Below are 69234 nucleotides of genomic sequence, written 5' to 3' on the forward strand. Positions count from 1 at the left end.
CCACGTCTATCTCAGTTTACACCAGAAGCAAGATCGGTACTCTTCGTAAAAATTCTCAGTGTAACAACTCATCCTAAAGACCCTTCAAGCTAGTTGTGTGACATCTGTCGCTGCAGCAGAATAGGGATGGCTGGCTCCTTTATCTTCTTGTTAACTATGGAAACTTGCATTTTTAAGGACAGTTTCTAGAATGTCGCTAGTTCACGTTTCAAGTGAAATAACAGACCCAATAGAACTCTGTTTTACTAGCAGAAAGGGAGATCGGGCCCAAAAGGATTTTACTGACTAGCGAGGAGCATATGGAGTCTTTCTGACATAACCCCATACACATTTAAAAATCATTTCCATTATTTGACTTCCTGAGTTCAGACATCTTATTCTGGAAGGATGGGTCCATTCGCCCTGCAGTCAGTGAGCATATGTGAGATATTCAAGCTGAAGTAGACCAGACTCTTCAGTTGAGTAGGAGTTTTTCAGTGAAGATAAAATGAATTGGATCAGCTCAGTAATCTGTTCTCAGTTGTTACAGCGGGTGTGACAGTGTGTGAGTGTGGGTGAGTGTATGTGTATGCGTGTATGTGTCAGAACAGTTTTTAAACCTGGCGCTTAAATATAGTGAAGACTTGTTGCAACGTTCTGACTTCCCCCCTCAGCTGAAAACTTGAATTTTTGGGGGTAAGATCTATTACATTTTTCATTAGTCTGTATTTTTTCACCACACATAAATACTTGGAAAAGCTAAAACCTAGTGTCTTAGGGACTTCTTCAAGTAATGTGGGGGGATTATTAAAAAAAAAAAGTTTTTTAAAGCAGGGAATATGGCCATTTTCTGCCTCCAAGGGTGATGTGTTAGATATAATTTTATGTGCTGTCATTGTTTTGCAGTGCACATGGGGAGGGGAGGGGCGAGTGGGAGCTGAATGTTCTAGGAGTCCTTCAATAACAGTGAAGCTTTTTATAGCTGGGTTTGGCCTTATTTATTTCAGAGGATATTATGTTCTCAGAAACTTTCTTTTCTAGATTTCATCTCTTAAAGGTGGGTAATTTGAACGCTCTTTTACTTCTCTTTCCACTATTTTTCCACAAACACACTTGACTATGGAATACCAACAAGTCAGTTAAGAATGTCGATTGGGCTTGGTCCTCTGTATTTGCCTCGTTCTAGGTCCTACCATTGCCTGGCCGCTACCGAGTGTCAGCCGGTGCTCTGGAAGGAATTCAGAAATGAAGTCATCTGCAGATTTGAGAATGACGAAAAGTCAGTGTTTAGAATGCTGCTCAATAGTGTTACCTTAAGTCCGATTCACGTTACTCTGATTTATATTCATGATCGAGATGACTAATAAATAAATTCACTTTAGGTGTATTTCCACATTGGATGCCAAACAGACAGAAATCCAGGTGGGCATTTAGTCAACATACTGACACTCCCAATTAGCTAGCTCTGTCCATGGCTCTCTGAATTCGGTCCTGAAATATTTTCTTGTCTCTATCACAGAAAATGAGAAAATTTCGGAGGTATTTGCTCTTTTCCTTGTAACCTCGGGACAAAGCCAATGCGTATGTTCTGTGTAAGCAAAGTGGGTAACAGAGGGGAGTGCATGGTGCCGGTATATTTACGGTGTTTTAGATAGAAGGGAGAAAGAGTGAAATGGACCAGGGGGCTGGGGTCAGGCCATACCACGTGGGGTGACCTTGGGCAAGCATTATCCTTGCTCTGAGAGGAGATTTTTTCCCATGAAGGCAAAAGTGCCTGGGGCCTGTGAACGTCCTCATGACGCACGACCCGGTCTGTGCCCCCCAGTTCTTTCCTGTGTGAAATGAAGGTATTGAACTCGATCTGTGGCTCCGTTAGTCCCTCTGTCAAAGGATCTGCCACACCGCGGAGTAGCCAGGGCTGCCCCGAGGCTGAGGCCGCGGTCAGGACGGCCTACAGCTGTTTTCTTCTAATTTTAGTCTGCAAGAAATGGTTCTATAACAGATTAAAATGCAACCCTTCCTTTGCTCCAGAGGAAAGAGAGTGAAGCCCATGACTCATGAAGAATGTGTCTTCCTCCCAAAGGCTTCGTCTTGAAATAGGGTTCTGATCTACTGTTTTTTTTTAAAGTCCAGATACGTGAGTAACAGAGAAAGGTAAAATATTCTACCAAGCTAGTCCTGAGTCAATAACAAAGGATCTGAGAAGCAGGCTTAAGATACCAGACAGATGGTACAGACCTCTCCTTAAAATAAGTGTGAATTTAATAGTCCGGTTTATCTTGAGAATAGCTCAGACCAGCAGAGGACAAGGGGGACGCTCTCTTCTTCCGCCACCCCGGGGCCACCAGACTCAGCCTCTGCTGGAACGCTAAGTACTTACCCATGTCTTCAATCAGAGGAGAGCTGGAGTCACCACCCTGCCCAGAAATAGAAGCGTTCTAGAGGTTTCTTCATAGATCATGAAGTGCATTGTCTGGTCCACTTTGATGATGAGAGGCGTGGAATAAGCCATAATCTCCTGCAGGGTTCCCGCCTCTGCCTCAGTTCTGTTTTTATCAACCTCCATCCTTGCTCTGCGTAAAACCTAGAAAAGGAAATAATGTGGAAGACCATTTGTGGGGCAGTGGCGAGGAGGGGATTAATTGAGCCCCTTGACATTTTTTGCTATGGTCCTACCCGTGGGGCCCTCCCCCCTCCTGAGATTCAGTGGTCCAGGCTCATCGGTGCTGAGAGGAAGGGTCTGAGGTTGTGCCAGGGACTGCCTTAGAAGCCCAGAACAATACGGGGGGCCCCAGACCACATTGTGGGTGTGGACCCAGGGGCCTGTCTGCCTCGCCAGTTCATGCACACGCACATCCAGTCAACAAATACTTAGCATGGCCTTCGTGCTACTGAATCTTGAGGGAGCGGGTACCCCCCCAAATGTTTCCACGTTGCCTGGGACCCCTGAATACTTTGATCTTCCTTTTGGCAGGCACGGTGGGGGCAGGGGCCTGGTTACTCTTCTGTAGAAGCTTCCTTGGTCGCTCGTACCGCCCTGAGGCAGTGCCTGGGGTCCCTGCAGTCTCCCTGGACCCTGGTTGCCGGGACTCAGGCCACTGCTCATGTTCGGGAGGCCCTCTTGTCCAGAACCCTCATGTAATGCAAACGACGTACCGACAAAATTTTTATTAGAGGAGATCATGGGACCATCTGCGTCCCAACACCTGGAAATTCTCTCATTTCATAGAGTGAAAATTTACTTTCCAGAGTAAACGGGGGGAGAGGGGAGAATATTTAATGGTTTGCAATTTAAACTGTAAAACAGCACATTTCGTCATTTTTAAATGTGTTTACAGCAGGAATTCTTTCAGGCGCTGGTATGCAGGATGGTCGAGTCTATTTATCTCACTTTCCCGGAGCTGGTGAAGCCTGATGGCAGGCCAGGGTTACCCCCCCGGGTCCTCCTTCGGTGGGTGCCTTTTCAAATCTCTCCCAGCATTGGAAAATGCACTTGTATGGAGAAAAGAGGAGTCAGGCTCCACACCTCAGAAAGACTGCAGTCAGCTGTCGCTGCCATTGGAAATGTCAGAACATCTTGGTTGTAGTGGGGTTGGGGGGCGGGGGGGGCTATTGCTGGCTTAGTGCCCGGAGGCCAGGCGTGCCCACCAGTGTCCCGGATGCCCAGGACTGCTCTGGACAGCCCATGACTGCTTCCCCTCCAGACCAGTAGCGCTTCCACTGAGAACACTGATTCGCTGACGGACTCCATGTGGGAGGCGACTAACCTCGCTCTTAGTAGCTTCACAGGCAGAACTAAGGCCAAAGAGCCTGAGTTGGTTAGGGAGGAATTACAGAGAGGGGTGGGTGTATTAACAAAAACAATTTTAGCTATTGGTGGATTGAGCTGCTTTTCAAAGAATTGGTGAGTTCTCTGTCATTGGAAGCACTGAAAGAAAGAATGAGGGGGCTGTTTTGTAGGGATTTTCTAGAGACTTCCACAAGGGGTGGGAAATTGGGCCAGGTGACCTCTGGGGGAGTCTTTCATCTTGAAAGTGGTGTCATTTTATGCAATTTTAATGAATCTGTGACCCAGTTCCATTTTGGGGGTCAATCTTGAGCACTGGGAGGGAAGAGGGAGAAGTCCGCATGAGAGGAATTAAATGAGTTACGTGTTTTAATAAAGTAGCTCAAAATTATTAAAACATCCAACTGGAGTGCTGTTTCAAATTTTTTGGAATTTTAAATCTAATTTTCCACTACGACTTCTCTACGACAGGATGGTATTTTATCGATGTCAAATGGTTTGCAAAAATATCTGTTGGTTTTGGTCACGTGTCATGCTTTGGGATTGGGCCCTCCTGAAGGACCTTGACTTACCTTGGGTACTTTCACGTTTCTTGAAGTAACTGAGAGCTCAGGGAGGGCAGCCCCGAGTGAGAAGACTCTTCTGATTCCTAACTGCTTAAGCAGTTCACACATCTCATACTTCTGATCTAGCTGGAACTTTGGGAAGAAAGCTTCCACGTTTCTGCAGGACAAGTACATAGAATGGCGAAATGTAGACAAAAGCCATAGACTCTGAACGCTAAAAAGGTCACACCAGCCTTCTGCTGCTGCAGTGGCCACGTGAGTTCAGCACCCAAGGAGGTGGGACAGAAAGAAGCCCGCACAAGAGTGTCCAGAGTGTCGGGAGCCTGGCTGTGAGTTTGGCCCCTGCCGTTTATCATGTGACCTGGGTCAGGCTAACCTCTCTGAGCTTCACTTTCATTGCCATAGTAGGTGGGGGTGACCCTATTTTCTATACAAAGAATCCGAGGACAAGCGACCTTGTCACTTGTCCCCCCCCCCCCACCCCCCAGTCACAAAAGCAGAGAAGGAGCAAAGATGTAACCCTAAACCTCTCAGATGCTAGGCCCGCTTTTTTTCCAACAGATGAGTAGATGCACTGTGTCCGAATGTCAGGGGAGGATGGGGTGCAGGTGCCCAGAAGGTGCTGGAAAGGTGAGGTCACCAGGGCAGGGGCAGCAAACGGAAACTTGTCCAGCACTGCGACCGGTACACCTCCCGGGTTCTCGCACGTTCTGATCTGTTTATGAAACAAAGCACGGCCGAGAGAATCATCTGGTGTTACGCAGATGCCGGCCAGACAGGACAGGAGGAGCCGGACAGAGAGCCACGTCGCTGGGAGAGCAGAGCCTTGTGTCAAGGCACCTGGCAGCAGGATGTAAGCCACAGACAGGAATTAACCCCCTGTCGGCATGACTCTTCTCAAAGAGTGAGGGAATTGCCCCCCACCCAGTCTCTTTGTCAACATAATGACTCCTGAGCCCTTTGGCCTGTGAGGCGTTGGGAAAATTCGGAGTCACACACTGTATCGAAGTGCCTCTTGGATACACTGAGGAAGGTCTGTTTGACATGATCCTTGCGGATGAACGCCGAACTCCCCTGGGGGAGAGGCCCAGCTCTGGGGGTGGGGGGAGGCTGTCTTGGAGCTGCTGGGAGAGGTCAGGCCTGTGTGCGGTCCGGCTCCCCGGACCTGCAGGTGGAGTCCGTGCTCCAGCTGGGCCTTGGTCCGCCCCCTGGCCCCCAGCATCAGGGAGAGGACCACGTGTGCTGCCTGGAGATCTGGTGCAGCAGGCCGAGCCGGTTAGAGGTGGTCTCAGCGAGCGGCTGCCCTCTGGCCACGAGCCAGGGCTCAACCTCCGCCTCCTTGGCCTCCGCCCGAGCTCCCTGGCCATTCTCGTTCGGGGGCCTTTGGGGTGGTCTGTGGAACCTCTAACCGTGCCTGGGCCTCTGGCACCTGGGGGCTCGGGGCTGGGGCCGGCGCCAGCCACATCTCAGCCAGGAGGCAGGGAAGCTGGAGGCTTAGCACGGCCTCCATCCGGGCAGCGGGGAGGCCACAGGAGCGCCTCTGGCAGCAAGCCTTCCTCGGGAGAGAAGGGGCACAGATTGTGTTTAACGCCCGATACTTGTCTCCTCCTGTGTCACCTTGCAGTTGTGTCACCGACCCCGCTTTCTTCCTGCGCGGGGTGGTCGGGCTCTCAGCTCTGCCGGGAGACCCCGAGCAAGTAGGGGCCGCATTTGTTCACCCCGGGAGTGGCGTTATTTCTCAGAGCAAAACCTCCTCTGGATTCCATCCCCCGCCAGGCCCTGGGTTGCTGGGCCGAGGGCAGGGGCCTCCAGCGTTCCCCAGTGCTCCCACTGCCTCCCAGCAGGCGTGGGGATTATCGAGGGTGAGGGTGAGGTCTGGGCCGCAGCCCGACTGGGTGAGGGTCCCAGCAGAACGGGGCAGTGGGGAGGTCAAGCTTGGATTCACCCGCTTGGTTCACTGCCCTTGATCGTTGGGCTGGACGGCAGCCAGCCTCCTGCCCGAGCCAGGCTGCGGTGATCGGAATTCTCCCCCTGCACCTCTCCTCCGCATTCCACCCAGCCCTGGGCCCAGATCTGTGGCCCCTGCCTCCACTGTACCCGGAGCGCCCCAGAACAGAAACAGGTGAGTCTCGGATTCGCCCGCAGCAGGCCTGGGCTAAGCTCCCCTGGGACCCTCCCAGCTGATCCTTGCAGCGGCCTGTGAACCGGGTCCTGGCTCTCTCGGCCCCTGTCACGCATTCGGGCGGGGCTGGCCTTCCAGCAAGGGATGTGGGTCTCCAAACCCACACTCGGCACCCCTAGCTGCCTCCACCCCCCACCTCCCTGGGCCCCTGAGCACCTGCATGGTTCCCATCTGAATAAACATCTGTGGGCTGGGCGGTGCCACCTGGCTGTCCCCACACTTGGTTCCCGGGGGTCAGCTGGCAGCACACTCGCTCTCTTCTGGGACCCCCCGGTGCCCTAGGGAGGCGGGAGGCTGCAGTTCCCATCAGCAGAGACCCTCATTCTGAACCAGGCCACCCGGAGCCCATTGCGAACGAGTGAAGCTCCCAGGCCTCTCCTCCCTGATGCAGGGCCCGGGTCCCCGTCCGTGTGGACATAAAACAACAGCCGGCCCTGGGATACACGGGTGTCCCTGCCTGCTGCTTACCGGGCAGTCCCAGGTAACCCCAGAAGCCTGCGTCCATCTGCTGACCGGAGCAGAATGTCTGCAGGGGTCCCTCCCCTCTTCGGGCACCGGGGGGCCCTCAGGCATGCCAAGGGTGCATCAACTTAAATAGAACCTTCGAAGGAAGACCTCAACGGCTCACCGGCCACTCCTCAGCCCTGACTGTGCCTGGAGTAGCAGCCCCGCCCCCAGTCCTGGAAGGGGCAGGCTGGGCCCCTGGGAAGCAAGACAAGGACGCGAGTGTGGTTTGCGCAGTGAGTGTTGTGGGCGTGACGTCTCAAACCTTGAAAGCTTTCCTCTGGCCACCATCCTGCAAAGGCAGGCCCCTGCGTCTAGGACGCACCTCTAAGCCACTCCTGTCCTATGGGCGTCTGGGGTGAGGGCTTGGCACTGCCTGGACACCCACCCCCTCACCTTGGACGCACCCAGACCCAACGAGAACATCTCTCCCCCATACCTCGCTGGCGGGACCCTTTGAAGGTCTCCTTTAATCAGCTGGCTCTTACCAGCGAGTGGCCCCCTGGTGCCTGTGAAGGTCCTTCACTCAGAGAAAGGACAGGAAAGGTTAGGGTTTGCAGCAAATATTTGCTATTCCAAAGGATGCTCCCCGAGGGACTGTTACTGATTAACATCCCACTTGGAGGTGGTGTTTCTGCAAAAGGGAAGACAGAGAGACAGGCTTCCCATACTCCCCAGCCGCTTCTCCAACCTGGAATACGACTGGAATTCTGCTGTGAGACTGCTGCTTCTCAACCCCAGGTGTTGTTCTGGAAGGATCCAGCGCCTCGTGGGATGGACTTGCTCCAGGGGCTGAGTAGCTCGTGTGAAGAAAGGCGATGGTGGATCCCACAGAGGCCCCCTGGATCCCCAGTCCAGAGCTGGGCACCCCGTGGGGGCGGTGGGGGGGGAAGAGACAGTAAGACCTACTCCGCTGATCCGAGCCATAAGGTTTTCTGGAATGTGAATCGTACTTGGTAAAGTTCCCAAAAATAAAATGCAAATCTTCCTCTGATTTATAGTAGTTGTCTTCACAGGAAATTCAGCGGGAATGAAAACCCTGGGGGAAACGTGTTTTCATATGAAATCAAACACCCGCAGGACTGTGAGGGTCTGGGCTCAGATGAGTTTTGGCCAGGTTCCTCACCCGTCTGGACTTGCAGTGGAACATCGGTCGTGTGGGACCCGGGTCACTCCATCGAGAGGGACGGTCCTGTGCGGTCCAGGATATCTGACATCTCTGACCCTCATGGGCTAAATGCCAACCGCATTTCCTCAAATCTTTGTGGAAGCCAAAGTGCCCCAACATGTTTCCAGAGTGTTCCTTGGAGCAGCACCTGCTTAGCTGAGAAGGACATTTGCAATGTCCTGCAGCTGACAGGGGAGGGGCTCCTTCCTGCAGACTGGGGTGGGGTGGGGGGTTCAGCTTTGCCAGATGTCTGAGAGGGACCAGCGGGCCGAACGCTGTGGAGCGCGGTGTTCACGGACAGCTTCAGGACTCCACAGAAGTCACTGCATTGCATTTGACCCTCTGCAAGGCTCTCACAATGCCTGCCAGGATTTCAGAATAGATCTTTCCAAGGGAAGGCCGCAGAATGTATTGGGAAGAGTGTGAGAGCCTCCACCAGCCACCCCTGGGCCCCCTGCTGTATTCACTGGGGAATGCAACTCAGCCCCTACGTGCTCGCTTCCCCCCCTTCATAGAATGGTCAGAGTGGAGCCCCTGGCCTAGGACTCAGCAGCACCCAGAGGCAGCAAGGAGCTGGACAGCAAGTGCCAGCTCCTGGAAGTGTGGCTCAGAAGCTCTGTGCCTTTGGCAAGGACATGAGTCCTGCGCTGTCCCCAGCAGGTCACACTCAGTCCCTACTGCTGTCGCTGGGGCTCCTTCCCAGCTGTGCACCCTGAACTAGCTCCCCACCCTCACTCGGCCTTGGTTTTCCCATCTATAAAATGGGCTCCCAAGGCCGAACTCTTAGCACTGCTGTACCCGCAGCTCATGGGGTCGTGCAGGTGAAGAGCTTATGCCTGGCCCGATGCGCTAATGAATGGTTGTCGCTGTGTGACACTGGGTCAGAAGGGACATCAGAGGTCACGCGGCACCCAGATTCGGACTTTACAGAGGAGGAAATGTGAGAGACGACCGTGAGCTGGCTTGGGTAGGTGGGTGGTGCGATGTGGGAAAGACAAGGCTTCCCAACCTCTGACTCCTCCTCCACCCAGTGTCTGGGAGAACAGCTCCCACCGCCCGGGCCCGGGCCCCTCTCTCTGGGCCGGCAAGGCAGGCACATGCCGGGAGCACATGCTGCTTAGCCCTGCAAGCGGCGGGGACGTCTGTGACAAGCACTCAGCCTGGTGCCTGGTGGGGCGAATGGGGGCTGCTGTCAGCAGGACTCATGGCCCCGCCTGGGGCAGGTGGACGGACTGACAGCCTGTCCAGGCTTCCAAGGGCTACGTGCAAGGGTCTGGGTGGGAGCCGTGATGGGAAGGAACAGTTGCCTAGTTACCAAAAGCTCTTGAGGGAGCTCACCTAGTCGAGATGCAGCCATCCTTAAAGAGAAAGGCCTTCCCAAGGCCTTCAGGAGGCCCCGTGAAGACAGAGGCGGGGACTGGGACGTGTGTCTACAAGTCCTGGGACGCCAGGGCCCGCCAGCAGCCACCAGAGCTAGGAGACAAGCCCAGAATGGGTTCTGTTTCTGAGCCTCCTGTGGGAAAAACCCTGCTGACACCTTATGCTCCCACTTTGGGCCTCCAAAACCATGAAAGAATTTGTTTCTGTGTCTGAAGACACCTCGCATGTGGTGACTGATCGCAACGGTTGTAGGAAACGAATAAGGTACGTATTGCCAATCTCCGGCTGCATAGCGGGCACTAGCGTTCCCCCCAGCGCTGCGTGCCCGTGGTCTCCCCACCATCCGCGGGCTGTGCTGGGAAGCTCTCACGGCTGTGCCGACCCGACAGAGAGGGAACGGCACCTCTGTGGAGTTTTAACTTGCATTCTTTTAAAATTGGAAATGAAGTTGAACGTGTTTTCATATATTCCAGCCGCGCAGGTGAGGGCTACCTGCCCAGTGACGACCTTGCAAATATATTCTCTCCAGTTTTCATTTCTGTTGCAAAGTGTGAATTTTTGACCAGGCAATTAAAAAACATACTTCTTATGTAGTCAAATTTGCCCATCTTTTCTTTAATTTCATCTGGACTGTGAGTCATGGGCAGAAAACCTTTTCCTACGCCTGCATTGTAGAAGAATTGACCAGTGCTTTCTTCTCCTACTCCTCTAGCTTCCTTTTTTCTCACGGAAATCTCTGATTCTTAGTTTATTCTTATGTATGGTGTGAAGAATGGGTCTACTTGTATCTTTTTTCCCCAATGACTATGCAGTTTTCCCAATACTGTTTATTTAAAAGTCTTTCTTGAGTATTAAGTTCCCATGTGTCCTGGTGTCTACTTCCAGTCTCCCAAGCCTGTGTCACTGGGCTGCCCCCAGACTTACGTTCCAGAGCCACAGAATCAATCAGAGGATCTGTGTGGATTGCTTTCATATCTGTTCAGGCTGGTTCCCTATCCTCCCCACCCCCACCCATATCTTCTCCTTGTCAGTGTTTTCCTGGCTCTTTATCTTTCTATATGGACTTCGGGATCATCTTACCTATTTCCAAAGAAAAAAAAAATTTGCTAGTACTTTTATTGGAATACCATCGAATTGTTAAATGAACCCAGAGAAGACGGATATCCAGGCGATACTGAGGTGTCTTATATAAGGAGTATCTTTTCCATTTGTTCAAGTCTGATTTTGCATCTCTAAGGAGTCGTGTCATAATTTTCTCAATGTAGATTCTGCATATTTCTTGTTTATTTCTAAGTGCTGTATTTTGGGGGGGGGTTATTACTGGGTTTTCTCCTCCATTATTTAACTGGTTGTGATTTGTGTATATGAAGGCTAATGTTCTTGCATGTTGATGCTATCGCCTGACGGCTTGCTGAATTCTTTCGTTACATGAGTTTGTTTTATCACTGATTTGCTAGAGTTCTGCAAGTGTATTATATGCCGTCTGCAAGTAGTGTTGTATTTCATTTTTTCCCATTCCATCCCTCTGCTTTCTCTTGTCTAACTGCATGGCCTAATACCCTCAGGACAATGTGAAATGGTGGCGGATATAACGCAGCCCTGTCTTACTCTTGACCTTAATCGGAATGCATTTAGTGTTTTCTTGTTAAGTAAGATGATGGCTTTAGGATTCAGGTCTAATTATACCTTCCATATCTATCTATCTATCTATCTATCTATCTATCTATCTATCTATCATCTATCTATCTATCATCTATCTATCTATCATCTATCATCATCTATCTATCTATCATCTATCATCTATCTAATTCTTCTTTATCTCATTTAATGCTTTTTGCCCCAAACTAGGAGGGTAAGTCTCGTCCTCTGGCAACGTTTCTCTAGCGCCCTCTACTGACAAAGCTTAACATCATGTCCAGATCCAGTTTTTGCAGAGCAGTGGATAAAGGGAGCTCTGGAGCTTGAAGCAACAAACCGATCACTATTTTTGCTTTAGACAGTTAATTATATTTTAAAGACATTTAAACAACGTTTTTTCTTTGTTCGCATATATACCCTTTCCAGTCCTTTTCATTCTTTTGCATAGGTCCAAATTTCCACTTAGAACCATGTTGTTTCAGCCTGAAAAACTACTTAAAAATTTTCTTTAGGGCAGGTGACAAACTTTCTCAGCTTTTGTTTGTCTGGAGTAAAACCTTTATTTTGCCTTCGTTTCTGAAGGATTGTTTTGTTTCTTTCTTTTTTGAAGATGTCACAACATTCCCCTTAGTGCTTCAAAGATGTCTTTCTGTCGTGTTTGGGCTTGCATGATTTCCTCCTTTTCTAGAAATAATTTCACACTTACAAAAATGTACAAAAACGATAGTGTTTCCACATACCCTTCCCCCGGCTTCTGCGTATTACAAAACCACAGCACGATGGTCCACACCAGAAAATTACAGGGGTCAAGATCACATGCTGTCATTCGAGTTTGTCACCTGTCCCACTTCATCCCTTCAAGCACGCCTGCCAGCAGCAGCAGTGATGGTGATTTATTTGGACAGAAGAACCTGGAGAAGACAGGGGGAGCCTCCCACTACCCAGAGCGTTGCTGGTGCGCAGGGTCAGCTGGGGCTCGGCTCCTGGGGGGCGGCTTTAGGTCGGATTCACAACCTTGCCCAAGAAAAGGCTACTCCACGAGAAGTGGTCGAAGATCATGAGAACGAAGGGCCGGTCGAAGCGGAAGGTGAGAGGCTCAGACGCCCCCTCTAGCATGACTCTGGGGCAGGTGGCTGCTTCCAAGCCCTTCTCATCGAGCTGCAGCACAGCCTTATGGACCACCTGTGGGGTACGGGACCGAAGAAGGTGGAGGCTGAGCACCCGGGGCATGTTGGGAGCTTGCCACACCTCACCGCTCCCATTCCTCCCAGCCTTGGTTTTACAGGTGGCAAAGCTGAGGCTCAGAGAGGGTCACTTGTTGGCTCCTCATCTAAGTGGCAGCCCCAGGATGAGGGCCAGGGTCTGTCCCCCTCCAGAACCCAGCTCACACCTAGACTTCTTCCCTAGAAAGCGGGCCGATGGAGCCCACCACAGGGAGATCAGGGATCTCGCCGTACACACTGGACCTCAGTGTCCACATCAGGCACTCCTTACCGGGTCCTGGGCGAGGCGGACCTTGCTCCTTTTGCACCCTGCTGGCCAAACACTAGGGGCCCGTTTCTGCAAGTGCTCATGTCTACTCAGAACGGAAAGGGGCAGCTGAACTGTCTCTTGCTGTGATCAAAATTGGGAGGAGTTCTGCAATCAGCAAAATGCTTGTGCAGCTCGTGTGAGACGCCTTCAGTGAATCAGAACGGGCTAATGATCAACGTCCTCTGGGGCAGGGGAGCTCCTTGACTGGACAGCCAGGAGCCGGAGGCACCGCAAGAAGCCGGCCTGGGGTCAGCAGCCCTGTGCTTTGTCTTGGGAAATGAGGCTTTGAGTCGGAGAGACCCCAGGCCAAACGTCAGGCTGTCATGTACCAGCTCTGTGGCCCTGGTGAGCGATCTACCTTTCCCAAGCCAGAGGCTCGTCCTTGGAGAAATCGTGCTCCCCATACGAGGAAGCGGCTGTTTGACCCCATCGTCTGCACACCGGGCATTTTATCGCCCCCACGGTGTGCTGGGCACCACGATGGTCCAAGTCTGTGTGCTTGAGGAAGGGGCTGCTGCCACCTCAGCCGTCTCCTGCCCCCTCTCTTTCGGCCACCACACGACCTTGAGACCCCGTGAGGGCACGGCCATGTCTCAGTAATGCAGGTGCCCCCGGAGCCCAGCAGTTTGGGGCACAGAGTGGGTGTCCAATAAATGTTTTCTGAATGACGGAGGGACCCACAGAGCATAAAGCTAAAGAATGAAGGGAGATAGTGTTCTGGGCAGACCGTCTGATGGGGCTGCATTCAGATGTTTCCCATTTTCCTGGATCCTTTTTGGAGGGGGTCCCACCCTTGTCACTAGCTCCTGTGTCACCGTGGGGACATCATATTTTCCCGCTGAGCCTCCATTTACCCTGTTGTAAGAGTTGGGGTGTGGATAAGACCCGGGGCTCTCCACCTGGGGCTTAGAGGCCTATTCGTGAAGGGGCCCCATGTTCCTTATTATTATTTGTACTGTGATTTTTTTGCGGAAAAAAAGAGGGACTCTAGGGACACTTACCTTTGACAACTTCAGTGGCGCCTCTCGGGTGATGCCGGAGAAATCTGCCTCCTTGTCGAACAAGTCTGCAATGCCCATGTCCCCCAGGATGGCCCTGAGGTCGTAGGCTCCGGAGATGACCACCCTTGGGACGTACAGGTTTACCTGGCTGCTCAGGGGTAAGCAGATGGGGTTAGCCTTTCCTTGGGCTGGGCCGGCCCCCCGACTTTGGTTTCCCTTGTGATCCCTCCAGACCCTGCCTCCCAGCTGGACACGATCTTTGTGGAAAAGGGGAAGGGACAGAACAAGACGCAGGATTTGCCTCTCCCTCCATCACACAGGCAGCGTCCTCTCCGGGCCTATGAATTGCTGAATCTTTTCTTCTCAGCTCTTCCTTTGAGTGGATTCCACCTGTGGTATAGCTGTGCCCCTGGACTTTGAAGAGAAGGGTCCCTAAAGAAGTCCCTGTGGTCCCCCAAGCACCCCAGGCAGAAGCAGAGGAGTGGAGGGAGCACCCGTCTGGGAGCAGGCTCCTGGCCCCAGCCCTGCCACTAAGGCTGTGTGGCTTTAACCAAGCCCTGTCCCTCTCTGTGCTTGTCCTCATCGACACAGCAAGGCAGTGCAGGGCAACAAGGGCACTAGATGGGGGAGAGCTGCTGGCAGTCGGGGAGACTGGCCCTACCAAACACCTGCTGGATGTCCTTTAGCTTCTGTATCGCATCTAATGCACGCGTGCGCTTGCAGCCTTAGGAAGTTGGAAGCCAGCATCCACAGTGTCCCCACAGAGAGAATGAAACTCAAGAGGAGCTGAGGAACTTCCCAAAGTCAGACCACTGGGAAGCAGCAGAATTGTGGAGAGGCCACGAGGAGCTGCTTCAAAGCCCCCTTGCCTCATGGGAGGACTGGGGGGGGGGGAGTGAGGGGGGAGCGGGATGGAAGGAGGAGGGAGAAGGAGGAGGGAGCGGGAGGGAGGAGGGAGAGCTGAAGAAGGGAGGAGGGAGAGCTGAAGAAGGGAGGAGGGAGAGGGAGGAAGGGAGGAAGAAGAGGGAGGAAGGGAAGAGGGAGAGGGAGGAAGGGAGGAGGAGGGGAGGGAGGGTGCTCAGGGGCCCAGTGTGGGGCAAGGAGGCTTCCATAGGAGGTGGGCAGTAGCCGGACCTTGAGGGATGGCGCTCCAATGAGGGGAGGAGGTGATCCTGGGAGGGGAAATGTGGGAGAAGAGGTGACACAAGCCTGGAGGTGAGGAACCATAGGGTCTGCCTTCTGGGGCTAGGGGGCCATCATTTGGATGGAGTAGAGAATTCATGCCCAATCATATTTGACAGCTAAAGGTGCAAGAGACAGCCTTGGGTGTTTATTTTTTTAAAAATTTGGAGAAAATGGCATGTGTTATTGATGTTTTTTCAGCTAAAGTGTTTTAGCGAAAAGATTATTTTTGGTGTGAAAAGAAAGATTATTCTTCTCATTTCCCACAGGCTAGGAGGCAGGATTGGCTTGCGTCGCCTCTGCCCTTTGGGTCTGCAGCGCCCCACCCGCCACCAGATCCCACCCTGATGGCACTGCTCTGATTGCTGGGGCACAGACAGCACTCCAATCTCACGAGAGTGAGGATTCATGAACATCCCCCCCTCCTCCAAGGCACAGGCTGGGGCTGCGCACGTGCTTGACCATGATTTTTATTGCTGTCTAGCTCAGAGGTGCCTGGGGGCAATGAGTTCAATCATTCATCATTCATTCATTCATTCATTCATTCATTCATTCATCATTCATGCCTAGCTCACATGCTCATCCAGTCCCCCCTGCGCGTGCGTTCGGAGCCCATCTCCGGTGTGTGCCTGAGATCTGGCATTCACGGTTCATGGGCCGGTTCTCCTCCCAACCATCAGCCCATCGGCATGTACGGCCCTCACTCTTTCCCTTTTCTTTCTCTTCCCTTTTCCCTTTTCTTCACGTATTACCTACTTATGTCTTTCCTTTCTTACTTATTTACTGATGGGCTGATTGATTGAAGAAGAGCTACATCCCTGAGTGACTTAAGAACCATTCATTGTGCTGTTTCCGTCATGGAGATCGCCGCCATTTTGTTCTATTTTTCATGGGGCTTGCCAGGAGTCTGGACTGTGCTTGATGTCAGGGAAGCAAGATAATAAACAATGGATAAGCTGGGGGCTGGGGCGGGGGTGCTGTTAGTGAACTCCATTTAAGCCAACGATGCAAAAATGTGAGAACACAGAGGGCGGCTTAGGCTCCCAGGGAAGGGGGACCTCGCTTTGTGGAATGCACCAAAGTTTCTCAGTGTCAGCGGACAGACGGATAAAAAGGGCTGACCTCTCGGTCAGAGCGCCTCAGGCCTTTGGAGACCCAGCAGAAGCAGACAATGAGCCCTGCAGGGTGAGTCTGGGGGGAGAAGGACAAGGGCTTACCCTGTGGTCAGGGACTCAGACCACCTCTGAATGGTGTCCCTGCTTAGCGCGGCAATGACCGTGTCCATCTTCCCCTCCTCTGGGAGGACGAAGAAGACGGTCCCGTTGCCCAAGTACTCCAGCTGGACCAGCTGGCAGGGGAGCACCCGGTCGTGAAGGTACTTGATGGTGCCAGACTGGAACATCATGGGCACTCTCACCACAGTGGTCTTGTTCACGTAGAAGTTCTCCTGTCTGGTGCTCTCAGGGTCAAAGGGGTGTTCCCATGTGCCTGGAAGGGGGGGAGGGGGCAGAGACAGGCCTGTGAGAGCTGGACGAGAATGCAGTTTGGGTGGCAGCAGACCGCTATGCAGGTGTCATGGCGGCCGCTCCCTGGAAGGTCCCCACCAGAGCGGCTAGAATTTTCTGGTAAGTTGTGAAATGCCTAGCAGTTTAAAGGCTGTTCTCTCCTCCATTTCTTGAACTGGATTGGGGGTTATTAATTGTTTCTGAGCCTCTAAAAATGAAAGGAGGGAGACAAAGGAGAATGCCCTTGGATTTGGGGGTAGAAGTCAGTAAACTAGACTTTGCCTCAACCCCCTGCCCCGGGCCTGGAGTGGATCCTGGACAGGAAGGGTCTGGAAATGGTTGCAAATGGAACTTGGGTTGCAAATTCAAGGTCGGTGTGGAGGAGTTTGGAGAAATGGACCACCCATTCCATGCTCATGCCTTGACGTCTGGCCACAGAAGCCCAGCAGGCAGCCTAGCTGCTCAGTGGACTGTGTCCACTCCCCTGAGGGAGGTTCCTGACCTCCGGTGTGACCCTGAGGGCCACACCACATTTCCTGGAAGCAAAGTCAGGATGAGAAGATGCCTTCAAGGTCACTCTCTTCCACCCACAGCTGGACTTGAATCCCTCCCCCATGCTCCACGATGGCATCACACAGCCTCTTTGCCTGCCTGGTGATGGGGAACTCACTACCTTTACACACCAGACTTTCACTACTGGTCAGCTCTCACGGAAGGAAAATTCCTCCTTAGAGCCAAAGCCTGCCTGATTGTGAGGCCCATCTACTGAGCCTCTTTGGCCCTTCTGGGCTTATTCCAAGCAACTGTGGGTCCTCTCACAGGTGACAGAATTCTGGATGTTTAAAGACCGAGGTTGACCTCATCAGGGCCTCCGATGCTCTAGGTTAACTCCTCAGGTCTGGAGGTGACTGAGGACCCCGAGTCCAGGGAATCCTGGTCTTGGCTGATTTGACCTCAAGCCCAGGAGTCCTTGTGAGGTCTCTGTTTCCCAGCTGAGGCTGCCTGAGGGTGGCTGCCTCAGAGTTCCAGGCAGACCCTTCTGCCTCCCAATGCCTACAGGACATTGGGAGGTCCTGTTCAAGACCCCAATCCAGTTCAAGAAATGGAGAACAGGACAGGCTTTAAGGGAGGTCTATGGATCCCAAGGCCAGAACTCTTGTTCCGAGCCAGCCTCAACCCCACTGTAAGGGCTGCTAAGGGAGGCAATAGGGAGAGGTGGGAGGATGGAGGGGAAGGGCTACGGATGTGGAGCCTGGAGGCCCAGAAACTGTGTGCCTGCTCCATCCCCGATGACTGAGCGTGATGTCACAGTCTGGCGGTCTCACAGCAGGTGAGATCATTGGAGGGTTCTCAAACCATCCTCCACAGGAGGTCTGGGATCCCCTGGACTGAAGCAGCCGTGTTTTGCGGCTAACTTGTCCAACTCACGACAACAGCAACAAAAAAGGTGAGTATTTTTCAGTGTTAGGTTTTTCATCCTTAAAAGTTTGCTATTTGCTTTTTCCTGGATATTTCTTTTCTAGAAGAACATAACATACCCAGTTTGGCACAACACAAAATACAGAATGGGGTCTAACTTCTACTTTAAGAGATTTCTTCTTGAAAATTCTTAGGCCAGGAGAACTTGTGGTAGGGAAACTTATGAATTTATGGGGGCCAATTGGAGAGAGCAAGGATGATTCCTGTGGAAAATCTTTCCAAAAAAAGACTGTCAAGATAGTTCACTAAGTAAGGAAGGAACATGCCAGGGACACTTCATGTGTCCTAAGCTTAGTGATGATAGCTATGTCACTCTTCATTGCTCTCTATTATCCTGGCTTGCTGGAAACATGGCAGGGTATCTCTGGCTTAAAGAATGCTTGCCAATTAGTTTTTCTGTGTCCCAGAAAGCCTGGGTACCCCAAGGCAGCACACAGCCCTGTCACCCAGAAACATTTCTGGGCAAACATTCCCAGACTCCTTGACCCTGTAAAGAATGCTGCCTTTTGTATGGAAAAAATGTAGCCAAAGCAATCTTGAGAAAGAACAAATCTAGAGGCATCATTCTTCCTGATTTCAAACTGTATTGTAAAGCCGTAGTAATCAAAAGAGTGTGGCATAAAAACAGAGACCAATGGAGTAGCATTGAAAGCCGAGAAATAAACCCTGCACATACAGTCAACTAATATTTGATAAGGGAGCCAAGACTACTCAATGGGAAAAAGATAGTCTCTTCAGTAAGTGGTGTGAGAAAAACTGGATATTCATGCAAAAGAATGAAACTGGACCCCTATCTTACACCACTTGCAAAAATTAACTCAAAGTGGATTAAAGACTTAAATGTAACATCTGAAGCCATAAAGCTCCTAGAAGAAAACATAGGGAAAAAGAAGCTCCTTGACATTGGTTTTGGTGATGATTTTTGGATGTGACTCCAAAAGACACAATCAACCAAATGAGAAGCAGCCTACAGAACGGGAGAAGATGTTGCAGACTGTGTAGTGGGTCAATATCCAAAATATAAAAGGAGTTCATAAAACTCAATAGCAAAAAATAGTAATTCAATTAAAAATGGGCTGAGAATTTGAATGGATTTTTTTTTTCAAAGAAGACACACATAGCGAACAGGTACATGAAAAGGTGCTCAACATCACTAGTCCTCAGGGAAATCAAAACCCGTGGTCTATCACCTTACACCTATGCGGATGGCTGGTATCAGAAAGACGAGAGATAGCAAGTGTTGGCGAGGACGTGGAGAGAAGGGAACCCTCCTGCACTGTTGGTGGGAATGTAAATTGGTGCAGCCAAGTTTATGTGGAAGATGGTATGGTTGTTCCTCAAAAAATTAAAAACAGAAATTTCATATGATCCAACAGTCCCACTCCTGGGAATATATCAGAAGGAAATGCACTCACGGTCTCAAAGAGGTAACTCTACTCTTATGTCCATCACAGCATTATTAACAATAACTAAGGTGTGGAAGCAACTTGAGTGTCCATTGATGGATGGATGGATGGATGGATAAAGAAAATGTGTGTGTGTGTGTGTGTGTGTGTGTGTGTGTGTGTGTATGAGTGTGCTGTGTATTGGGAACCTGGAGGAAGGAAAATGTTGAGACATGAGGCTGGAAAGGACAGAGAAGCAGATGACACTAGGCCAGGGTTTCTCAGCCCTGGGACAACAGTCGTTCTGGAGCAGATATCATTGTGGAAGCTGTCTTGCTTAGCAGCCTCCCTGGCCTCTACTTACTAGATGCCAGGAACACACCCCACCACACCCTCAATTATGACAACCCAAAATATCTAGACATGGCTAAGTGTCCCTGAGGGCAAAAGGGGGTGAAGATCACCCTGGGTTGAGAACCAGTGCTATAAACTAAGGAGTATAGAATTTTCTTCTCAAGGACAATGTATTGCCAAATTGTCTCATCACAAAAATGACTGGGGGAAGGGGCCTTGTTAAAAATACAAATTCTAGAACTTTCTTGCAGAAGCTTTGCTTCAGTAGGTCTGGCATGGGCTCTGGAATCTGTAATTTTAACAAGTTGCCATGGTGATTTTTATGAACAAGAGCTTTGGAAAACCCTGCTCCAAATTGGTGAGGACAGGCTGAAGTTTGGCCAAGATGGGACTTGGTCAGGGCTGGCTGTGAGTGCTGGGGAAGTGTGTGACATAGGGGCCATCTAGGGGGAGCTCCTGGGGGGCAGGGGCTGTGTCTGTCTGGTTCTAGGCTGTGCTTCCAGCCCCTGGCCCAGTGCCCGACTCACAGCCAGCACTCAGCCAATATTTGTAGACCATGAGGCAGCCAGTCTGTTCATGATCACATGTTTGGGCCTTGAAAGAACCTACACGAGCTTGGGCAAGTTGCTCAATTCTTTTGGGTGTCATTTTGATCCCTTGTAAGATGGTATGTTCTACCTTCTTAATAGGATTATGGGGAAGATGGCGATTCACAGATGAAAATGTGCTTTGTAAAATCAAAGGCTTTGCCCAAGAATGCACCCTGGGTTTTATTACTGATGGCTCTTCTTATTCTTGGCAATGGAGTGGGTGGGGGAGTACCTTTGAAGAAGATGTAGTTGACCAGGATGAGCATGGCTGAACTATCCAGCTTTGATACCAAGTCCACAATTTTCCCTTGTGTCTTATTTTTGATATACTCATTGATTTGTCTGCTGGCTCCAGCCCCATCCTTGAAATCTGCAGCCAAGGCCTCCGCCTCATAGTAGTGCTTGGTGTCTGCCAAGAATGACTCCAGAAGTTCCAGGTTGCGGTCAAGGAACAAGGCATTACCCATAGCCATTTCCAACATGGTGTCTGACTCCTTCTCGAAGAGGTGGCGGAGGTGCCGAAAGCCCTGGTGGATCTCGGCTTCAGACAACTTGGTGAGGTTGAAGCCCAGACCTTGGAGAAGCTGGACCCGTGTGTAACCACGGGCACCCAGAGACAGCATAGCTAAGGCCATGGAGATGCTCACAGGGGAGATGAAGACATTCTTTCCAGGGAGTGAAGCCACTAGATGCCTATACAGGATAAAGGCAAAGTCCACATTGTTTGGAGCCAAGTCCCGGTGAGGGGTCCTTGGGCTCACGTCAGTATCTGGGTCCTTAGCCTGGACGGTCCAGAGGTCAGTGGTGGACAGCCAGAGGAAACAGGTGCACAGGGCAAGCAGCATTGTCCAGGATAGTCAGGCCCTGCAAAATCAGGAATTCTAATCAGATAATGTAGGGTCTCCAAGGCAGTGAGGCATGGTGAAATGGTAGGCAGAAGACCCCATGGAGTACCCCAGTCAAGCCTCAGTTCTTTCCTTCACATTGGCTGTGTGACCTGGAACAAGTCAGGACTCTGGGCCTCAAATTCCTCACCTGAAAGTATGATTATACCTGCTATGATTTATCAAGTATGAACCAGTTGCCCAATACCAACCTATGTGTTTTGCCTGTATTTTCTCATCTAAGGCTCACCAACAAACTAATAAAGTAGGTATTATTATTATGATCTGAGGTAGATGGAAATGGAGGCCCAGAAAGTTTAAATATCTAACCAATTGATATATTCAAAGAACTGAGAGAAAAAAACTGTCAACCAAGAATCCTGGATCTGGTAAAACCATCCGTCAGAAATGAGGGAGAAATCTAGATACTCCCAGATAAGCAAAAGCTGAAGGATTTTATTACCACTAGTCCTCCCCCGCAAGAGGTGCTGAAAGGAGTCCTGGCTGAAATGAAAGGACACTAGAGACTAAATACAATCTATATGAAGAAATAAAAATCTCTGGTAAAGGTAAATATATGAGCAATTAGAAAAACTCGTATTATTGTAATTTTGCTTGGTAACTCCACTTTTTATTTTTGATATGATTTAAAAGACTAATCCACAAAAAGCAACTATTAGTCTATGTTTTTGGATACACAGTAAATAAAGGTGTAGGGGCGCCAGGGTGGCTCAGTCGTTAAGCGTCTGCCTTCGGCTCAGGGCGTGATCCCGGCGTTCTGGGATCGAGCCCCACATCAGGCTCCTCTGCTGGGAGCCTGCTTCTTCCTCTCCCACTCCCCCTGCTTGTGTTCCCTCTCTCTCTGGCTGTCTCTCTCTCTCTGTCAAATAAATAAATAAAATCTAATAAAAATATAAATAAATAAATAAATAAATAAATAAAGATGTAATTTGTGACTTAAATAACTGAAAGAATGTGGGGATGGAGCTACATAGGTGAAGGGCTTTTGTATGCTATTGAAGTTAAGCTGACATAAATTCAAATGAGAGTGTTATAACTTTAAGATGTTAAATGTAATTTCCATGGTAACTGAAAGAAAATAGCTCTAGAGGATGAACAAAAGGAAGTGAGAAGGGAATTAAAATGTTTCACTACAAAAAAATCAACTAAACATAAAAGAAGATAGTAATGCAGGAAACAAGGGACAAAAAACTCTATAAGGCATATAGAAAACAAATAGGAAATGGCAGAAGTCCTTCTGTATTAGCAATTACTTTAAATGTAAATGGATAAAATTCCTCCAATCAAAAGACAGAGATTGGCAGAATGGATTTAAAAAATGATCCAACTATACACTGACTACAAGAGACACATTTCAGATCCAAAGACATAGTTTGCAAGACTGGCTCACGGAACTCAGGGAAACACTTACGTTTACTGGTTTATTATAAAGGGTGTAATAAAGAATATGAATGAACAGCTGGATAAAGAGATTTATATGGCAAGGTCCAGAAGGGTCCCAAGTGCAGGAGCTCCTGTCCCTGTGGAGCTGGTATGCCCCACCCTCTCAGCATGCAGATGTGGTCACAGACCCAGAAGCTCTCCAAACCCTGTTCTTTGGGATTTTTATGGAAGCTTCATCACATGGGCAGGGTGGATGATTAACCCCATCCCCTCTCCCCTTCCCAGAGAAAGGAGGGTGGGACTGAAAATTCCAAGCTTCTAATCATGGCTTGGCCTTTCTGGAACCAGCCCCATCCTGAAGCTCTCCAAGCACCTAACAAATGTCACCTCATTAGAACAAAAGACACTGTGATCACCCAGAAAATTCCAAGGGATTTAGGAACTCTGCGTCAGGAGCCAGGGGCAGAGACCAAATGTTAGAACAAGAGATGCTCCTGCTGCCCTTATCACTTAGGAAATTAGAAGGGTTTGAAGAGCTCTGTGTCAGCAACCCGGGGGCAGAGACTGATACATATTCTTCTATTTCACAGTGTTACATGTATGTGGATATCTATATAGCAGAGGCTAGGGAGAGGGGAAAATGGGGAGTTCGTGTTTAATGGGTAGGCTTTTGGTTGGGGTGTTGAAGAAGTTCTGGAGATGGAAGGTGGTGGTTGGACAGTGATGGGAATGCACTTAATGCCACTGCACACTTAAAAATGATTAAACTGATCAATCTTTTGTGTATTTTACCATAATAAAAAAGTCAGGGAAAAAAATGAAATACAGGTCATTAAAAGATGTTTGGTAAGAGCAACTGAAAAAATGCAGCCAAGGTCAAAAGCAGTAAGGGAACGTTCCACCTGCAAGGCTGTGGTCCCAAGCTCGGCTCTGTGGAGCCACCTGTATCCCAATAAAGAGGAGCAGGTCCCCATGCACGGCCCCACCTATGGGCCCAGCCATTCTGGGAGGGAGCCCAGAGCCCACAGGGAAACCAGTGCCCCCAGGAGAATGTGCTGCCCTCTGAGTGCGGGAATCACTGGTCTGCTCTGAAACAACCCGAGGCCCTGTCCCCGGCATGTTTCAAAACCAGAACCTCATGAAAGACAGGTGCAAACCCCCCCACCCCACCCCTCTTCTGACCTTCCCCATGAGTCTCCCTCCATGGGATGGGAACAAGTCCGTCCTGGTGGGAAGTACTCTGCTCTGAGCGCCCTGCTTCTCTGCTTTTCTGCTCTGATAACAGCCCTGCTGCCCTCCCCTCCCTTCTCGGCAGCCTGGCTTCTCATTTTCCTGGTTTCGTGGCAGACCACGTTGGATTAGGAACCCAGCATTGCTATTTACCAACGAGGTGACTCGGGTGGACTATTTACGCTCTGCCTCCGTTTCCTTGGTATAATATAGAGTCAATAATAATACCCACCATTGGCCTTGCCCATCTGCCATTCTGATTTTCTGATGTTTGCTTTCCCGTTCCTGTCTCAGTATGCAGTCCGAGTTCGGGGCCCGTCACCTCTTCCAAGATTAGTGGTCACCCCTACCTGGTCTCTTGTCCCTGCTCAGCTCCCTCCCACCCTTTATCCCATCTGCAGTCAGAGGCATCTTTTATAAAAATGCAAGCTGATGGGCCATTCTCCCACTGAAATGCTTTCCATGGCTCCCATTATTTCCACGAGGGGGTGGTCCTCACTAATGTGGCCCAGGGGGTCTTCATGACTCCGTGCCTGGTGATGACCCTGCCCCAGCCTCAAATTTGGCCCCTTGCAGTCTGAGCCACCACACTGCTGCATGTGTCGGGGTTCCTTCAGCACCTATTAGACTTTTATCCCTCTGCCAGGCTCAGGCTCAGGGCAGGGCGGGTCATCTCAGTTTCCCATTGTTTTTGGAGCTTGGCTCTGACCCAGGAGCTGGGGACAAACACAGACCTGCCCCAGTCCTGCCCTCTGTGACCCACTCTGCAGTCCCATTCCTTCCCTGCCTTGCCTGGCTCACCTCCTTCTGTCCTTGGATGCTCAGGTCCCAGCTCTCCTCCAGGAACCCTGTTCTCTGTGCTTCCCTGTCACGGCCCGTCACATTGCAGTGAAATCTCAGCTCGCCCCGTCCCCTCCACACCTGTCCGGAGCCCTCTCGCGCAAGGACCTGGTGCAGTGCGCAGCCCAGAGCGGGGTGGGCTTGTTCAGTTACGAGTTCTTCTGGCCTCCCCTCCTCTTCCTGTTGTCTCTGGGATTTTGCACCTCATCCCCTTCTATGTTGAGCCCCCAGTGTAAGGATGAAAACTCCATCCACCTCCCGAGATTGTCGCGAACATCAGTCCCAGCGGTTATGAGTGCTTTCCTGTGTGGCCTCGCGCAGCGGGTCATCCTGGGCCCACTTTAGAGATGAGAAAACTAAGGCCCAGGGAGACAGAGTAACCTGTTCAGAGCTGAGATTCTAAGTCCTGCAGTCTGGCCTCAGAGCCTGTGCCATGCTGTTCTGCCTTTCTCTATAGAAAACAAAGTGCTGAGAGGAAAATTGGTCTCCAAAAAAATACCCAGCAGCGTTACAATGCAGAGTGTCCGTATTCTTCATGAATTTCATGTATGTCCTCCTTGTCTCTCATTTTTTAATTGAGGCTCGAAGTAAATGCCCACTGCATTCTTAATTTTCACGAATGCCCCTTTGGGCCAGGTAGCATCTCGGGCCCTCCGCATTTAAGCCTTAGAACACGTGGTGTCATGCAAGGAGTCCTGTTGCTTCTGCAGTATCCTCGCCCCAGGTGGATGAGCAAGGAGCTAGGTGTGTGTGACCCTGGGGCACACACAGTCCCCTGTGCCAATGGGCAGAGCTGTCCCTGCCTGCATCCCCCAGCAGGGGCGCTGCCTGGCTCCCATCCAGCCCAGCTGTCAGACTCTCGTGTTACTTGGCTGGGCTTACGAGCTTCAGCGGAGTGAGAGATGGGAATGGCTCTTGGGTGAGTGCCAACCCCTGCAAAGCTGGAGGCCGGAGCAAATCAAACCCCCATGGGTGACCCACAGACTGCAAAACCCTCCCCATATCCCTGCTCATGCACCCGGCCTCAGATCACTGCTGGCTGCCCTAATGCTCAATGCCCATTAAAAAATTAAAGAGGCAAGATGTGCGTGGCTTCGTTCTGGCAGCTGGGCAGGAGCAGGAAGGATGGGCAGGGATCAGGTGCTACTCACGGTCTGCAGAGGGCTCAGGCAGCAACCATGGGCTCGGCCGTCCTGGGTCCTAGTATGTGTACAGTAAGCCAGCGGGGCACTACCACTAAATCTTGTTTGCCAGCTTCCCTGCTGGTTAATGGTTAGAGGGGGGCCAGTGGCCTTCACCATTCGGTGGTCCCCTCCCCCCGGACATTAACCAATGGGAATCTTTTCCAGGACATTGAGCAAACACAGCAATGCGGCAAGCTAACTTTCCTCTGCGTTCAGTTCCCTGAGGTTTTATTTTTAATATCAAAATGAGGTTGGAGTTACGTCAGTGCTTGTGGCTGCCAGGTGACAGCTGGCAAGGAAGCCACAGGTGCCCTTAATTAGCCCGATGGCATGGACACCTGTGAATAACCAGGTGCTAAGCTTGGGCTGGGGATGAGTCTAATGAGGTCCTGCCTTCAACGGGACCTCCGTCTGGTAGGAAAGAGACGTGGAAGAAAAGCAGCCAAGTGCTTCCCATGGATTATCTCATATAATCTTTCAAAGACATTATGAATTAGATACTGTTACTATCACTTTTGTTTAGATAAGGAAACGGAGGCACATGGAACTTAAGTGAACTTCCCTTGAGATTCAAATCCGAGACCGTTGTACTCGAAAGCCTAGTACCTTCTTTTCTGCATTTTTATTTAGTAGTTCTCTTTTGGTTGGAAGTGACAGACAACACACTTTTTTAAAGCAAAAAAAAAAAAAAAAGAATACCTATTGGGTCTCATGAATGAGAGTTCTGAAGGGTGGGGAGGGCTTCAGGCTTGGCTGGATTCAGGGGTTCCAAGTTGGGTATCATCTCTCTCTCTCTCTTTTTAATTCTTTCTTAGCTCTTCTTTATTCAGCTTTCCTGCTTTAGCTTGTATGGTGGGGACAAAGGTGACCACTGCAGCTCCAAGTTATTTGGTTCTAACTGGTTATTGGAGAGACTCACTTTTTCTCCCTGTTCATATCAGTCCCCCAAAGGACTCCGGGCATGACCTCTCATCATTGGCCTGACCACAGCGTTCAGAATATATGGCCTTGTGAACGCCTAGCCAGGGTCCTGTGCCCTCTGCCAGTTGATAACATTATTAATTCCCTCCAGGGATGAGGGGAGCCATTTACAGGAATAAAGAGGAACAAACTGGGGGCTCTAGAGGGAAGGGGAGTGGGGGATTGAGATAGGCCAGTGATGGGTATTAAGGAGGGCACGTATTGCATGGAGCACTGGGTGTTATACGCAAGTAATGAATCATGGAACTTTACACCAAAAACTTGGGATGTACTGTATGGTGACTAACATAACATAATAAAAAATTATTATAAAAAAAAAGTTGCACCCAGGGCCAGTTCTAGAGTTTTTGGGGGCCCTTCAGTTTTATTAATACTTGTTGGTCTTTTTAAAAAGTTTTTTATTTATTAAGCCAATTTTGGAAATTTATATCTAGGAATTTATTATTTTTAAATCTGTCATATCAGTAATTTTTTTGTTTCTATATTTTATTTACATATTTTTTCTCTCATTTTCTCTCATTTCTCATTTTATTCTCTTTTTTTCCCCCTTGATGAGTCTTGTTAGGGAAATCTGTCTAGTTAATTACTCTTCAAAGGATCAGCTTTTGGTTTTTAATTTTGTTTGTTAATCCTTACTCGTTTTTTAAAATCTATTTTTTTATTGATTTCTTTCTTTATTTTTACTTTTTTACCATTGTTTCCAATTCCTTGTTTTTTTATCTGTAGTTCTTTTTCTGTTTTCTTGAGTTAAATGCTTAGCTAGCTTTCCTACTTTTTAACATTTCCAGTCTCCATATAAATGTATTTAAAGTTAAAAATCTTCATCTACCTTCTGGCTGAGTGATGCCCCTCAAATTTTTGATATCCATTATTATCATTGTCATGTTTCGATGTGTTTCTAATTCCCTTTATGGTTTTATTTTTAACCCTAGGGTAAGTTAGTAATATGTCATTTAGTATATTTAGAACCTTAGGCTACTCTTGTTATTTACTTTTTTTTTAAGATTATTTATTTATTTATTGAGAGAGAGAGAAAGAGAGAGAGAGAGAGCACGAACAGGGGGAGAGGCAGAGGGAGTAGGAGAAGCAGGTATCCCGCTGAGCAGGGAGCCCAACACAAGGCTGATCCCAGGACCTCAGAGATCGTGACCCGAGTTAAAGGCAGACACTCTTAACCGACTGAGCCACCTGGGTGCCCTTTGTGTTATTTACGTTTATTTCACTTTGGTCAGCAAGTATTATCTACAAGGCATACCTAATAGATATTGTTGGTTTCGTTCCAGACCACCACGATAAAGTGCATTTCGCAATAAGGTGAGTTGAATGAAGTTTTTGGCTTCCCAGTGTATATAAAAGGTATGTTTACACCACACACCGTCTATTAAGCGTCCCATAGCTTATGTCTAAAAAAATGTATATGTCTTAATTAAAAAATACTTTATTGTTAAAAAATGCTAAACATTATCGGAGCTTTCTGCAGGTTATAGTCACTGATCAGAGATGACCATAGCAAATATACTAATAATGAAAAAGTTTGAAATACAGTGGAAATTACCAAAATGTGACACCGAGACATGAAATGAACAGATGCTGTCGGAAAAATGGTGCCCACAGACCTGCTCGATGCAAGATTGCCGGAAACCTTTAGTTTGAAAAAATATGGTATCTGTGAGGAGGATAAAACAAGGGATGATATTGAACATGCGGAACTTCTTGAGGATTTTTTGCAATCATATGTGCTTTGTTTTTATAAATGTGCCATGTTTTCTTAAAAAGTAATGGATAGTGTCTGTTCAATATGCATAGATGTGTATACATATGTGTATATGTAGAATTGCTGGAGCTTATTCTTTTATTTACCATCTGTGCTGATTCTCTGTTCTCTGGACCTTTCCGTCTCTCAGGGGGGATGTTAAAGTCTCCAAAAATGATTGTTCATCCATTTACCTCTATCAGTTGTTGGTTGATATCCTTTGAGGCTATTAAAGAAGATGCACTTTTGATAATTATATCCTCTTGCTCTCTTGCTTATTTTTCTTTTATCTCTGTTTCATATGACACATTTTGCCTTAAATTCTACTCTAAGAAGATTGCTTTCCTAACTGTGTTTTGGTTCACACTTGCCTGATATAGTCCATCCTCTCATTTCCAAACTCTGCTTTCTCGTTTTCAAAGTGTCTCACATACACAACATTTAGTTGAATTTATTTTTATTATCCCAAAATGACATTCTCTGCCTTTTAATTGGCAAAATTAACCTATTTACATTTATTTTTGATTATTGTTGTATTACGACTGACATACCATTTTGTTTCATATATTCAATTTACTATCTATTTTTTTCTTTTTGTGTCTTTTACTTATTTGCATTAAAAAGATTGAATTTTCTCCTATTGATTCAAAAAATATTTATTCTATTTTTGGTATTATGGTGGTTGCCCTTTACTAAAAAACCTTCAGTGGAGGTCCTGGCCTTCATGGGAACAGAGACAAGCCACTCCGTCATGCCTTGTCTGAATTCCTGTCCTCAGAATAGAAGAGCATAATAAATGGTTGTTTCCAACTATTAAAATTTTAGATAATTTATTATTAGGCCATATTACCTAGAACAGACTTAGTTATGTGGGAATGGGCAGGGTGCTGCATAACAAAGACAGAATGAGGCAGCAGTTCTGGGGTCAGCTGACAAATGGGAATTGGAAAGGTCTTATAATGGCAGTTAGTGGACACCTGTGATCCTTGAGCAGGTTGTTGTTAAGAGCTTAATGTAAAGTGGAGACCAGGCTATGGGAAGGAGGAAGAGGACAATTACTATGTAGAGACAGAAGTTTAGCAACGCTATCACCTGCGGTAACACGAACGTGGAAAATATTACAAAAGAGCTGGTAGCTGATGGGATTTTCAGGTGGACTGTGAAAAGTATGGTCTGATTTATTTTTACTACTTAGAGTAAAATATGGGAGGTGCCAGATAAGCTTAAACGTTTTTGTTAAATACACAAGAGCTAGAACTTTCTGGTTAAAAGGATAATATAATTTCTCCCTCTTAGCTAAGGATATTATCTTTTGAGAAGTACCTTGTTTAAGTAAGACTGAAGAGAAGTGACTGTTTCAGTCAGATTATCTTTTTCTTATTGATTGGTAGGAGTATCGGGGAGAGAGATAAATATATTGCGAAAAAGCTTCTCTAGGGTTGTGGCCTGACTTTTAGCTATCTGTATGGAATCTTTTGGTGAACATAGTGCACAGTTCCAGCAGAGCCCAATCCTTCTGTTTATTCTGAAGTCAGTGTTGCTTCTGTCCTGTTTCAGAGATCTTTGCCTCCCCTGATGTTGTGCAACCTATTTTCTTATATTTTCTTTTTAGAAGCTTGGATTGCTTTATTTTTCACATTTAGATCTGTAATCCATCTAGATCTGATTTGTGTATATGGTGTGAGGTGGGGATCAAATTCATCTTTTCCCATATGTCTGTGCCATTTAGTGACAACAGGGATTGTGTTCTTTAAAAAAGTGTCAGTGTCATAGAAGACAAAATGTGTTACCTCTTGGAGGAGCTCGAAGAGGCATGGCATCTGCAATGGTATGATTCCAGAGGCGGAGGGGGTGATCCTGGGAGGGCTTCATCAAGAAGCTTCTCCCTGGGTTTGGGGTGACCCTGGAAAGACCAGCAAGTCATCCCTGATGGCTTCTCAATGCATCCTCCTTAACTGTGGGAATGTGTGTTATGAAGGGCATTACTGAGACAATCAATGAGATTGGAATGTGAATGGTACATTAGAGGGAGTTTCCTGAAGTTGAGAGCTTTACTGGAAAATAATACCCCAATTCTTAGAAAATATACATAGAAGTATTTAAGAATAAAAGGTCATGGTGTATGAAATTGACTCTGAAAGAATTCTAAAAGTACATATACATATACATCATACATGGCGAAGGCTGGATGCATCCGTGAGCCTAGGACAGCAGCGAGCACGTGGTCAGGCCTTGATCAGGAGAGCCAGAGCTGAAATTGTTGTTATTTCATCTCCTTAGTGACTGGTGCCTATCAAGTACTGGCTACTATTAGTGCCTGACAAGAAGACCTTGTCTTTAACCATAAACCTGAGCCCCTTAATGAAGAAAACTGATTTTCTAAATGAATATTTCTCTGAAGTACTTTTGAATCAGATGTCCATTTGTTAGTCACGTGTTCCCTGAACCGCTGGTCTGTGTGCACCAGACCCTGGCTCGTGGCCTTCAGGTGAGTGAGACCACCCGGTTCAGGAGGCCCAGTTCAGCATTGATGCATGTGGGTCTCATCTGGGAAAGAACTGCTGGTCTTCCAGGGTTCACTCCAAATCCTGGGAGGAGCTTCTGGCTGGAGTCCTCTAAGAATGACCAACTCCCCCTAATGAAATCACCCCATCACAGATGTGTAATGTGGGTTCCTCTTGTCCAACACTGCCAACCACAGAAGCTGGGACCAGTGGATTGCTCAGGGCCGTCTAACTTCTGTAGCTTTGTGGATAAGGCAGTGCTGCCTGGAATCCCATCTCCAAGTAAACAGGACCTAGCCCTGGTGTGGGACAGGTCATATCAAGCCAGGGACCTGTGGTGATCAGAATCACTAGGCAAGAGCTTTGGCTGGCCTTTGCTGAGCCCTGGCTGGCTGTTTACCCAAGAAATCATGAGCCGTGTTGGCAAAGCAGGATGCCAACTTGTACTGATGGCCAGTGTGGGGGTGGCATGGGCCAAATCTTGGGCTTCGCAGGCTAAACTGAGATGGCCTTTGCTGGCCCCAGAGCCTGCCTTTTGGCTGTGGTAGGTCAGGGGAACTGCCTGACTCCTGGTCTTGCAGCCCTGCTGGCCCACATTGTGGAACCCACCTGTTCTACCTGCATGCTCAGCCTTCAGGCTCTTCCTGGACAAAGCAGGGCTCTAACCCTCTCTGGGGCCTCCTTCTCCTGGATAGGCAGGAAATAAGCCCCGAGGGGCAGCCATTAATTCACAGGTAAGCTTCTGCATCAGCTGGCTCCCTTTTATTGCCCTTTAGACTTCCTACCTGCCATTTCCTACTCTGCTCTGGTTTCACAGCTGAGTATAAAGCACTGATCATGGGGTCTGGGACCAGGGAGGACAGCAGCCAGCATTTATTGAGCCCTCCCTGGGTGCCGGCTCTGGTGTTTTTTATTTTTTGTTTTTTTAAGATTTTTATTTATTTATTTGACAGAGAGAGAGAGAGAGACAGCCAGCGAGAGAGGGAACACAGGCAGGGGGAGTGGGAGAGGAAGAAGCAGGCTCCCAGTGGAGGAGCTTGATGTGGGGCTCGATCCCAGGACTCTGGGATCACACCCTGAGCGGAAGGCAGACGCTTAAGGACTGAGCCACCCAGGCACACCCGGCTCTGGTGTTTTATGTGTATGGATCTATCTAATTCTCAGCAGAAGCCACAGGGTAGGTATTATTATCATGCAATCAAGAGCACGGACCTGGGTTCGAATCCAGACCCCAGCTGTGTGATGTCGAGCACCTTACATCAGCTCTCTACACCTGAGCTGAGGAACAGAGATCCTGGTCTCTAGAATCTGTTAAGTTGTTGTAAAGAATGCCTGAGCTAATATGCGGAGAGAGCAAAGAACAGTGCCTGATGTATTCCGAGGCACAGGAATACTAGTGATTATTGATATTCCCATTTGCCAGATTGGGCAACTGGCAGAAAAAGGTTAGAGGGCTTACCTGAAGTCACACCAGCATGGGGAGGAGTCAGAATTTGAACGCAGGTGCCTCAACCAAAGTCTTCACCATGAAGTTCAGCTGCCTCGGGCTTCAGCGGTCCTTCCCTGCCCAGTCCCACAGCAGAGCAGGGGTTGGGGACGCTCCAATCTCGATCCGTAGGAATTCCACAGGGCGGATTCCTGGGCCCAGGAGGTTGGCGGGGTGTGGAGTGGGGATGGGAACGCCCCCTGGCAGTCCACGTGTGGCCTACTGGGTAGTCGCTTGACAAAGTCCCAGGAACAGGGGATGCTGGGGGCACATTCTGCAGGTCCCTTGCAGGGGCCTGGGGCACAGTCCCAGCCTATCCCCTTGCTCCGTCACCAACTTGTTCTGTGACCTTGGGCAAGTTGCCCTACTTCTCTGTGGCTCAGTGTCTTAACCTCCCACCTCCCCTGAGGTCAGAGGAGGCAGGAGATTAGAATTGAAACAGTAAGAGAAACTGGCAGGACCTTTGGAGTTTGTCAGACCTGCTTCCAGTGTCGCCCCAGCAATTACTCATTATGTGACTTTGGCAAATCCCTTACTGTCTGCAGACCTCAATTTTCTGGTCCATTAAGTGAGGTGAAGAATTGTGCCCACCTAAGAGGGTTATCGTGTTGATGAGTGGAAATAATCAATGCAATGTGTCACGCACAGTGGTCGCGAGGTGCCCCCTGACTACCGCTCTGGCCACATCTGGGTCTCAGTGTCATGCTGGCCTCATTGAACAGTTTGGGAAATGTACTCTGTTTCTCTAAAATCTGGACAAAAGGTGTGTAAATTTGACCTTGTTGCTTCCTTAAATGGTTGGCAGAATCTGCCAGAGAAATCATTTGGGCTTAGAATTTTCTTTGCGAGAAATGTTTTATACATGGATTTAATTCCTTTCGGCTAGAGAACTATTCCGATTTCCTATTTATTCAAGTAGGATTTTTTTAAAAAAATTGTCCATTTAATCTAGCTTTAAAAATTTATGTATATACAGTTTTTATAACATACTCATACTATTTTTTTTAACATGTTCCAGATGCACAGGAATGGTCCATTTTTCAGTTCTGACCTTGGTTATTTGTGATTCTTTTCTGTTTTTCTTGATCCGTCTCACCAAGGGGTTGTTAATGTTATCGTATATCCGAAGAACCGACTTTTGAGTTTCTTAATCTGTCTTATTTTATGTTGCTTTTTCTATTTCATTAGCTTCTGTTTGTTTATTATTTCCTTTCTTCTACATTGTTTCATTTGATTTGTGGTTCTTTTTTTAACATCTTCAGATGATGATGATCTCATCATTTTTTTAGCGTATATGCTAATATAATGCATTTGAAGCAGGAAAATTTCCTCCTCAATGCAGTGTTTGATGTAACTGCAAAGGATCGTTTTAAACAGCTTTATTGAGATATAATTTATATACCATAAAACTCACCCACTGACAGTGTATGATTCAATGATTTTTAGTAAATTTAGAGTTGTACCAATGTCATCAGTTTTGGAGCATTTCCATTGCCACACACACAAAAAATCCCATAAACCCTTTTGCTATCAATCCCTACTGGTATATCCAGCTGTCGGCAACCATTGATCTGCTTTATGGCTCCATACTTTTGCCTTTTCTGGATAATTCATGTAAATGGAATCACGTAATCTGTAGTCTCAGGGATTCCGACTCCAGCAGTCCTGGGCGCCTTGATCATTCAGCTCAGAATTCCACCTGACACGCCTCCCAGGGAGAACACGCATCCTATTTGTAGCAGAAGAGAATAGATAACGCTGATGATGGTTTGTCCCCAGACCAGGAGTGGACGCAGTGGGCAGCGTGCCTGGGCACACCCCCACGATGAGCTCTTTGAGGATGGGACCGCCTCCTCTGTCCCTTTCACCCTTGGGACCATGCCTCGCGCCCATCAGGTGCACGATGGATGCTTACTCAGAGGATTTACCGAGGACTGACTGTCCGATGGAGACTTTGTGAAGAGCTCAGTGACTGCTCTGCGAGGCTCTTTCAGAGGAAGAGTCCCTCATGGGAAGCTTCACGGACAGGGTCTAGGGAGCATCGTGCTGGCGGTCAGGCTTTCCAGGAGCATGGCTGAGGCACGCAAATGCTGCCAAACACAAAATAATATGAAATAGTCCTTCTTATCAAAGAGAACCCACGAAGTTCCCTGCGTGCTTTCCTTCTCAGCCGCGTGTGGAGGGACCTGGAACCCAGCTGGCCCCTCGTGGTGATGATAAGACAGTCCTACCCTCTACCTCACACAAATAGTGCCCAGGCCACTCCCAGCGGGTTCCCCGAGTCATGCGGCAACAAACACCCCCGCACAAGGCTGTCGTTTGCTGCTTCATTGAGCTGATTCTCCAAAGGAATACAGGTCTGCCACAGTCCAGGCAGCAAGGGCACGAGAGGACCACAGGCCGAGGAAGAAGCCCGGGACCAGCAGGGGATGGGAAGCTGCCCGAAGGTCATGGGAGTGATCGGAGTCTGCAGATCCCCCAGGGAATGTTGGGGTTGGGGCAGTGAGCCTGGCTTGTGATCGTGCCGCTGTTCCGGACCTTGGTGTGCTAATCCATGCAGTGGGGATAATGACTCAGAGGGGTTTTGTGCAAAGACCAGAAGATAGACCCAAGAGCTGTGTGCTCGGTAAACATCAGTCTTGGTTTTCTGTTTTCTTCAGGAGCCCAGGACGGTGGAGGTGCAAGGGAGGCGGGCCCTCTGGCCACCTGGCTATGACTTTGCTCTGGGATTCATCACTTTCCCCATGAAGAGCAGGTTGCGGCCGCCTTCCTCAAACATTAATAGCAGGAAAGGTCGGTTGAAATGAAAGGGGGGGAAGATGGGATCTGGGGAGGGACCACAAGCCCGAGGTATCCTCCGCCTCTGCTCCCGTCTCATCCATGGTCAGCTCCGCTGTGTGCACCGCCTGCGGGGACCGAGCGTCAGAGTGCTGATGTGAGCAGGAGCGCCCCTCCTCCGGGGGCTGCCACACTGCTCCTCAGTCTGAGCGCAGACCCTCTGTTTGCTGGGGAGTAAGGCCGGGTGGAGAGGCCGTGTCCTGTGGCGGGAGGCTTGCAATCAACTCCCGGTTCCATCGAGACTGGGTGCATGACCTGGCGTGTCCTGTCCCCTGGTGGACACCGTTTCCTCGAGCAAAGGGATCAAGGATACTGTCTCTCCCCATCGGGCTTGGCACCCTTGGTTGGAGGACTCACTGTTCTGCTCTGTACCGTCTGGGCTCTACGGCAGGGTCCCCTCTGCCCCTCCATCACGTGCGCTCGTGAGGTGCTCTTGCCTCACTTCTCTTTCCCCTTGCCTCTCAGAGAGCCTGTGTCCTTTTGTTGACTCCCCACCCCCAAGCCGGCCACACGAGTCCTGGCATTTCCACCTCCAAACGCCTCTTCTGCTCAACCCTTCTCACTGTCCACATTGCCTCTCCCTGAGACCTGCCTGCTGTGTCGCTGGGTCGCTCATCCCCCTGCCGCCATCGGACCCTCAGGCTCTGCTGCGATCCCCTTCTTTACGACATGGGGCTGAGCTCCTTGAAGCTCAGATGCAATCCCACCCTTGCTTGTAGCCCTCCTGGTGACCCTCCTCCCCCAGTTCACGGGCGACTGTCCCAGTACCTTAGCCCGGCCAAGGCCCTCTGGAGCCAGGTCCAGTTACTGCAGACCCACTCCCCATCCTGCTCTCCCCCACTCAAGCCCCCCCCCCTACTCGCCTCTTCCCGAAGTTGGTTAATATTTCCAGGCAATTGCCCTTTCTATTCCCCAGTGACCCCACAGTGGTGTTAGGACTTCAGGACTCAGTCCAGGGGGGCTTTGCCTCCGATTCTTACGGAACCATGAGGGGACTCCCCTGTCCTCCTGGAAGGGTTGGGATTGCAGAAAAACACCTGGCCTCGCGCTCTCCACAGCTCCTCCCAGCTCCCAGAGCAGGGGTGCTTGCCTTCATGGTGAGCTTGGGAAAGGGGGCATTACCCCTCACTCCCAAATGAGGCTCAGCCAACTTCTCTGGAGCAGCTGGCGTCAGAACACCACTGGGGTGCTGTAACTCACCATTTCCACGTTTGACTTCCCCGCCAGCCGGGAAGCCCCGTGTACCCCAGGACATGGCACAGACATGGCAGTCCCGGGGCCCCTGGGTGCAAGTTGAATGAAGGAGGAAGGGAGGTGCATTATAAATGGCCCAGACACCTGGGGGCGTCGCACTTACCCTGGAGATCCTCAGGGGAATGGTTTGCAGAGAAATGCCCGTGATTCCCGCATAGTAACTGAATATATCCGACATGCCCATCGAGGGCAGAAGCTGCTCCAGTTGGCTCTTCCCAGATAAAGAGAATTTCGGAAAATATAGCCTCCTCCTGCTACTTGTGGGAACAAGAGGTGAGAACACAGCTGAAGAAATACCACCTAACAAGTGGCCCCGGCCGGCAATCTCACCACTTGTAGGTTAATAGAGTAAAATGCATGTCAGCTGCGCCCACTTCAGGAAACAGACCCGGGCCAGGTACTTTATAAGGGAATTTCCTTTTGTCCTCCTAGTGGTTCTGGGAGCTGGGTGCTACCAACGCCCACTTCTCATAGAATATGGAGAGCCCAGGAGGCTAAGCGATTTCCCCCAAGTCATACAGTTTCTAAAGAGCAAGGAGTGGACCCACAGCTGAGGCTCGCCCTCAAGCCAGGCTGCTGTCAAACTGGCCTGCCACTGGGCGCCGCCATCTAGGAGGCTGTCTGTCCGTCCATCTGTCTTAGTCCCCACACATAGCCTTGCCCCGTGTCCCTGCCTGGGGGTGGCCCCAGGACAGGGCTGGGAGCCGGAGTTTCCTGTTTCGTCCTGGCTCACCTTTCCATGTCTGCGCCTGAAAAGCACACAGGGGCTCTGCCCGCAGGGTGGCCTGGTCGTGGCTGTCTGGGGTCATGGCCGCAGGGAGTCTGAGTGCCGAGGATGCGTCTGCCCTTGGCCTCCCTGTCTCTACCGCCAGCCGAGCCAACGGTCTCCTCCCAGCTACAGGGATCCTACAGTGGGCCAAGCCACAGGGAGGAGAGCCGAGTCTCTCCGTCCTCTCGAGGGGCAGGGCCCTGGGGACTGAGAAAGTTCTTTCGGGGTGAAAACCTCGATCCTTAGCTCAGTGTGATTCACGCCGTGTCTCGCAGGCCAGGTCTCGGGTGGTGATGAGAACCCAGGCCGGCCAGGGCGCGGGAGCTCAGACTCTGCAGCGGGGTTCATCCCGTAGCACGAAGGAGACTTTGTCTTCCAGGAGCTGACTTGCTAGGTTTGGAGACGTTGTTGGGGTGGTCACACCTGGGGGTGGTGGTGGGGTGTGCTAGTGGCATCCAGTAGATGGAGTGTCCAGACATGCTGTCAAACCGCATGATGCCCAAGATAGAGCCCCCGCCGCCGGTGAAGAGTGGCCTGGCCCGTAACGTGCTGAGACAGGACGATGGCTGTCGAGAAGGTGCGTGCGAGACAGCACTTGGTGATTTGTAATGGCGGGGGTCTCGAAGACCGGCCCAGGAGCAGTGGGACTTGCTGGGAGCCCAGGTTAGAGATTCCCAGTCTCCAGTGTGCATGTGAATCTCCTGGGATCTTGTTAAACTAAACACTCTGAGTCGGGAGGTGCGGGATGGGGCCTGAGACCCTCTGTTTCTGACAAAGTCCCAGATGAAGCCACCGATGCTGGTCCACAGGCCACACTTTGAGGAGCAGAGACCTCGAGGACCTCAGGGGAGCAAGCGAGTTGATTGAGGGCGTGGCAAAGAGGAGGGAAGGGAAGTGCGGGTGGCTGGGAAGCCATGACCAGGTGTGGACAGGCCTGGTCCTGGCTCCCACTGGGTCACCCACGGGTCACAGTGAATATGTCAGTGAACCCATAGTCCTGTAGTTTGTATCTAGGTCATATGTGAACTGCATGTTCACATCCTGTTTGGGAAATGCTGGGTAAAGCTAAGTGAAATATTGCTCGGGCCTTTACAACAGCTCAGTGATTTAAAACCTTAACATGAACTATAAACCCCTCAGAGGAAGATTTGATGCTTTGTTGTGACGGCACACCAGTTTCCATCGCTCACAGGAGCGTTTGGCTGAATCCTGCCTAAGGATGACAGTGTGAACGATCCCCACTCCCTCCCATCATGGGCCCTAAGACCAGAAGGGTCACAGTCCCGCCCCCCCCACCCCGGTCGCAGAGGCAGAGAGGGTGGCCACTGAGATGGGCTCAATGCATTTGGGAGCAGAGACAGCTGGGGTTTTACCTTAGTGGGAAGGGCTGAGACCATATGTCAAAATTGTCTCTCATCAGAGCCTCTTCTGTGTCCCTGGCCTTCCCCGTGTCAGGCAGGATGAAGACAGCGGTGGTGTGGCTGCTGCAAGGCAGCCGGAGGACGTAGCTGTGCAGGCGATAGAAACGCTGGAGCTGGAACCAGCCCGGCCGCTGCATCATGGGCACCATGATCTTGACCCCCTCGCTCACTGAGAAGGGTCTGATCTCGGTGAGCTTTGGGTCAAAGAGGATTTTCCACTTCCCTGATAAGAGAGAGGACACCACCAGCTTTCAGGGCAGAGGGCGCTGGATGTCAGGTGTCTCATTCGTTTGGAGGTAGCTTGGGAGGGGCTGCTGTGTGCTGGGCACCATTCTTGGTGGGGAAAATACAGCTGTGCACAAGAGACTGTTGTCAGAGGAGAGCTTATGACAGGGGAGGGGAGAGCCTCCCTGAGAAGGTGACATGGTGGAAAGACCCAACAAGGTGAAGGTGTATTGGTATGACAGGGAGAATATCTGACAGAGAGGGGACGGTATGTGCAAAGGCCCAGTGGCAGGAATGGTTCTGGCATGTTCAAGGGACATTGGGAAGCCTGTGGAGCTGGAGCAGAAGGAGTGAGGGAGACGGTGTTGGGAGGGGAGGCCAGAGAGGGAATGAGGACCATCAATTTCTTTATGGGTGAACTGAAGGTATGATAGCTACCTCACTGGGTATCGGTGAGCACTTAGTGAGATGCTCTCGGTGAAGCCTCAGCACAGTGTCTCGCACATAGTAGTTGCTCAGTAATTATTGGCTATTAATTTTACTCTTACAGTGCTCACTGCAACTCTACAAAATAGGACACTCTACTCTTCCCTGGTATCAGCTGGATGGAGAGGCTCGAAGACAGTCTACTAGTAAACCGGGGGCTACAGGGCCCAAGGAGCTTTGTCGGGGTTGGGGTGAGTCCACCCCTCCTCTTTTGGAGCTGGCTGCCTGCCTTCCCTTATCTTCTTGCTGCTGAGGCTCCCGGCCAGAAGTTGAGGGGTCCAGCCCTGAGGGGCCACATGGCCAACCTTGCAGGGCAGGAAGTGCGGGGAACCAGGAAGCTGAATTTCTGAGCGCTGCAATCTTGACAGTGTCTGGAGTCCAGGTGTTATACAAAATAATAGCGTCTCCCATGTGAAGAAGCCCACGGTCTTGTGGCGACAGAGACAAGTAATCAGGAAACTATGACACTGCGTGTTAAGTCTTCAGATTAAAGAAAGGAAGTGGTACCACCAGAACCCAGAGGAGAGGCATTTGTCCCCTCCAGTGGCTCTAACCCTCCGGTTCACCAAAGACCCCCAACTCTCTATGCGCAGCCCACACCTCTTAGGAGCTCCAGACCCAAATCCCCACCGGCCATCTGGTCACCTCCATCCAGATGGCCTAGAAGCATCTCAAAACAAAAAATAGTTTCCCTCTGCCACCTACTTTGGGGGACGGTGGGTAAGGTTGCCAGACAAAATCCAGGACACCCAGTTAAATCTGAATTTCAGAGAAACAAGAAATCATTTTTTAATATGAGTATACCCGTGTTTTGTTTGTTTCTAAATGTGGCAACCCCAGTGGTGAAGGTTGTTAAGGAAGGCTTCCTGGGGGTGGTGACTTCAGAACTGAGCCCTGAGGGGTGCGTACCCGGTGGTGGGGGAAGTGGAGAGGCCAGAGGGATCACGCAGTTCAGGAAAGGGGTGTTGTGTCATGTGATGAGCGTGTGACACTCTTGGAGAGAGGGAGAGTAGGGAGGGCGACAAGGATGTGGTTGAAGAGACCAGCTGGGAGCAGGTCACTGAAGGGCCTCGTGGGCCGTCCCAAAGATGTGGAACATGATCCTGAGTGCTGTGGTCGGGCTGGGATGACTTAGAGGTTTCAGGCCAAATGCGGCCGATAGAATGGTTACCCTGACGGCGGCATGGAAAATGGGTTAAAGGAGGCAAACTGCGCATAGGAAAGCCCGTTCAGAGGCAACTGCAATACTACTGGTCAGAGGTAATACAGCCTGAATGAGGCTAGTGGCAGTGGAGAGGGACAGTGGGACAGACTGAAGAGAGCCGAGGGAGGAGATCCCCCAGGTCGTGGGTCCTGTCTAGAAGGGTAGTGTGGGAGAGACAGAGGATCTGAGCAGCTCATGCTGAGACCTAGTTTGGGCAGGCTCCCTGAGACTTAGAGGAAAAGAAATGGAAGAGGGAATTTTGGGGGGCGGGGGAGAGACAGTGGGAAGAAGTCCTTCTTGTTTTGAACATGTTGAACTCAGGGTTCTTCTTGGACATTCGGGTGGAGGTGACCAGATGGTCGGCGGGGATTTGGGTCTGGAGCTCATGAGAGGTGGGGGCTGGGCAGAGAGCGTTGGGCGTCCAGAGTGCGGGAGGGGTAGGACCCACTGGAGAGCCAAGCTTGCCCAAGGAAGATGACCGAGGGAGAACTCTATGGAATGCCATCTTTAACAGGCTCCACATGACAGGGAGATACACAAAAATGGCAGAGGAGGTGGGAGAACCACGGAAGAAAGCCACGCTGAGCCCACAGGAGGAAAGTGTCAGGAAGGAGAGTCCACAAAATAGAGTTAAATGTAGCAACGCTGGGTGGACACAGAAGGACAGGGCCCCCAGCTCAACAAGGAGTATCTTTTTTGAGGGTGGGCAGGAGGCAGCTTGCAAAACACTTTAGGGTGAGCCCGGGGTGCAGAAGCAAGACTTGTGTGCAGTAGCATGGGAGGCGAGCTGAGATAGCCCGCGTGGGCAGGACTGGCTTCAAGGAGGCGCGACCCGGGTGTCACAGGGGCCCCATGCTCTGTATTTGCCAACTTGAAAAGCAATTTTGGAGCAAACATCCCACGTATTCATTCACTGTGCAACACACAGATTATGTAGCTGGTCTGTGCAGGGCACTGCAACCTACAATTTTGGTTGCGGTGGGGCTGCAGCCTGAGAGGGCCCTGGAATGTTCAGGAGACGGTACCGGAAGAGGGAGGGGCTGCAGGGACAGGGGAGAGAGGAATTCATGGGTAGAATTCTCGGAGAGGCAGGGAGACAGCGGGAGGGGAACGGAAATCCTCGTCTCAGACAGAAGACAGATAAGCAAACTGCAGAGGGATCTAAATAATAATAATAATAATAATAATAATAATAATAATAATAATAATCAGAGAACGTCTTACCTTTAAAGAAAATATAATTGGCCAGAATCAAGACAGTGTCCGGGTTCAACTCCTGGGCCAGCGTCCCGATCTTCCCGTGGGTCATCTTGCTGATGAAGTGGTCCATCTGCTCCCTGGCTACGCGGTTGTTCCCGAAGGGGATGGGGAAGACCTCTGTGTGGTACAGGTTCTGAGCAATGTCGACAAACCTTTGTGCCAGGTACCGCTTCTGGTCCACAAACAGGAGGCTGCCCACGTCCGCCCCGCACGCCGCGAGGGGCCGCAGGGAGGCAAGGAGTTGCTGACTGTAGTGCGCGTGGACCCCGTTGTCTCGGACCTGCGTGAGGGCAAAGCCCAGACCCTCCAGGACCTGCGTGCGCGCCGCTGGCCTGGCTGGAGAGCCAGCAGGGTGAGGGGAATGGAGAAGCTCAGCGGGGAGAAGATGATGTTCTTGCCTGGGTTCGCAGCTACCATCCGCCTGTGCAGGCTGCAGGCGAAGTGGGGATTGTTCAGGAAGGTTGAGGAGGCCAACGGGTTCACGGGCGTTGGATGATTTTCCTGGTCAGGAACCCCTTGGCCACAGGCGTGGGGATCCAGGCCGGCCACCAGTAGCCAGAAGAACAGAGTGGGGTGCACCATCCTGGACAAACAGTGGCACAGAGCAGGGTCACCCCGTCCAGCAGGACATGGCACCCCGGAATGCTTCCTGCTCCCTCCTTCTCCGTTGAGAGTCCTGGGGTAACACACAGGCTTTGGGATCAGGTGGACGTGGGTTCGAATCCTGGCTCCGGAACCATGTGACGCTCGATGTGAGCACGTGGTGGGTGAAACACAGCAGGGATTTGGTAAAACTATAGCTGTTAGGGAAAAAGATCTAGCCATACCCTTCAGGCTTCTTTAGATTTTAGTTATAAGAAATTCCACTTAAATTATAGTATTCGCAATATAAAAGATTCAGCTCCCCACCTGCTCACTCAATCCTGCTCCCCAAAGGTAATCAGTTATAAGAATTTGTTGTATGTTGGTCTAGAGGGTTTTTTTTTGGGGGGGGGTCTGCATATAAATTGAATATGATGTTTACACACAGAACATAGCTGTATGTATGAATAATTATATATGCATACTTCCAAATGAAGTGGAATTATATAATTGTTCTATCACTTGCTTTTCAATTTGAGATACGATAGATGTCTTTTACTGATTTGTCAGTAGGCACACATCGGTCCATTACTTTAACGATTATATATATTACGTAGGAAGGATTCACTTACTCTAAGTTACTAAATCAGCCTCTATCGAGAGGTGTTGATTTTTTCCCTGCTGTTTCAACAATGTTCCACGAACATCTTTGTATATATATCAAAACGTGAGTGATTTTGTAGAGTTCATGTATGAATTTGGCATGCATATTTGAAATTTTCCTTGATACTACCAATTTGCCATCCAAAGGGTCTGACCCCACAGTGTTCCTACAAACTCTGGGTGAAACTGTCTCCTCCACCGTGCTCTTTCTGATTGGGTATTGGCATCACCTTGTTTTTGACTGTTTAATAGACGGAAATAGGGCGCTAGCTTTCGTTGTACTTTTTTGTTGTTGTTCAACTGTCTTTTTTCCCCTTTTGGGTTGCAGGAAATTCTTAAGTACATAACAAAGAGTGAGCCTTTGCTGGTTATAGATCCTGCAAAATTTTCCCTAGATTTTTTAAAGATTTTATTTATTTATTTGGGAGAGAGAGTGAGAGAGAGGGAGAAAATGCATAAGCAAGGGGAGGGGCAGAGGCAGAGGGAGAAGCAGACTCCCTGCTGAGCTGGGAACCCAATGTGGGGCTGATCCCAGGACCCCGGGATCATGACCTGGGTTGAAGGCAGAGGCGCTGTCATCAAGAAGTTGTAATGTTTTATGTGCCAACACTGTCATGCAGATGAAAGGCTTTTCCGTCCCAAGATTGTAAAGAAACCACATGCACCCATTTCTTCTTTGAGCTTTTGGGGTTTTTTTGTATTTTATAATTGCATGTTTAGCTCTGGAATCTATTTGAAATTAAATTTGCATATGGCATGAGGATACAAACGCCCCACTCCTCCGACAGTGGATTGATCTGATAGCATTTATGAATTAAACCGAAGGTTCTGCATGGATTTGAAAAGCCATCATTTCTCTCTATAAAAGTCCATTTATCACCAGACTTTCCTGCACATTTTATATTGTTCTTTGCAGATACTTGCCTATTTTTCTGCCGGTACCATACAGTTTTAATTATCTCGGTTCTAAAAATACATTAGATATTGTGCAAGGCAAATCGCTTTGCTTTCTTTTTCAAAATTATCAGCTGTTTTTGTGGGTTTATTGACCCAGATGAAGTTTAGGGACTATTTGCAAATTGAAAAAATCCAGATGGAATTTCAATGAGAACTATTAATTTGAGAGCAAACGTCTCTCTTCCTAAGAGTGAATCTTTTTTTTTATTATTTTAATGTTTTTTTATTATATTATGTTAGTCACCATACAGTACATCCCTGGTTTCTGATGTAAAGTTTGATGATTCATTAGTTGCATATAACACCCAGTGCACCATGCAATACGTGAATCTTTTAAACCAGGATGCAATATAGCTCTCTAACAATTGGGACCTTTTAAAATTCATTTTTTCCCCATACAGATCATTCCCTTTTCACATACACTTACATGCCATATTGTATAGTGTATTTATACCCATTCTCTGTTGCCTTTGCAAATGAGCTCCTGGGCATGAGCTCCCCACCTCCAGCCATGCTGATTGATTGGGAATGGGCACCTGAGCCAGGACAGCCAGACCCTTCCTTCAGAATTTGTGCTTGGGACTGAGTAGGCCTGCCCTTGTCCCATGGCTGACTTCCCTGTCCTGTGAGCATGGGAACAGTGGTGTTTGTCATCATAGAATGGAAGAAGCTGGCAGCTTGGTCTAGAGAGAGACGGGTGAGTGGGGAAGGGTTGGGTAGGCTCCCTGAGAGAGGGAGAGAGAGGGAACTCCTGAGTTTCCCATACAATCTAGGTCCTACCCTGGGGATCATGGTGCCCTGTCACTCTGTCAGGCTGGGCGGGGATGGACACCAGCCTATCCCCCCACTGTCCTCTGCTGTGGTCATGTCTCCCCATCTCGGAGCCCCTGCACTTTATGATTTGATAAAATACACCTTCATTCTAAAAAGTTGCTAAGGAAAACTTGGGGTTGGGGTAGGGGTGGGGGTCACTGATCTCCCATTTCTTAAAAATGTCCAGAATCTGAATTTGCCTTCTGGGTCAGTGGGAAACTCCATGATGCCAATGATGCAAGTTATATTGTAGGGAGCGCCTGTATGCTCAGGGCTAAACTCTTGTAAGTCAAAGTTCAATGAAATAGTGTATGTGTTCATGGCACATAGTAAGCGCTCGGCAATAGTTGGCTGCTCCTATTTCTGTTTAGGTTCTCTTTCCTGCAGGCTGCTCTTTGCTAGCCTTCCACTCAGATGCATGGTCTGCCCTTTTCTGCCATGTTTTATGCCCCAGAAGCCTGACCCCCTCTGGACTGTGCTGCCAGGCTCTCTGGCCGCTGACTTCTTCTTGGGTTTGGTAGTGGGCGGGATTGCTGGGCAGGAGGAGGGAGACGTTCCCTGCTTCAGCTCCATGCCTCTGGAGGAGCTGTGTCCTTCCACCATCTTGGATCCTTCCAGATAGCGCCTCCTCCATGGCTCTGTCTCTCACCATTTCTTCTCTTGACTCCTTCAGCTCTGGGCAGGAAAGAACTCCCTAGTTTTGCTAACCTCTGGGTGTCTCACCAGAGACCCTGCTGTTTTCCCCTCCAGCTTTTCCACACCTTTCTGTGCAGTTCCTTCGTAGAAGTCTCATCCTTTGAACCAATACTCTGAGTAATGCTCTATTTAATTTTCGCAACCAACCCCTGCAAAATTTTGAGTCCCAGGGAGGTGGAGTGGCTTGTTCAAGGTATACAGCTAGCCAGTGATGGAGCCAGCACATTTGAGTCCAGGTCTGCTGCCCCCAAAAGGCTCGATTTTATCCTTCACTGGCTCCCTATTTCTGAACAAGGTGACTCTCTACGATCAGACTCACCTGCAGGTAAGCCACAGGTCCTGTGGCACTGCTGTGTTCCCTTCCTGTGCCCTACCCCATACCTCAGTCCGTAGCCGGGCAGAGAGAGCTATGCCTCAGGAACTAACTGGGAGCCATGATGGCCAGACGTGAGGCTAGGGGAAGGAAATTCGTACTTACAGGCCAGGTACTAGGAGTCCGATGTATCCACAGCACCCTCCAGGCTGGCCCCTGTGGGCAGCGGTCCTCAGCTGAGAAGAGGCGATAGCCAACATCAGCAGCGGATTCTGGTGGTCAGGGAGGCAGAAACACACAGGAAGGGCAGGTTGTACCCTCCTTAGGCAAATGTTCCAGCCCTTAGCCCCCTGCACCTCTGTCTTTTGGGTGCACAATGTGCAATGCTTGCTGGTCCGTGGCAACTAGAGGAACAGGAAATGCTGATCTGACTTGGCCCAGTGTCTTTGCTACACTGTCAGAGAGGCTAAGGGGAAGGATGGATGCCACATTCTGCAGGGAAAGTGTGTTTCCATCTATCCATCCATCCATCCATCCATCCATCCATCCATCCGCTTCTGAAGCCCTGTGCTTAACCCTGGGTGGGCACTGAGAGGGGATTCCTAATGATCTTATTGCTGCCTTCAAAAGGATTGCCTCCCTTGAGACCACGGATGCCTATTGTCTCCACACTCAAATACCTCACGGTTGGGTATCAGGATGGATGCAATTCTGGACTGGGAAAACCCTGAATTGATGAAAGAATACTGAGGTGACAAAGTTTATATTAAACTAACAGAAGTTAACTAAGATCAAGCTTCCTCCACCAGACAGAGTAGAGACTTAAGTACTCAGTGGAAGCTTCTGGAAGGATGTAAACCTGACCTGGACCCTGAGAATGGGCAGAACCCGGGCAAACACCCAGGAAGCAGAAGAGATGCTGGCTAAGTAAACTCTGAGTGGTGCCCCAGGTGGGCTCAGATCCCACTGTGCTCACACTGTATTCCTCCAGTTTGCTCACGTACCCTTGCTCCCTTTTGCACTTCTCCAGGGCACGGGCAATGTCTTAATTCCCAAGCAGAAGCCCAAGGCCCAACAGATGAATATTGATATGGTACTACGAATGACAGCGACACATGCAAGGGGAACGGTCCATCTTACTTATTTGTTTAATGTCTTCCAGGTGGTAGAATATGTGCTGGACACTTAAGTGACCCCATGAGGAGGCAGTAGTCCTGTTTTGCAGATGAACCCAGGAAAGATCGAGTGACTTGATCAAAAGCGAGGTGCTTGCTGAGACTGATGCAAAACTATGTTGATACCCTGATCTGTGTTCTACTGTAAGAGATGGCTTCCCGAGAACAGGCACGTTCTCAGGTGGCTGCAGAGGTTAGAAGAGAAGTGGAAAGGTGGTTCGAAAGCTTAATCAGAGATTGAAAAGAAAGCTAGTCATATAGAGCTGGTAGCTGTCAACACACACACACACACACACCTAGTCTCGGTTTAGTCATTTCTTCTAGAGTATCTTTGGACATATTTTCCTGCGATGAAATGGCCAGTAGTTTTTATCTGACACATCAATTTTAAGCAATTGTTAGGCACTGCCAGAGAGACTGAATTCAGAAGGCATTTGAGACTCCCATCTTTCTGTATGTGAGTATTTTAATCCATTAACCAGGATTGTCTTAGGCATGGGCAGAGGAAGCCAGGTGACTTAAAATAATGGAGACACTCAAATCTAGGACCCTGGTGAGGGTGTTGGGCATTTGGTCTGGGAGAAGGGGAACTGAAGCAGAAGGACAAGTCAAAATGTAAGACCCCAGACAGTGAAATGTCCCTAATAATTACCACATGAAAGTCTTGAAAGATGCAAAATGAAGTCATCTCTGTTCTTAGAAAGGAATCAGCCTGGACAAACAGAGGAGCTAGAAGGCATTTTAGAGATCATCTAGGACAGGACAGTAAATGGTTTCCATCTAAGCTGCCATCTTGGATCTATCATGGTGATTTCCAGAATTTTATCTTGAGAAGGCTTCTGAGGCTGTGTCTGAATGAAGATGAAAATAGGGCCATGGTTGACTAGTGATGCCTGTGTGGATATGAGAGCAGAAGAAATTGTGCATGGCTACCTGTTTGCCATTTTCAGTCTAGGCCAACATGTCCATTTTATGGCTGAGGAAGTAGAGGTTCGGAGAGGTAACAGAGACTTACCAAGGGCTACAAAGTCCCGAACAAAGTGAGAATTAGAATCCCTTCTCTTGCCTCATGAGCAAGTATTCTTTCTACTCCAGCACACATTCTGTCAGGATTGACAATAAGCTGTAGTCAATTCTCCCAGTGTCTAATATGGAAAAACACATGATATCAGCGGAGTATTGATTTTGCCATCCAATCTTGCTGACCTTTACCTGTAGCCATTTGTTTGTTGTACAAATAAGCCTTTGAGCCTGTTTGTTAGTCCTCATGGGGCTTATCTCAATCTTGTCTCTGAATTTTTGCCCCCATTTCTTGAGCACTTACTACGTGCTTAAAGCTTTACATGTAACACCTTCATCTTCCCCAAAACATGTGTCTTTGTGAATGAGAAAATTGAGTTCAAGTGGCTTACCCAAGATGGCGTAGCTCATGAGTGGTTAGTGACAGGAACAGAACTAGGCTCTAGTAACTCTTTTCTCTGGTTGCCATGCCTGGTTGCTGGGGTTCCTGTGTTTTGTTTTGTTTTTTTTTAAACAACCCTGTTTTCTGTCTTTATTTGTGGACAAGTGTGGGGTGTCACAGACCAAAAGTGGCAACCTCTTTGCTTACAGCCCCGTTATTGGAAATTAGCTGGTCTTTGGACGCCAATGGGCAATGACTTCCCTTCATCATCACTCTTTTCTAAGACAAACATTAGCTCATGTCAGTTCCCAACAACCCAAACCCTGCAGTAGGAAGTCTCCCCACTAAAACACTGCCCCAAGCCCTCCTTACGTTTGTGTCTACTCTAGGAGTTCAAGGTGAAGATCAAGTCTCTGCTAGTCTTCAGGGTGCCTCCCTCAGTGCAGACTAGGAAAAGGCACCTGCATTAGTCTGCCGGGGCTGTCATAACTAAGTACCGCAAACTGGGCTCCTTAAACAACTGAAATTTATTAACTTACAGTTCTGGAGGTCAGAAGTCTGAAATCAAGCTGCTGGCAATGTTGGTTCCTTCTGAGGGCTGTGAGGGAAGGATCTGTTCTAACCTTCTCTCCCTTATAGAATGACCCTGTTCTTGCTCACATGGTACTCTTGTTGTACCCTCATTTTGTCTTCCCTCTATGCTCATGTCCCAGTGACCAAATTTCCTCTTTTTATAAAGAGACCCATCATATTGGATTAGAGCCCTCTCTAATGATCTCGTTTTAAGTTAATCACCTCTCTGAAGACCCTGTGTCCAAACGAGGTCACATTCGGAGGTACTGGGGATTAGAACGTCAACATATACATTTTTGAGGGGGGCACAATTTAACCCATAACAGATCTCTCTGGCCCATGCATAACTTGGCAAGGAATGACATTCCACTTTTCCCCACCTGAACATTTTATTATGACAGTTTTAAAACATAGAGTCAAGTAGAAAGATTTTTACAGTAGACACTTTGAATCTACCACCTAGGTTCAATCATTACTATTTTACTATGCTCATTTTATCACATGCTCTCCAAAGTAATAGCATCTTTGTGTAAATTCAAAAGGACACCTCTTAGACCAGATGGATGTCACCTCTTGGCAAGTGTAACATGGCCTGGATTTCAGGCCCCATATTCCCTCCATCAGGCATCCATGTGCAGTGCAACCTGTCCCACTGTCCTCTTTGACCCCGAAGACAATCCTCCAAGTAGGCAGCAGTGCAATAGAGTATCTACAAAACCCTTGCTCCCTTGTACAAAGAAGTTTGTAACTAGAAGTTATTCATTGAGTTTACATGGAACTTACACAAAGCATAATGCGTAGCCCTGGCCTGGCATGTGGTTGGCATTTCATACAAGATGGTTGGATAAATGATTAACTTCGGATAAGATGGTTGAGTGAAAGAATGATTGGTTGACTGAATCGACTTTTTCGTACGTTTAGTTTACGTGAACAATGACTAGGAGTCAAAAGAAGTATCCAGACACCAAGACGGGGTGCCCACCAGGAAGAAGTCTATTCCTAGAAGCGGCTTTGATGGCACAATTATGGAAATGGCCCAAGATGACAATGTTCCCGAAGCCCTTTGATTGACCATCCATGTTGCTTCTGCTGGGTTTCTGCTCCCGTTTGGTCCATCACCAGATACTGCCCTGTCCCATGGGAGGAATGTCCCCTCACATGTAACCACAGGGGATTAAAGCTGCATGTTTACAGGGGACTCGGCATGATCACAATCTAAGACCACGAGAGAATCCCTGAAGAGCTGGCCAATAAGATGAGCAAAACAACATTGATCAGGGCCGTGACTTTGGAGATTACTGGGGCTCCCCCAAGCTGGAGATTGAGTTAATATTAACAGGCCCAAGGTGATGTGGGCTTGTGTAATCCTGGGCCTGGCCACCTCTTCCCCACCTGACAATCCTGTTTGTCCACTCTGTCTCTGGCACCTCGACTGCCCTCCAGTTAGTGCCCAGGGAGGAGGTTGGTAGGCTGTGTCTCTGGGCAACAGCAGATGGTGCTGTCACCCTGAACCAAAAATGTCCAATGCCACTCTGCTGCATCAGCATGCTTTCCGTGGGTGCCACGGAGTCTCCAAGTGCAGGGACATCTGGTTTTCAAAGTATTGTCTTTGAGCAGAAAGGCAGTGCAACACGGTATGGGACAGGGTAGCTCTTAGACCTCCTTACCCCTTAGCTCGCCTCGCCAACCGATCCCCCTGACCACTGCCCGAGCGAGCTAACTAAGTGCCCTTATGCCCTTGCAACAACCTCACTTAAGAGCCTCCCCACCCCTCAGCAGCATTTAGCAAAGTGTATTCCATGGAACTCTGGAGATGATTCACAAAAAGAAAAAAAAGGAGGGGGAGCTTCATGGTCAAATAAGCTTGGGAAACACTGCATCTTCTCCCTCCCGCTTGGATGGTCATATTTGAAAGATGCTGAGAAGTCACACTTGTCCAGAGTTTTCCAGACCCATTTTGCCAAGGACCCTTTTCCCCCATAACACAAACTAACACCATAGGGAAATGCCTTGGGGGGAGTGTCCTCCTTCGGGGCAGGCCCCCTGCTTCTTTGCCTAAGTAGGAACTGCCTCCTTGAACTTCTCCTTGCCCATCCATCTCCCTAATCTAGCATGCCCTTCCATTTGATTCTTAAATTAATATTTAATACTTTCTAAATATAGAAAACCATAAAGAAGAAAACAAATGGTCTCTGATTCTACCACCCGCATCCTTATATGATTCTGTCAAAATGTAAATCACTTCGTGCCTCTGCTGGACTCCGTCTTGGGGCTCCTGGTCACTTAGAACAAAAGCCGGTCCTCACAGGTGTACAATATATAAGCCCCCCACACCCCCAGGCCAGGAACAGCCGTTAGCATCTCTGGCCTCTTCTGCTTCTCTCTCTCTCTCTCTCATACTTTCCCCTGTTCTAGGCACACTACCTCCTTGCTTCCCTTGACCATGCCAGACATCCCTACCCCAAGGCCTTTGCATTGCCTTGTTCTCTGTGCCTGGCTGCTCTTCTTCCAGATACCCATGTGGCTTACTTCTCACCTGCCTTGGATTTCTCAGTGAGGCCTTCCCTGACCACTCTGTCTGAGCATGTCTCACATCCCAGCGCTTCCTGTCCCCTGTCCCTGCATTATTTTTTGCTCTAAGACTCATCACCTTCCCCTATTCTATGCACGGTATTGACTTGCCGGGATTATTGCTTATCCCTCACTGAGCTCCTGTAGGCAGGGATTTTGTCTCTTTTGTTCACAGCTGCACAGCTAGTGACTGGCACATAGTAGATGCGCAGTAAATAATCGTTAGCTAAATCAGTGTGTGTGCTCACAGGAGAAATCATACTTTGTACACTGTTCTGTATTTTGCTTTTTACCCTATTGTTTCTTTTAGAGACTTTTCCCTATCAACCCATATAGAGCTAGCCTTATGCTTTTGAAAGGCTGCATGACATTCCATTATAGAGATGTACCCAATTTTATGTGAATAATCCCCTATTGGTGAACATTTAGTGTTTTTTTGCTCTTCAAACAATGCTGCAAATAAAAAAAATGTTTTTCCCTATATTTGTTGTTTGTAAATATTTTCTTTTTGGAAAAGATTTTATTTATTTATTTGAGAGAGAGAGAGAGCACAAAGGGAGAGGGAGAGGGAGAAGCAGACTCTCCGCTGAGCAGGGAGCCCAATGTGGGGCTCGTTCCCACAACCCTGGGATCATGACCTGAGCCGAAAGCAGACGCTTAACCAACTGAGCCACCCAGGTGCCCCTGTAAATATTTTCATGGGGTAAATTCCTAGCAGTGAAATTCCTGAATCAAAAAATTGTGGTTTTTTCCTACTTTTAGCTTTAATAGACACCACAAAAGTATGTTCCCATAAGACTGGACACATTTCTACTCTCCCATCTGTTGTATGAGAAGATCTGATTTTCACGTGGAAATCAGCAGAGTATTGTCAACTTTGCACATTTATGCTGATCTGATAGGTGGCAGGTCGCACTCTGATTTGTGTTTTTAAAATTATGAGTGGAGTTGAGAATTCTTTTATATTTCCATTGGCCATTTGTGTATCTTTTTCTGTACGTTGCCTGTTTAAAGCCTTTGCCCACTATTCTACTGGGTTACTTGCTGTCTCCTTATAGATTTGAGAGAGTTATTTAAAGTTAAAATGATCCTTTGTCGTATCGACTACAAAATTTCTGTTTATCCTTTGGCTTTGTTTATGGCATTTTTTTGGTATGGCAGTTGGATACATATTTTTTTTTAATGAATTGATGTGAAATTATCATTAAAACCACAGAATTAGGAGTAACAACTTAATATATCAGGAATTTCACTGGCTTATTTAGAAAATGTTGGTCATACATTATAATTACTATTAAATTTGAAACTAATTTGTATCATGTTGTCTTTCCTTGTGAAAGACATCTTACCATTTTTAAGTGTACAGTTCGGTGGTACTAAGGACATTGACGTCGTTGTGCAACCATCACGACCATCCACCCCCAGAGATCTTCCCATCTTGCAAAACTGAAACTCTGCCCCCAGTAACCACTGCCTTCCCATCTCCTCCTCCCCTCACCCACCGCCCCCACCATTCTGCTTCCTGCCTCTGTGATTTCGATATTCAAGGTACCTCCCAGAAGTGTAATCTACAAATACAGTATGTGTCCTTCTGTGACTGGTTGATTTCACTTCCTCAACTATGTTAAGTAGAAGAGGCCAAAGCAGGCATTTGGGTCTTGTTCCTAATCTTGTTCCTGAAGAGAACATTCAGTCTTTCCCCATGGACGCTGATGTTAGCTGTGGGTTTTTCATACATGACCTTTATGATGTTGAAGGTAGTTTCTTTCTATTCCTCATTTTTTGAGTGTTTTTACCATGAAAGGGTGTGAAATTTTCTCTGCATCAACTGTGACAATCATGTGTTTTTTCTCTTCATTCCGTGGATGTGATGCACTGTATTGATTGATTTCCGTATGTTACCCCAGGCTCGCATTCCAGGGATAAATCCCGCTTGGTCCTGGTGTATCATCCTTCTACTGTGCTGTTGAATTGTCTTTGCTAGTGTTCTGTGGAGGAGTTCTGCATCCACATTCATCAGAGATGTTGGTCCGTGGTTTTCTTTTCTTATAGTGTCTTCGTCTGGCTTTGGTATCGGAGTAATGTTGGCCTCATAAAATGAGTTGGGCAGTGTTCCCTCCTCTTCCAATGTTTTGGGAAGAGTTGTGGAGGATTTGTGTGAATTCTTTTGGGTTCCAGTACAGTGATTAACAGTTCTACCCATTACTCAGTGCTCACCACGATAAGCGTGGTCACCATCTGTCACCATACAACGTTATCACAGTATTACAGACTGCATGCCCTATGCTGCACTTTCATCTCCTGAACTTATCTATTTATAACTGGAACTTCATACCTTGTAATCCCCTTCATCTATTTCATCCATCCCTTTATCCCCCTCCACTCTGCTGACAACCAGTTTGTTCTCTGTGTTTTAAGAGTCTGTTTGTTTTTTGTTGTTGTTGTTCGTTTGTTCATTTGTTTTGTTTTTAGGTCCCACATACAAGTGAAATCATATATATTTGTCTTTCTCTGTCTGGCTTATAATTTCACTCAGCATAACACCCTCTAGGTCCATCCATGTATCACAAATGGCACCCTATCACTCTTTTTTATGACTGAGTAATATTCCACTGTGTATAGCTACCACATCTTCTTTATCCACTGAGCTATTTTCATGGACACTTGGGTTGCTTCCGTATTTTGGCTATTGTAAATCATGCTGCGCTAAACGTAGGAGTGTATAGATCTTTTCCAATTAGAGGTTTCATTTTCTTTAGGTAAATATCCAATAGCAGAATATGATATTTCTATTTTTAATTTTTTAAGGCCCCTCCATACTGTTTTTCCATAGTGGCTGCACCAGTTTGCATCCCACCAACAGTGTACAAAGTTTCCCTTTTCTCCACGGCCTTGCCAACACTTATAATTACTTGTCTTTTTGATACTAGCCATTCTGACAGGTGTGAGGTGCTATCTCACTGTGGTTTTGATTTGCATTTCCCTGGTGATGAGCGATGGTGAGCATCTTTTCATGTGTCTGTTGGCCAACTGGATGTCTGCTTTGGAAAAATGTCTACTCGGGTCCACTGACTATTTTAAAATTAACGTATTGTTTTTTTGGTGTTGAGTTGTGTAAGTTCTTTATACATTTTGGATATTAACCCCTTATTGGATATGGCATTTGCAAACATCTTCTCCCACTCAGTAGGTTGCCTTTTTGTTTTATCGATGGTTTCCTTTGCTATGCAGAAGCTTTTTATTTTGGTATGGTCCCAACGGTTTATTTTTGCTTTTGTTTTTTGTGCCTGAGGAGACCTATGTTCCTAAAGTTCATGTCCAAGAGATTACTGCCTATGTTTTCTTTTTTGGGGGGCGGGCTGGTTTTATACTTTATTTTTATTTTTTTATAATAATTTTTATTGTATTATGTTAGTCACCATACAGTACATCCCTAGATTTTGATGTAAAGTTCCATGATTCATTACTTGCGTGTAACACCCAGTGCACCATGCAATATGTGCCCTCCTTAATACCCATCGCCGGCCTACCCCCCTCCCCTCTGAAGCCCTCAGTTTGTTTCCCAGAGTCCATAGTCTCTCTTGGTTCATTCCCCCTACTGTTTACCCCCCCTTCATTCTTCCCTTCCTTCTCCTACCGATCTTCCTACTTCTTATGTTCCATATGTTTTCTTTTAGGAGTTTTACGGTTTCAAGTCTCACATTTAGGTCTTTAATCCATTTTGAGTTTATTTTTCTGTATGGCGTAAGAAAGTGGTCCAGATGTGCGAATTCTTCTGTAAATGTCTGGCAGAATTCAGTAATGAAGCTATGGATTCTTAGGCTTTTCTTCGTCGGGAGATTTTGATGATTGATTCAATCACTTTCCTAGTTATACATCAGGTTTAACTAGTATCATGTGTCAATCTTCTATCTCTTCCTGATTCATTCTTGGTAGGTTGTGTGTTTCTAGGAATTTCTCTACTGTATCCGGATTGTCTGATCTGTTGGCTTTCAATTTTTTCATAGTATTTGCCTATAATCCTTTTTACTTGTGTAAACGAATGTCTCCTCTTTCACTTCTGATTTTAATTGCTTGTTTTGTCTCTCTTTTTTCCTTGGCCAGTCTAGCTAAATGGTTGTTCATGCTGTTGATGTTTTCCAAGAACCAGCTCCTGGTTTTGTTGATTTTCACTATTATTTTTTTTTAATTCCTTATTTTGTTTATCTCTGCTTCAATCTTTATTATTTTCTTCCTCTGCTAGCTTTGGGCTAGTTTGTTCCTTTTTTTTCCTAGTTCCTTAAAGTGTGAAGTTAGGTTGTTGATCTGATTTTCCTTCTTTGTAATGTACATAGTTACAGCTACAAATTCCCTTCTCAGTACTGCTTTTGCTGCATCTCGTTAAGTCTTGGCTTGTTGTACTTTCACTTTCACTTGTCTTAAGATATTTTTTTTTTAATGATTTTTTATTATATTATGTTAGTCACCATACAGTACATCCCCGGTTTCCGATGTAAGGCTCAATGATTCATTAGTTCTGTATAACACCCAGTGCACCATGCAATACGTGCCCTCTTTACTACCCAATGTCTTAAGATATTTTCTAATTTCTCTTGTGACATCTCCTTTGACTGATTCGTTGTTTAGGAACTGTTAATTTCCATATATTTCTGGATTTTCTAGTTATTCTTCTGATTTTTTAGATTCGTGGTTGGAAAAAGTACTTTGTATGATTCCAGTCTTTAAAAATTTGTTAGAACTTGTTTTATGGCCTAACGTTATAGTCTATCTTGGAGAATGTTCCCTGGGCACTTGAGAAAAATGTCTGTTGTGCTGTTGTTGGGTGGAGTGTTCTGTGTATGTCTATTAACCCAGCTGGTCTATAGTGTGGTTCAAGTCCTTCTTCTTCTTATTGATCTTCTGTCCGATCCTATTGATTATTGGAAGTGGAGTATTCATTCACCTATTAGTGTGTTGCTATTTCTCCCTTCAAGCCTATCAGTGATGGCTTCCCATATTTAAGAGCTCCGATGTTGGCTGCGTAAATATTTATAATCACTATATCTTCTTGGTGAAGTGAATGCCATTTTTTGTTGTCATACAGTTTCATTTTATGAAGTCGAATATGTCAAGCCTTACTTTTATGACATATGAATTTTCTTCTTGTTTAGAGAGGCCTTACCCACTTCAGTATCAAGAGATGCGTTAACCAATGCTTTCTTCAAGGACATTGATGTTTTTTATGTTTTACTGTGTGATCTACGCAGAGGTCCAAGCACCAGTATTTAATGCAGGTGCGAGCCTTTAACACTCTGACTCGTTGTGATCCCTTGTGTGAGTTCAGGCCCCAGAGCTTCCTCCCTATCGAGTGATCTGCCGGGCTTAGCCTCGCCTCTTTCCCTCTTTGCCTGTCACACTTCTACCAAAATCTAAACAATTAATTAGGTGTCTTGTCCCACTTCCAGAGAAGCGCATCTCCTGTCATTGCTGGCTTTCCATGTCTCTTATTAACCTATGGGTTTCAGCCAACATTTCGTCTTGCCTAGCTCAGTGCCTGGACAGCGTGCATACCCAGTGCATATGAATTAACTGGATACATGAACACGTGCTGTGACCTGGATTTCACACGTATAAAGGGAGAGCTTGAGACAAGAAGATTAGGGATGTGCTCATCACACTCAAGCTCGGGCCAGGTCCCTCATTCTTTAATGTCAGTCAGGGAGGGGGCCTGGCCTGGGAGAGGACGGTCATTTTTGCATGGGGTTCACCATCTTTTCTGTGAAGACGGGAATGTTGGTGTTCTCATCTATGATGATGACTAAGAAGGGCCTGTTGAACTTGATGGACAGATGCTTAGACCAGGTGCTCTTTTCTGAAGGGGTGGTTCCAGAATATTCTGTCACATTCTCATCGATGCTCCGCACAGCCTTATGCATGGCCTGGAAGGGACAGACAGAGGAGACTATTTGAGGCAGAGACAGGCTGCACCATCCCCCACCCAGAGCTGGGAGCAAGGCCCAGTGTGATGAAATGAGAGCTGTCCTGAGGCTCAAGGAACGGATCTTTCCAAAGGCCCATCAGGGACCTGGGTCTTTCTAGCATTTCCTTGAAATAAAAATGAATATAATGACAAAGAAGCAGAATCGCTAGTTGGGTGTCTACGGTTTGAGCATTTTTATGAAAGGATCACAGAATTCACAACTGAATCGTCATGGTGTAGTAGAAAGAATACGACTTTCCATCGCAAAGATCTGGGTTTAAATCCCATTTTCCCCACTAACTAACTGTCACCTCGAGGAGATGACTACTTTTCCCGAAACCTTGATTTCCTAATGGGAAAATGAGAGCTATTCAATAAGGACTCCCAGGACCACTAAGGTGCTTCATGCCAGGAGCCCCGTTCAGTGTAGGTGCTCAATAAATGTGTATGTGTGTAAAAAAGTTGTGCGTGCGTGTGTGTGTGTGTGTGTGTGTGAACGGGAACTAATAAGTCAGAGTTCTTTATCTGGTAATTATGGCTCCATCAACTGGTCCAGCTTACTTACGCAACTTCCTCAAGGACAACTTCTCCTTAACACTTTTCTCCCCCGGGGCTGGCCCCTTCTCTGTGCCTCATTATCATACTCAGGCCTCTCTCATCACCTGGCCCATCCTTCTCCATCCGCAGCCTTCCTCCCTGCAGGCAACACACAGGCCTTCACCACCTTCTCCAGGCGTTGCCTGCGTCCACCGGCGGACCCTACTTCTCCGTCCTCACCAACCTTCTCAGCCTCCCTGGGAAGCAGCCCCCAACCCCAGCAGGGAGACTGCCCTCTGATTCATCTTCCTTGGTTCCTGCCTTTTTTCCAGTATCAGATGTCAAGTACCCTGGGGACTTCGACAGGGGCCTTCCCTGTGCCTGGTCCCCACCGGCCACTTAGTTCCCAGCCAGTTATTGAGCTGTGGTTGTGTCTTTGGTCACCTTCCACTTTCCTGAATAAATGGGATCTTCAGGCGAAATCACTCATTCACTCAGACTCAATGATGGGCCAATAGCTCCTGGGTCACAGATGCAGGGGACAAAAGTCCTTTGAAATCCCTGAGCCCAAGCCTGTCTTGGTAAATATGGGTCCATCGAGGCCCAAGGAAGGGAAGGCCCTGGCCAAAGACAACTCAGAGGGTCAATACCACCAGGGCAGAGGAAGTCCCTAACACCTAGAAGCCTGTGAGGCCCCCTCCTCCATTGTCACCTGCCCACCTTCCAATCTCAGTGGCCCCAGTGGCACTCCTTAGGGACCTCAGTCTGCAGATGTGTCTGTGTCCCTTTGTCCCATCCCCAGACCACCTGTGAGCTGCAGCTCCATATACACTGTGACACCTGCTAACCCACAGACCCCAGGGACAACTCACCTTGGACAGCTTCAGGGGCTCTTTCTCCGTGATCCCCGAGAGCTCAGCCTCGGTGCTGAAGACCTTGGTGATGCCCATTTTGCTCAGGATGGTTTTCAGATCGTAGGTTCCAGAAATGGACATTTTGGGCAAACGTAAACTGGCAGACCTGTCACGAGGGTTAGGAAACAAAGGGGTTTCACACATCGAGTGTCTCGTTTCTGGCTGTTTCTCCCGTTCAGCGGCCCCTCTACCTCCCACACGAGGACTGGGGGTGTGCATGGGTTTATTCTATTTCTCATTCCTTCAGTCCCTGGGGCCAGAGGATGTAAAGTCACAGGGATAGGCTTGTCCTGCAAAGTCTCAGGGGCTGCCTCCTGCTTCCTCTGAGGGGCCCTCTGGGCACTCCCCTGGGGAGCTCTCAGCACAGTGTCCTGCAGGGTTAGGTCCCCCCACATGGGACTTCTCTAGGGCCCGAATCAAGGGTCTGCCAAAGTGAGCTCACAGGCACGGAGGCTCCCTGTGAGCAGCTCTGGGTTCTGCCCTGTCCTATTCTCCTTCCTCAGCCTCTGGGGCAGGGAGCAAGGGGGTGGTGGTGAAGAGGTCCTAAAACTGCTATTTTAATTTTAACCTTATGCTCTTTTCTGTTCTCATATTCATTTATGTATGTATATGTCTATTATGTCTTCTTCTGGATATTAATTTTATTAATTCCAATTTTAACTTATGTGGCTATTTTTCTATGATCCTGTTGCATACATTTATACATGGATGTGCGTTTTGGAGTGTACCCAATAAACTAGCTCCCGAGGGCTTGAGCGTCCTGTGACTACGGAGTTTCGCACGAATCCGGGCTGTGCGCTCACATATCATTTCGCGGTGGGGACCTCATCCACACGCACTGGTCTGGTGACAGAGGAACCCAAGCCCACCTGGGCCTTTGCTTCTCTGGTCCCCAGGCGGGCTCTCCCCTGTCTAGCCCTGACTGTCCCTCCTCTAACTTCGCCTGCACTGCGCCCCTTGCCAGAAGCCACGTCTCCCTTCTCGGCTCTCCAGGGCACCTGCTGGCGTGGCTCACCCTGCTCCGGGCGCTGACACAGGGAAGGGGCAGTGTCCGTGGTGGTGGTGGGCGGGGGAGTCCCCAAGGACACAGGACTTTGGCCTCCTCCCTGTGGGCCCCGTCCCTCTCACGGAGCCTGGCCGGTGCAGTATGAGTGACACGAGCCTGTGTCTGGGACACCGGGTCAGGCGCAGTTGTGCGATCCACGGGATGAGGGTCCACCCTCCTTCCTGTGGCCAGGCCCGACGTGGCAGCGCCCGGGTTGGCCCTGGACCGGGAAGCACCATATGTTAATGCCTCTGAGGATGCTGGAGAGATGAGTTCTGAAGAGCTTGTCCTCCAGCTGCTGCAGCTTCCCGTGGCCGGGCAGGCTCAGGAGGCCACTGAGTGCCTCGGCACGGCGGCCACAGCAGCCAGCTGGCGAACTCCTGCTCCCAGTGCACGTCGGGCATGCCCAGGCGCTGGATCACGGGCACCTCGCTGGTGGCCTTTGCGTTCCCATGGAAGGCTCCTTCCAGCACGCTCTCAAACTTGACTTTATCCCTCCGTTTGCCCGCCGGGTTGAAGGTGCGCATCAGTCAGGGCGGGAGAAGGATGGCACAAGCGTGCCAGAAGGAGTGCCGGGTAAGGCTCTTCCCGCTGAGGCTCAGCTGCACCCGCTGTCGGGGGCTGCAAGGATCCCATCAGGGGACTGAGGGGCTTCGTGTGGCTAAAGTGAGGTAGAGGAGGTTCTAGAATTTCTAGATCACAGAGGCTACGTGGCACCGACCTGGGTGTGCAGAGCAAGCATTTTTACCTGGGTTTTATGTGTATCTGTGGATAGCGTGAGATGATTAATGCCAATTATTAGGTGTGGTTGGAAGCTCCCCAAGTCCTACTCGGCACCTCCCTGTCTGAGTCTCCCTGCCCCTTATTAGCGGGCGGTTCTCATCATTCAGGGACTCACTATCGCCCCCACTCGAAGGCTTCCCTGGATCACCGTGCAGGATGCAGGTCCCTGGGCAGCCCCTCCCCCACTCCCCACCCCCCACTCCAAGAGAGCAGCACCGCCTGGGCAAGTCAGAGTGGGAAGCTGCCCTGGGGACCCTTGCGCTCAACTCTGCCATTGGACAGAGATGGAGACTGAGGCTGGAAAGGGGCCAGACCCGCCAGAAGCCCCGTAGCAGAGCTGGGACCTAAGATGTGCGGACTCTGGCCCTGGGCTCTCCGTTGCACTGTTGTCTCCAGAGCGAAGGGCCAGCACAGTGAAGGAGGCCACCCTGGACTTGTTCTCACCTCTCCCCCACCCAGGCCATCTCTGTGGGCTATTCCACTACCTTAGATTGCCCTCTGCGGCCCCCCAGACCCCCCACATTGCCATCTTTCAGGAAGGAGGCCAGGCTGAGATTCAAGTTCGGTTGAGCCCCTGCCGTGTGAGCCTGTGGCCCCGTGTCCTGTGTAACTTGTTCAGTCCTCACAGAAACCTGACCACAAGGGTGTCATTATGTCCCCATTACAGAGAGGAAACCTCAAAGTGGTAGGATGACTTTCCCCCAGTCAAGCAGCTCATAATCGGTAGGGGAAGGATTCCAACCCTGGTATTTCTGACTCGAAAGTTGTCCCTCCTTCCACTGCACTGGAGTTTTCAGAAATTGTGTTCCAAGAAACCCCATTCCCTTCATACACTCTGCTAAAACTGCCTATTTTACCTCCCTCCCTGGTAGGGATCAACAAGGCACACTAGAACATTAAAGGCTCTGAAAAGTCCTGCAGAGAAGGTGATGATTTGATTGTCCAACCATCATCACCGGACCTTAGTTAATCACGGAAAGTCTGACTGTGGTTGTGTGTGGGAAACCGTGAATAACAGCTGAAGCGATGCCCTATATCCCGCACTGCCAAGGAAAGCTTACAAACTAAGTGTTTAAGAATATTTTTGTGTGTTTCCTTTTGAACCAGCTCAGACTGGTGGTAAAACTTACCGTGAAAAAAAATGTAATTCACCAGAACAAGAGTTGTGTCTTTGTCAAGATCTTGGACCAAACCCACAGTTTTTCCTTGGGTTTCCTTCTCTATATACTGGTTGATCTGTTTTGTGGCCTCCTCAGTGTCTCTGAGATTGATGGAGAAGTGAGACAGCTTCATGACGGTCTCCAAAAACGTATGCACTTCCTTCTGATTCTTATCACTGAATAGTATAGTTCTGCTGGCCAGCTGGAACTGGCCATCTGAGAGGTTGAGGGTGTGGAGGAAATGCTGTAAGCCTTTGTGGACAGTGGCCTTAGGTGTCTCCTTGAAGTTAAAATCTAGGTCTTGCAAGATCTAGGTGCGACTGTCACCTTTGGTCCCCAGGGAGAGCTTAGCAAAGGCCATCCCAATGTTCACTGGGGAGAAGATGATGTTGTTGTTAGACTGATGGGCCAGTTCATGGTACAGGCTGAGGGCAAAGTTGGCCAGTTTGGTGGCTATGCTGGGGAAGGGGACATGCTGATGGAGGTTGGAATCCTGCCTGGATGCATGCAGGGAGCCGGGAACCTGACAGCACAGCCCGCCAGCAGGAGGAGAATCCAGGTGATGGAGGATGGCAAGGTCCTGCAAGAGAGGGAAGAGGGGCACCACGCCCGAGTCAGGCCACACGGTGAGTCCCCTGGCTGCTGACTGACCCCAGGGGGATCACCCAGAATTTACTAAAACCGCTACAATGTGCCGGCCCTGGGAAGGACAGAATAATAGCAAAGATTTTACAGGGCTCACCACGTGCCGAGCCCCATTCTAGGCACTTTGCTGTCTCATCTCATTACCCTCTTGTGATGACCTATGACCTAGGGCATAGGACCATTGTCCATTCACAGAGGAGGAGACCGAAGGCCAGAGAGATTGAAGTCACCTGCCCAAGACCACAGAGCAGGAAAGTAGCAGGAGCAGAATCACAGACCTGGGCCATCTGCACTCTTGACGGCTGCCCTACCCCCTGCCGTGGCCCTGTGTGCAGGTGTCACAGCCCCTATTTCACATAAGGGGAAACTGAGGCACACGATTACCCAGGAAGCAGGTCAGATCAAGTGTAGGGATGACTGGATCTGGAATAGTAACCCATCAGCCCCCACTGACATGAGGCTGCTCCCCAGAGGGGGTAAGATCTTGCCCAGTGACACACAGCCAGAAGCCCATCCTGGCCGACTGTGGCCCAGACTCTCCTGGACTCCATGCGCTTCATCCCCCATTTCCTCGCAGCTGCTACAGCCACCAGGGTAGGCCATCGGAGCCTGCAGCGGATTATGATCTGACCCTGCAACATTCCAGGTCTGGGGAATGAGCCTGACAAAAGCACCCGCGGGCCCTGAACCGCAAGGCACTCAGAGGCGTTAACTTGAGGCTTGGAGAGCAGTTCAGGAACTTTCTCAAGGCCACACAGGTGGCCAAGCAGTGCTGGCACTAGACAGGTCTGCATGCTTTGGGTCCGGTGCTCTGTACGTGGGAATGTCCACCCAGTGCCTCCCTCCCTGCAGTGGGAACAGGGCCGCTTCTGAGGGCTGAGCACCGGGGGCCGGGCTCTCAAGCTCAGTACCATTGACATGCTGGGCTGGAAGAGTCTACACGGTGAGGGGCTGTCCTGACATTGTAGGACGTTTAGACGCATCCTAGACAAAACTGGATGGCAGTAGCAATCTCCCAACTCCCAGGTATGAGACATTGCCCATTGTCCCCTGGGATCAAAGTACCCTTGCACAGGGGGAGGAGGGGTTCAGAGCACGTGGCCCACTTGGGAGGCCCCAAGTTGGACAGACTTTCCTCATTTCAGAGCAGGTCTGTGTCCAGGGAGTCCCGGCTTTGCTCACTGGGGCCACAGCACTCACTGGATCCAGTTAGTTTGGACAGCACCCGAGCCCCTGCCCTGAGCTCGGATGGCAGGGGTCTCAGAGATGCTGGTCCCTCTAGAGGCAAAGGGGTGATGGGGTGGGAAGGAGATGGTAAAAAAGCACACTGTTTAGCTTCAGACAGACCTGGGTTCTAACCCACTTCGATCCCTCCCGAGCTGGGCACCCAGCTGTCTGAGCTTCCTCTTTAAAATGAGATTGTGAAGCCGGGCTAGCCGTCAAAACTCACGCCAGAAGGGGCCTGAGAGATCAGCTCTTTGGGGGAGGAGGGCGGTGGGTTTCGCAAACGAAACCTTTACAAGTAAGGGGCCAACGAGTGGGAGATGGGGCCATGAACCCGGATAAGAAAGGGGAGGAGGTGACAGACAAGATCACAGGGTTATCTGAGGAGTTAATGAATACACCTCAACGTTTCAGAGGAGGAATTCCAATGGCAAGACCAAGGCCGAGGTCCACTGAGCAGGAGGGCTGGGGCCAGGGAGTTGGGGGGACCATGGGCCATCCTTTGGAAATCTGGGGAGCAGGCGACTCTGGGGCAAAGCTAAGAGGGCATGTGCTTTCTCCAGTAAGATAGTTGAGTGAGGGGCATGGAATCTACAGGGCAAGGGCAAGGACTCTGGCTCTGGCTGGAGTTGAAAAGGAGCCAGGTAAGAGAGAAGGATCCTGAGGCGTGTTGGAGAAGCATGTTGGGGAATATGGAAGGGACCCTCCAAGGGGACTTTCTAAGCCTGGGGTGGGTGGCAGAAGGGGAAAGTAACCCTCCAGCTGCCCCACCCGCCAGCATGAGTCATGATAGTGGGCCTACTATGCGCTGGGAGCCTTTGAAGGGCGTGGTTCCATCCTCCCCACTGGTGGCGCTGAGCAGAACAGCGAAGGCTCCGCTGCCTGCCTGACAATTCTGATCCTGGCAAATTGGAGCCAAGCCTATCTGTGCCTCAGTTTCCTTCTCTGTTAAGCGGAGATAATAATCCTTGCACAGGGGTGCTGCCTCTCTGACCAGCGTCAGCTCAGGTGGAGGCTGATGGAAAGTGACTCCCTCAGCAGAATGCCTTGATTCCCCAGAGGCTGGATGGGCTGGACGTGTATGGCAGCGGTCCCGCACTGGCTCACGGGGCTTCCCCTACTTATAGGGCAGTCCCAGGGGGCTGGGACACCCAGTCCTGTGGGCCCACAGCCACCCCCGCTGCAGGAAATCAGCGTGGGGAGCTCCAGGGTGCAGTTGGCAAGTGCCTGATATTATCAAAGGGCCTTGTGGTTCTTCTTTGAAGGGGCTAGTCCAGCGGAACCAGCAGGCACAAGGGCCAGCGGAAAGAAGGGGTGCTGGGGGCCCCGTGGCCATGCAAGACCCAGAGGTCATTTTGCCTTGATACTGCCCTCACAGAACTGTCGAGAGGAGAAAGTGAATTACAACACCTCCAGAGCCGCGCATTGTGCCTGATACATGGTTGACCTCTGAGAAATGTCGGCTGCCTGATGTCACCCAACTTGTGACTGCCAAGATCCCAGCCCTGAGAATCTTCAGATTGGGAGCTGGAATCTGTGTCCTTTGGGCTCCAAAGTCCGTTTGTCCAGGCACAGAAAGGAGGTAACAGGTGACTTCCCCAGCGCCCAGGGCGCGTTTGTTTGTGATAAAGCCTTGAAAAGATCCCAAGTCAACTGACTCCCAGCTCAGGTCTTCCAGAACAAATGTGCAAATATGTGTAATTCCCCCCGCTGTTAATTTTTTGCCAGTGAGTCAAGAGGCAGGGGAAGGCAGCCCCCGCAAACTGCTACTTTCAGAATCCGCAGTCTAAGGTTTAATATTTGGTAAGAACCAGCGCTGAAAAAAGACGCTGTGCACCGTCAGCTCTAGGGGAAACTTTGAATGAGTTTGGTCTCACTGTCCCCCTTTTGCAGTGATGGGAGCTGAGAGTGGCTCAGATGCAAGTGCGGTCCGGAACCCTGCTCATGCTGCCACCCTGCTTCCCGGGCTGACTTGGGATTCTCGAATTCTGTGTGCTTTGTCATACCGCCTTGGGCATTTCCATCCTTTTTTTTTTTTTCTTTTTGAAAAAAGACTTTATTCTTTAGAGCCGTTTTCGGGTTATAGAACAATTGCACAGAAAGTACAGAGAGTTCCCATGTACCTTCTCCCCCTTGCACCCCGCCGGTTCCCTCGATAGTAACATCTCGCACGGCCGTGGGACCCTTGTGACAATCTAGGACTCAATATCCATACTATTAACGCAAGTCTGAACCCGCAGTTTAGATTTGGTTCGCTCCTAGTGCCGCAGTTTCCTGGTCTTTTTATCTTGACCGCAGGAGCAAGACACACTTTTCCACGTCCACCCAAAAGCAGCATTCAGTGGCTTCGGCAACCAAGCGGGCTGCCGCAGACACGCTGCCCTCTGGGTCTGGGTCCTAGAGGACGTGGCCCGAGGTCTGGGCTCTGCAGTGGTGCCTGGCAGCCCACAGACCTCAGCATTCTACTGGCGGTTCCGCAGCTCTGCTCCCTGAGCGGCAGGTGGCCCAGTGCTCGGCCAGCGGGGCACAGCTATGGGGGCCCCCGGACACACAACCTGAGAGCCAGCCCCGAGCTGGGGGCGGGGGGCAGCACTGTGGGGAGCAGTCTCATAGCAGGACCTGCATGCCGTGTGGGTGCTCGGCACCTCTCTGCCTGCCCTCCCTCTCCCGGCTCCCTCCGGTGACATCTCCAGACCTTTTGGCTAGGAATCTGGCACTGAAAGATGCCAGTGCGCTGTCAGGTGTCTTGAGGAGGGGCCCAAATCCGTCACAGCACAGTGGGTCCAATTTACTTGCAAAATATGCCCCACGATTTCTGGAAGCAGGAACGCTGGGGCTGGCCAATGCACTTGGGTTGGCGGTGCTGGTGGAGGCAAGGAGGACGGACCGGGGCTCTGGACAGGGACGCATGTCACAGCGAAGGAAACAACAGTGGTCCTTACGTGTAGGAGAAGTGAGTGACCTCGTCCTTAGTATTGAAACCTCCCTGAAACGAGCCTGTTGTAATCTCCTGGATGGGTGATAGTAAGGAAATGATTGTTCTGACGGTGGGAATGTAAATTGGAATCACCTTTTTTGAGGGGAGGGCAGTTTATAGACCTTGTAACATGTAAGATGCACACATCCTTCCTTTCAGCGAATCCAGCTGGTTATCCAGAAACACTGTGAACGCAATGTGATGAAAAATCAGAGTTAGCAGCAGTAATTTAATTCCGTGGTGTGCCTTTCACGGAGAGCACAGCGAACAGAACAGCAGACATTGGAAATGCGTGTAAATAAACAAAGCGATTTCTTTACTCTGCCACGATCAGCAGTCTTGAAATAAGTCCTGAGTCATATCGCTTGGAAGTGAATTTCAGTGGGCACCGGGTCGTGGAAAGGCAGCTTTGACTTCTAAGAACAAATGTCCCTGGTACTCTGCCTTCAGCCCCGCCTGGGCCAGGGCCTTCCCTGTGGGACTGTTCTGTCTTTAGCCTGGCCCCCGTGACACAGCCCTGCCTGCCCCACCCCCCAGTTGCTGATACATGCTCGCCAGCCCTGAGCCCTCAGCGGCCGGGCTGCAGCTGGCCTTAGGCCAGACAGGTGGCTCCTGCATGGACCGGGAGGTTGGATTCGCCCGTAGGATCGGAGATGGATGGGACATCCCAAATCGTAGCCTGTGTCCTTCAGGGATTGGTTTTGAGGGTCAGACTAGGCAGTGAATACATTTGAAAGAACAGGCTTCTGGCTGCCCGGGCTGATTGGTGCCACGCTCCTGTCCTCCTTACGGCAAGGTTGCCTGGATGTTTCGCCCACCCACGAATGGACCCTGTGGGTTCTCAGGAGCCCGTGAACTCCCCCTGGGGACTTTCAGCTCATCCGAATTGGGTTTCTGCCCCCAGAGCCCAGACGAGGGTAACTGCCGGCCATCCTTGGAAGTGGAACGATGGTCTCTTAGATGCGTGCCCTTAGTTCTTCCAGCTTCTTGGTCTTTCCCTGGGCTCCAGGAGTCCCAGCTGGCCTTTGCATGTATCCCCTTCCCTCCCCAGTATTGGGGGGTGTGCAGTGTTGTGCAGGTTGCTTACTGAAGGCTCCGAGCTCTTTAGCCTCGGGTGGAAAGGGCTCCCGCGAATCGGCCGCTTGCCCTCTGGGGCAGGGCGTGTTTTCGCACGCAGGTGTCTTCGGCATGTGGCCGTGCATCCCAGCATTTCCCAGGCTTCAGGCAGGAATCTGGTTTGTGGGTGTCTGGGAGGGGGTGTGGGTGGTGTGCTGATGTTTCCAGGAACAAGTGGACCTCCTGAAGCCAGCTCTGCCACCTGCTAGCTCCGTGACCTAGAGCAAGACCAGGAGCCTTTCTGAGCCTCCGTTTCTCCATCTGGAGAAAGGGCGCATGAGAGCAGGGCAGCTCTCGCCGCTCCACAGTGCTGCTATGAGGAGTAAATGGGACAATGTGGGACTTGCCCCTCGGGGGTGCCTGGCTTACAGAGGAGCTCGTGAATGTCACAGATGTCCCTTACACTGGCACCGGCTCTGCTCTCCTTCAAAAGCTGTTTTGAGTACCTGCTTTGAAGCATACACCGACTCAATGTGGGTGTTAGAACCGTGATGAAGATGCCAAGGCCCAGAGAGGTTTGGCGACTTCGCCGAAGTCACACAGCGGGACGCTGCAGCGTCTGGACTTGCTCTCAGTCTGGCATCGTCCCCGGTGTTTGACACTGGTTGTATCATTAATGGAATTTGTGGAGGCTGGAAATGTCCAGGCAGAGAGAAATCGGGATGACATCAGACTTATCTGGGAGATGGCTGAATTGTTACCCGTTATATTGAACTACATGGAATTGCACACAGGGGGCCGTTCTGACTTAAGAGGTGTAAATTTCCTATGACTCAACCCAGTTGCGTAGACGTACGTTCAGCCCCTGTGATGACTCAGGAGGGCAATGCTAGGTTCTTATGGAATGGGGCAGTCCTTCCCACAGATGAGCACATTCCTGTGAGTCCCAGGAGCTGGCTCCCTCAGGCTGGGGGTCTGGCAGGACTTTCTGACTGCCATAACCCTTCCGTGGGGCTCTGGAGATGAGAACGAGCCACAAGGCCCTTAGGGAAAGGGCTGCTCCTGGGATGGCCACAAGCCGTGGTTTAGGAGCTGTGGTTTCCCTCTGAAGACTACAGGCAGGGCCGTGGGGCAGAAACAAGGCCAGATGGAAAGTGTACCCTGTCAGAGCTTAGCCAAGGGAAGGCAGGGAGGGCTAGTGGGGTTGATGGCCTGGTTCCTCTCCCATGACCA

The 69234-nt window shown here is 49.5% G+C and overlaps 4 protein-coding genes and 1 long non-coding RNA gene across 6 annotated transcripts; 1 reads left to right on the forward strand and 4 right to left on the reverse strand.

The window, feature by feature from the left end:
- Positions 1 to 2309: 2309 nt before the first annotated feature.
- LOC148107717 (protein Z-dependent protease inhibitor-like) lies at positions 2310 to 5842 on the reverse strand. Its single transcript, XM_087855936.1, is given in 7 exon segments — positions 2310 to 2563; positions 4339 to 4489; positions 4860 to 5047; positions 5199 to 5334; positions 5336 to 5409; positions 5412 to 5586; positions 5742 to 5842. Coding segments are annotated over 7 exon segments (1017 nt in total). The 3' UTR covers positions 2310 to 2371.
- An 875-nt stretch (positions 5843 to 6717) lies between these two features.
- On the forward strand, positions 6718 to 8012 carry LOC148107718 (uncharacterized). The gene is made up of 2 exons (XR_015721867.1): positions 6718 to 7254; positions 7760 to 8012. It is a non-coding gene; the product is annotated as an uncharacterized LOC148107718 (long non-coding RNA).
- A 3727-nt stretch (positions 8013 to 11739) lies between these two features.
- On the reverse strand, positions 11740 to 32651 carry LOC123803951 (corticosteroid-binding globulin). 2 transcript variants are annotated; one of them, XM_045815803.2, is made up of 5 exons: positions 32473 to 32651; positions 20466 to 21097; positions 16138 to 16408; positions 13739 to 13886; positions 11740 to 12386 (listed from the first exon to the last, which is right to left on the reverse strand). In XM_045815803.2, exons 2-5 carry the CDS (start codon positions 21076 to 21078, stop codon positions 12201 to 12203), a joined length of 1218 nt encoding a protein of 405 aa, XP_045671759.2. In that variant the 5' UTR covers positions 21079 to 21097; positions 32473 to 32651; the 3' UTR covers positions 11740 to 12200. The 2 variants fall into 2 exon arrangements, with proteins under 2 accessions (XP_045671759.2, XP_087712326.1); XM_087856200.1 differs by lacking the exon at positions 32473 to 32651 and adding an exon at positions 25743 to 25844.
- Positions 32652 to 37704: 5053 nt separating this feature from the next.
- On the reverse strand, positions 37705 to 42538 carry LOC148107719 (alpha-1-antitrypsin-like protein CM55-SI). Its single transcript, XM_087855937.1, has 4 exons — positions 42355 to 42538; positions 41921 to 42292; positions 38734 to 39004; positions 37705 to 37909 (listed from the first exon to the last, which is right to left on the reverse strand). Exons 1-4 carry the CDS (start codon positions 42536 to 42538, stop codon positions 37705 to 37707), a joined length of 1032 nt encoding a protein of 343 aa, XP_087712063.1.
- Positions 42539 to 57427: 14889 nt separating this feature from the next.
- Positions 57428 to 63347, reverse strand: LOC123803957 (alpha-1-antitrypsin-like). Its single transcript, XM_087855938.1, is given in 6 exon segments — positions 57428 to 57619; positions 59070 to 59316; positions 60393 to 60525; positions 62070 to 62639; positions 62642 to 62679; positions 63199 to 63347. Coding segments are annotated over 6 exon segments (1329 nt in total).
- Positions 63348 to 69234: the final 5887 nt, after the last annotated feature.

Source organism: Ursus americanus, chromosome 26, assembly GCF_024610735.1.
Source record: "Ursus americanus isolate L20-20 chromosome 26, mUrsAme1.1.p, whole genome shotgun sequence".
Classification (NCBI taxonomy): domain Eukaryota; kingdom Metazoa; phylum Chordata; class Mammalia; order Carnivora; family Ursidae; genus Ursus; species Ursus americanus.

Bases quoted from the DNA above. Each gene is read 5' to 3' on its own strand.
- LOC148107719 (XM_087855937.1), bottom strand. From the start codon at position 42,538: ATGGTGCACCCCACTCTGTTCTTCTGGCTACTGGTGGCCGGCCTGGAT. The intron at 42,293-42,354 runs GCAAGAACATCA...CTGGCTCTCCAG, and splicing joins GATGGTAGCTGCGAACCCAG to CCAGGCCAGCGGCGCGCACG. The intron at 37,910-38,733 runs GTAAAACCCCAG...GTCCTGTCTCAG, and splicing joins TCTCAGCCCTTCCCACTAAG to CACGTTACGGGCCAGGCCAC.
- LOC123803951 (XM_045815803.2), bottom strand. From the start codon at position 21,078: ATGCTGCTTGCCCTGTGCACCTGTTTCCTCTGGCTGTCCACCACTGAC. The intron at 16,409-20,465 runs GTACTCCCCCAC...CCCCCCTTCCAG, and splicing joins CAACTACATCTTCTTCAAAG to GCACATGGGAACACCCCTTT. The intron at 12,387-13,738 runs GTAAGTGTCCCT...CGTACCCCACAG, and splicing joins CGCCACTGAAGTTGTCAAAG to GTGGTCCATAAGGCTGTGCT.